General features: G+C 50.9%; 4 protein-coding genes, 1 long non-coding RNA gene and 1 pseudogene across 6 annotated transcripts; 2 read left to right on the forward strand and 4 right to left on the reverse strand.

The window, feature by feature from the left end:
- Positions 1–11061: 11061 nt before the first annotated feature.
- Positions 11062–15803, forward strand: LOC100274249 (uncharacterized). 2 transcript variants are annotated; one of them, XR_564933.3, is made up of 12 exons: positions 11062–11549; positions 12093–12361; positions 12437–12651; positions 13011–13034; positions 13126–13306; positions 13416–13635; positions 13716–13851; positions 13941–13960; positions 14066–14211; positions 14786–14829; positions 15121–15342; positions 15489–15803. XR_564933.3 is itself a non-coding variant. In NM_001148615.1 (12 exons), the coding sequence occupies exons 1-12, from the start codon at positions 11338–11340 to the stop codon at positions 15579–15581; spliced, it is 1623 nt and encodes a 540-aa protein (NP_001142087.1). In that variant the 5' UTR covers positions 11233–11337; the 3' UTR covers positions 15582–15791. The 2 variants fall into 2 exon arrangements, 1 of the variants encoding a protein (NP_001142087.1); NM_001148615.1 differs by having other exon boundaries at positions 11233–11549; positions 15280–15342; positions 15489–15791.
- Positions 15804–16171: 368 nt separating this feature from the next.
- Positions 16172–19750, reverse strand: LOC103655719 (glutamate receptor 2.8-like; annotated as a pseudogene).
- A 35268-nt stretch (positions 19751–55018) lies between these two features.
- Positions 55019–55920, reverse strand: LOC103655721 (uncharacterized). The gene has a single exon (XM_008682427.2). The coding sequence runs from the start codon at positions 55916–55918 to the stop codon at positions 55019–55021; it is 900 nt and encodes a 299-aa protein (XP_008680649.2). The 5' UTR covers positions 55919–55920.
- A 370-nt stretch (positions 55921–56290) lies between these two features.
- LOC103654186 (uncharacterized) lies at positions 56291–56532 on the reverse strand. Its single transcript, XR_565947.2, has 2 exons — positions 56483–56532; positions 56291–56393 (listed from the first exon to the last, which is right to left on the reverse strand). It is a non-coding gene; the product is annotated as an uncharacterized lncRNA (long non-coding RNA).
- Positions 56533–58023: 1491 nt separating this feature from the next.
- LOC109946070 (mitogen-activated protein kinase kinase 5) lies at positions 58024–60379 on the forward strand. The gene has a single exon (XM_020552734.3). The coding sequence runs from the start codon at positions 58287–58289 to the stop codon at positions 59379–59381; it is 1095 nt and encodes a 364-aa protein (XP_020408323.1). The 5' UTR covers positions 58024–58286; the 3' UTR covers positions 59382–60379.
- Positions 60380–62831: 2452 nt separating this feature from the next.
- LOC107546768 (Protein kinase protein with adenine nucleotide alpha hydrolase-like domain) lies at positions 62832–66104 on the reverse strand. Its single transcript, NM_001322847.1, has 6 exons — positions 65789–66104; positions 65581–65675; positions 65357–65478; positions 64997–65230; positions 63267–64869; positions 62832–63193 (listed from the first exon to the last, which is right to left on the reverse strand). The coding sequence occupies exons 1-6, from the start codon at positions 65967–65969 to the stop codon at positions 63107–63109; spliced, it is 2322 nt and encodes a 773-aa protein (NP_001309776.1). The 5' UTR covers positions 65970–66104; the 3' UTR covers positions 62832–63106.
- Positions 66105–70534: the final 4430 nt, after the last annotated feature.

The raw sequence follows: 70534 nt of genomic DNA on the forward strand, positions 1-70534 counted from the left end.
CAATGTCAAGCTTAATGCCCCTAAAAGATTGTCTAATTTTGTTAATGGTAAGGCTCCCATGGCTCAGGATAACGAGGGTTACATTTTATACCCTGCTGGTTATCCCGATCACAAAATTAGGAGAATTCATTCTATGAAGTCTCACTCTGGCTCTCATCATGCTTTTATGTATAAGAGTGAGACATCTAGTTCTAGGCAATCCACTCATGTTAAATTGCCTAAAAAGAAATATCCTATTGCATCAAATGATCATAACATTTCATTTAAGACTTTTGATGCATCATATGTTTTAACTAACAAATCAGGCAAAATAGTTGCCAAATATGTTGGGGGCAGACACAAGGGTTCAAAGACTTGTGTTTGGGTACCCAAGGTGCTTGTTTCTAATGTCAAAGGACCCAAGACTGTTTGGGTACCTAAGAACAAGGCCTAAATTTGTTTTGTAGGTTTATGCATCCGGGGGGCTCAAGTTGGATCATTGGTAGCGGGTGCACAAACCACATGACTGGGGAGAAAAGGATGTTCTCCTCCTATGAGAAAAATCGTGATCCCCAAAGAGCTATCACATTCGGGGATGGAAATCAAGGTTTGGTCAAAGGACTTGGTAAAATTGCTATATCACCTGACCATTCTATTTCCAATGTTTTTCTTGTAGATTCTTTAGATTACAACTTGCTTTCAGTTTCACAATTATGCAAAATGGGCTACAATTGTCTTTTTACGGATATAGGTGTTACTGTCTTTAGAAGAAGTGATGATTCAATAGCATTTAAGGGAGTACTCGAGGGTCAGCTATATTTAGTTGATTTCAATAGAGCTGAACTCGATACTTGTTTAATTGCTAAGACTAACATGGGTTGGCTCTGGCATCATCGACTAGCCCACGTTGGGACGAAGAATCTTCATAAGCTTCTAAAGGGAGAGCACAATTTGGGACTAACAAATGTTCATTTTGAGAAAGACAGGATTTGTAGCGCATGTCAAGCAGGGAAGCAAGTTGGTGTTCACCATCCATACAAGAACATCATGACGACCGATATGCCGCTTGAGCTACTCCACATGGATCTATTCGGCCCGATCGCTTACATAAGCATCGGCAGGAGTAAGTATTGTCTTGTTATTGTGGATGACTATTCTCGCTTCACTTGGGTGTTCTTTTTGCAGGAAAAATCTCAAACCCAAGAGACCTTAAAAGGATTCTTGATACGGGCTCAAAATGAGTTCGGCTTAAGGATCAAAAAGATTAGAAGCGACAATGGAACGGAGTTCAAGAATTCTCAAATTGAAGGCTTTCTTGAGGACGAGGGCATCAAGCATGAGTTCTCTTCTCCCTACACGCCACAACAAAATGGTGTAGTGGAGAGGAAGAATAGAACTCTACTTGACATGGCGAGGACCATGCTTGATGAGTACAAGACTTCGGACCGGTTTTGGGCGAAAGCAATCAACACCGCTTGCTACGCCATCAACCGTCTCTACCTTCACCGAATCCTCAAGAAGACATCATATGAACTCATCACCGGTAAAAAGCCCAATGTTTCATATTTTAGAGTCTTTGGTAGCAAATGTTTTATTCTTGTTAAAGAGGTAGAAAATCTAAATCTCCTAAGGCTGTAGAAGGCTTTTTACTTGGTTATGACTCAAACACAAGGGCATATAGAGTCTTTAACAAGTCCACTGGACTAGTTGAAGTTTCTTGTGACATTGTGTTTGATGAGACTAATGGCTCTCAAGTAGAGCAAGTTGATCTTGATGAGCTAGATGATGAAGAGGCTCCATGTGTCGCGCTAAGGAACATGTCCATTGGGGATGTGTGTCCCAAGGAATCCGAAGAGCCTCCACAAGCACAAGATCAACCATATTCCTCCATGCAAGCATCTCCACCAACTCAAGATGAGGATCAAGCTCAAGATGATGAAAATGAAGATCAAGAGGAGCCACCTCAAGAGGAGGACAATGATCAAGGGGGAGATGCTAATGATCAAGACAAGGAAGATGATGAGGCTCCAAGGCCGCCACACCCAAGAGTCCACCAAGCAATACAACGAGATCACCCCGTGAACACTATCCTTGGCGATATTCAAAAGGGGTAACCACTCGATCTTGTGTTGCTCATTTTTGTGAACATTACTCTTTCGTGTCTTCCATTGAGCCATATAGGGTGGAAGATGCATTAAGAGATTTGGATTGGGTGTTGGCAATGCAAGAGGAACTCAACAACTTCACAAGGAATGAGGTATGGCATTTAGTTCCACGTCCTAACCAAAATGTTGTAAGAACCAAGTGGGTCTTCCGCAACAAGCAAGATGAGCATGGTGTGGTGACAAGGAACAAAGCCCGAATTGTGGCCAAGGGATATTCACAAGTCGAAGGTTTGGATTTCGGTGAAACCTATGCACCCGTAGCTAGGCTTGAGTCAATTCGCATATTACTTGCCTATGCTACTTACCATGGCTTTAAACTTTACCAAATGGACGTGAAAAGTGCCTTCCTCAATGGACCAATCAAGGAGGAGGTCGATGTTGAGCAACCTCCCGGCTTTGAAGATAGTGAGTACCCTAACCATGTCTATAAACTCTCTAAGGCGCTTTATGGGCTCAAGCAAGCCCCAAGAGCATGGTATGAATGCCTAAGAGATTTTCTTATCGCTAATGGATTCAAAGTCGGAAAAGCCGATCCTACTCTCTTTACTAAAACAATTGGAAATGATTTGTTTGTATGCCAAATTTATGTTGATGATATCATATTTGGGTCTACTAACAAATCTACTTGTGAAGAGTTTAGTAGGATCATGATTCAAAAATTTGATATGTCTATGATGGGGGATTTGAAGTATTTTCTAGGATTTCAAGTGAAGCAACTCCAAGAGGGCACCTTCATCAGCCAAACGAAGTACATTCAAGACATTCTTACCAAGTTTGGGATGAAGGATGCCAAGCCCATCAAGACACCCATGGGAACCAATGGGCATCTCGACCTCGACACTGGAGGTAAATCCGTAGATCAAAAGGTATATCGGTCGATGATAGGATCTCTACTTTATTTATGTGCATCTCGATCGAATATTATGCTTTCCGTGTGCATGTGTGCAAGATTCCAAGCCGATCCTATCCTAAGGAAGTTCACCTTAGGGCCATAAAACGAATCTTGAGATATTTAGTTCATACACCTAAGTTTGGTCTTTGGTACCCCAAGGGATCCACCTTTGATTTAATAGGATATTCTGATGCTGATTGGGCAGGGTGTAAAATTGATAGAAAGAGCACATCATGGACTTGTCAGTTCTTGGGAAGATCCCTGGTGTCTTGGGCTTTAAAGAAACAAAACTCAGTAGCTCTTTCCACCGCCGAAGCCGAGTACATTGCCGCAGGCCATTGTTGCGCGCAATTACTTTGGATGAGGCAAACCCTTAGGGACTATGGTTACAAATTAACCAAAGTTCCTCTCCTATGTGATAATGAGAGTGCAATCCGCATGGCGGATAATCCCGTTGAGCACAGCCGCACTAAGCACATAGCCATTCGGTATCACTTTTTGAGGGATCACCAACAAAGGGGGATATCGAGATTGCATATGTTAGCACCAAAGAACAATTAGCTGATATCTTTACCAAACCACTAGATGAGAAAACCTTTATCAAACTTAGGCATGAGCTAAACATTCTTGATTCTAGAAATTTTGATTGATACTTTGCACACATATCTCATTTATATACCTTTGATCATATCTCTTTTATTTGCTATGACTAATGTGGTTTTCAAGTGTCCTTCATGCTAAGTCATAGATTGAAAGGGAAATGGAGTTCTTCGGCGAAGACAAGGCTTCCACTCCACCAAATTATTCATCCTTCGCCATCACTCCGCACCGCTCTCCAATTTGGTATAATCCTTCACTCATATTATTATTTGCCAAAGGGGGAGAGAGTTTGAAAAATGGCTTATATTTCACTCACAAAGTATCCATTTTTGGCGATTCATGCCAAAGGGGGAGAAAGTATTAGCCCAAAGCAAAAGGACTGCACCACCACCAATTTCAAAAAATGTGTTCTTTCAATTTGTATTAAAGAAGTTTTTCAATTGGTATCTTATTTTGATATAATTTCAAATTGGTATGACCCCTTTCAAAATTAATATCTAAAACCCTCTTGAACACTAAGAGGAGAATTTTATCGAGGGGGAGTTTTGTTTAGTCAAAGGAAAAGCATTTGAAACAGGGGGAGAAAATTTCAAATCTTGAAAATGCTTCTCGAAATCTTATTCATATACCTTTGACTATTTGCAAAAAGGCTCTGAAAAGAATTTCCAAAAGAGTTTGCAAAAACAAAACAAGTGGTGCAAGCGTGTCCAAAATGTTAAATGAAATAAAGCAATCCATGCATATCCTATGAATGTATAAATTGGTTTAATTCCAAGTGACCTTTGTCCTTTGCACTTAACTTTTGCAAACTAGTTCAATTACTGCACTTATATATTTGCTTTGGTTTGTGTTGGCATCAATCACCAAAAAGGGGGAGATTGAAAGGGAAATATGGTCAAACCTTTTCCTATATGATTTTGGTGGTTGAATTGCCCAACACAAATAATTAGACTAACTAGTTTGCTCTAGATTATAAGTTCTACAGGTGCCAAAGGTTCAACACAAACCAATAAAAAGTCCAAGAAATGGTTCAAATAAAAAGGAGCAAAGAAAACCGAAGGCTGCCCTAATCTGGCGCACCGGACTGTCCAGTGTGCCACCGGACAGTGTCCGGTGCACCAGGGAGATCAACTCCGAACTTGCCACCTTCGGGTTTCTGGAATTGCCCTCCGCTATAATTCACCGGACTGTCCGGTCTGCCAAGCGGAGTAACGGCTACAGCGCCAACGGTCGACTGTAAAAGTGTACAGTGAACAGTGAACAGTGCGGACTGCGCGCGCAGAGTCAGAGCGTGCGCCAGAAGGCGCACCGGACAGTGAACAGGACATGTCTGGTGCACCACCGGACTGTCCGGTGGCCCCACAAGTCAGAGCTCCAACGGTCGAACCCTAACGGTTGGGTGACGTGGCTGGCGCACCGGACTATCCGATGCGCCATTCGACAGCAGCCTTCCCCAACAGCCACTTTGGTGGTTGGGGCTATAAATACCACCAACCACCAACACTTCAAGGCATCCAAGTTTTCAGCCAACACATTCAATACAAGAGCTAGTGCATTCAATCCAAGACACAATTAGAGTGAATCAAAATCTCTCCAAGTCCCAATTCCACTCAAAGCAATAGTGACTAGAAGAGAGAGTTTTTGCCGTGTTCTTTTGAGCTCTTGCGCTTGGATCACTTTTCTTCTTCCTCATTTCTTGTTTCCAAGATCATTGTAATCAAAGCTAGAGACACCAATTGTGTGGTGGTCCTTGTGGGGACTAAGTGTCCCAATTGATTGAGGAGAAAAGCTCACTCGGTCTAAGTGACCGTTTGAGAGAGGGAAAGGGTTGAAAGAGACCCGGTCTTTGTGACCACCTCAACGGGGAGTAGGTTTGCAAGAACCGAACCTCGGTAAAACAAATCACCGTGTCACACTCTTCATTTGCTTGTGATTTTTTTGCCCTCTCTTTCGGACTCGATTATATTTCTAACGCTAACCCCGGCTTGTAGTTGTGCTTAAAGTTTATAAATTTCCGATTTGCCTATTCACCCCCCTCTAGGCGACTTTCAGTCACCCTCGTGGGGTCTATAAAGATTGAATCCAACAAATTGTCGCACTGTGACTCAACAAATTGTTGCACTGTGACTCCATGTAAAGATGCAAAATCTTCATTTACTAGCTTTAATCCTCATTTCTTCACACATATGTTGCTCGTCCATGTTAAAAGTTTGATTTGTGTGTATATTAGGTTTGTCGCGAGGATCGGGTCCTCAGCTTGGACAAGACAAGGAAGATATTCTCTCTGTTGGACGTTTTGGGGGTGGGTTAGGACGAGGAATATGTTTTGGGGATCGGGACAGCGACATGGAGCACTCCCTGGCTTGATTCGCCTCGTTGCCATGCCTACAAATGAACCATGCAAAGAGAATGTTTATGCAAACTTAGTGCAACAATCTTCTAGCTCAACATCATTTAGTAATTTTAAGGTTTGTGAGCTCAATAAATACTCACATGTACTTTTGAGTGTATGTTTCGAGCCTGCTTTTCAACAATGTAATTGCCATATCAAATGTAACCGAGATGTGATTAACTTCAAAAGCTTTTCCAGCTTATAGAATGTCTTCTTGGCAATCAAAGTGTTTCTTCCTTTTACCTTGCCGGTTTGATAGAAATGGTGATTCCACACCCGTTTTAGATGCAGTATTCTTTGATGTGTGGCAATACCAAAAGCAAAGCCCCCTCTTCCTCATTGAGGAAAGGCGACGTAAGAGGTGTATCATCAAAAGTCAAGACAGTCCCTAATCGTTCTCTTGCCCTGTGCGGGGCTTCCCTTGCACCTAGACTGCAGTCAAGTTGGTTCAACGAATCGACGAAGCCCATAGAAGAGAACATAAAGACCTCGAAGGAGTAACCACTCCTTCTTGGCCTCGGGACACCTGACGGGTGCGCTCGTGCGCACCCATCGAAAAAATTCTACCAACTCTCAAAAACCCGGCAAAACGCTTAGAAGGTTTAGCAAAACCTCCAAGCGAGTGTCTACACTCCCTTGAAGGCTCAAGGGCTACTGTTGGGTACCATAATTAGGGGTACCTAGATCACAACCTTAAAGTGCCTAGACGCTTAAGTAAGGCGTCATAAGCAAAACACGCTCCAACCTTACCAAGGTCCGAGGTGCTCAAGTCGCGACTAGCTCGAGGCCAACCCTGAGCGGGAGACGCGGTCGCGACTCGTCCGAGGCTGGCCTCGGACGGGAAACACATAAGTAAGGCTTGAGGCATGTATTCAAGTCAAAGAGGATAGAGTTGGCTTTACATAACATCGTGGCTCAACTTACCAAGACAGATAGAGAAGTTGGGGCCCCTAAGGGCCTTTTTGGGTATAATGTTTCTTAAAACCATGGTTTTACAATATTATACTTTACAATTCTGATGATACTACCGAAGTTTTGGTCAGCTCCAAAAATACCATGGTTTTGAGAAATATTGTTTGGATACAACATTGTAAATCATCATGGTATTAGGCAAAAGCCAACCATGCCATGAAAACTTTGGGTTAGAGTGGAGTTTCCAATACTCCAAAAATACCATGGTTTTGAAAACTCTTTTCAGGAATGCAACCAAACACCTTATATCATAAAATACTATGATATTACTAAAAACCATGGTATTCCCTAGAAACTATAAAAATACTTTACTTTCAAATACGCCATAATGTGTTGGAAACTGAATGGATTCAAATTCACAAGGTCCCAGATGCAACTAGAACTGAATCTACTATCAAGCTAGTGACCAAACATGCTGGCAGCCGAACAGGCTGGAGATGTTAGTGGTTGATGAACTTTCTTTGGTTAAGTAGGGCCATGTGGGGGTGAAGATTAGAGCATGTATAACCTAATTAAATGAGGTATCTCTTGAGAGGTCTCTAGAGAGTTAAGTGAAAAAAAAGAGACGGGCTCTTCGCGAAGAGCCTATCTCTGCACTACTCTTTATATATTGTGTATTGACCCTATTTATGATTTTGGGGCTTAGGCTTGTATCATGCAGTTTCTTTAGTTGTGCCTTACTTGGAAAACTGAGTCAGAGTCTCTAGGTTGTACATGCCCTTAAACCTAGATGTTTGGCTTAGATCAAAGGAATTGTGGAGATATTTATTGATGGGCAAGGCTATCTATTAAAGTTTGTACCAGAGTTACATCAGGGGAAACCCAATATTCAGAAGGAAGAAGCATAAAATAAACACTAGAATGACAAATCTGATGAAGAGGAAGAGAGTGGTTATAACAATATGCCTGAATGGGAGAGGATGAGAATTGTATATGAGGCTTCTGATCACCTTATATATTCCATTATAGCTAGAGTTTCCTTCCCTATAAGAGCTCTATCAGGACAAAAACTGACTGGTTCAGTGACCGTTGGGAGGGGGATGGTTGGAAAATCAACAGAAAATCTTTTGCGGAGAAAATCTGGAGAGAATGGAAAAGACTGATGGGGACGCTAGAAAAGTTTAGACTGAATAGGGAAGAGGATCAATTTACATGGGTATTGAACATATCATGAAATTACACGATAAGATCCATGTAAAGAAGATTTTTAGGGCTTGCCAATAAAAGAATGCAAAAATTATGGAAGAACAAGCTACCTAATAAAATCAAGGTCTTCTGGTAGCAGACCAAGGATTTAGGGTCTGTTTGAATTATAGATGGCCAAACGGGCCGCCCGGCATGCAAATGACACTAGCACTATTAGGCACAACACTGTTTAGCACTATTAGTAATCGTGACATGCTATGCCGGCACTAGTGCTTGCTGTGCTGGCACAATACGACACTAACACCTAATAGTGCTCGTGTCAATCCATGCATTATTTTACTTTGAGAGCTCAAAAAATATAGAAGATCTTTAAGATTATATATACTATTTTAGATCTTGAACTTGCATAACATTATAAAGTGAATTTATGCTTAAAACTATAACAAATCACAATTCACAATCACATGTATATATCACAATTACATCTACAGACTATCAATTGGTCTAAGCCGTGCCTAATCGTGCCGACCACCTAATCATGCCATGCTCGTGCCAGCCCATGGTGACGGGGTGGAGGTCCAAACACGACACTAGGCCCGTGTCGTGCCGACACTGACACTATCCGTGTGATTGGTTTGTGGGCTGGAGGGCGCCCAGCTCGCCTCGTCCTAGTCCAATAGAGAAGGTTGCACGCTCGCGTCTCCGTCCATGCAGGCTTACGGGTGGTTTCCTGCCTAGGTTGCGTCCGCGCGTGCAGGCTACACCGATGATGTAAGGTAACCAATCACGGTTTCAAGCGTGGTCAACGCACGTGCCGGGTCTGGTCGTGCCTATTCGGGCAACCAATCACACGGTATATGAATCGTGCTCGTGTCGTGCTTAGTGTCGGTCGATTTAGCACGACTCATCTATAGTTTGAATGCGCTAGAGCAGATTGTTGATAAAAAATCAATGTCTTCCGAAACCAGACTAAGGTTTAGGATAAGTTTGAATGCATTAGAGGAGTTAGTTGGTAAAAAAGTTGATGGTGGAACTATTTGGTTCTAATGAAAATAATGAGTAGTTAAGCTTTAAAAGCGTACCATAATTCTATACTATACTTAAAGCACCAGTTTCAACTGTCGTCACGCGCCATCTTTTTACAAATAACCCCTCACAGTTATTTCAAATTAATATGTTGCACGCCTATATATGGCCAAACGGCGGCCCAGCATGGGCCAGATGCTCGCGGGCCACAACTCTGGCCCATGCATGACATGCTGGCCTGCTGACTGTGACGGGCCAGCCTGTCGGTCCATTTGATTAAATCAGCGTAAAATGTTAAAAACGGTGCATGAGGTGGGGTTCGCCCATGCCCTGATGGAACAAGGGCGGGAAACACTGGGTGAAGCTGTCTAACCAGTAGAACATTAAGCTCAGATGTTTTTAATATTGAATATAAATTGTATATATGTATATACATTTTTTTAAATAAAAAAATATAATCGTATCGGGCCGAGGCTACAGCCCAAGCACGGCACGACGTTCTTGGCTTTTGCAAGCATTAGGTTGTTTCTGAGACCACATTGACACAATGGACTCCATGGTGTTTGAGGTTGCTGAATTGGATGGAGCAACAATGATTTGTCACACTAACAGTAAAATGAAAGGTTATTTATTGGTTTTAAACGTTAGTAATTGTTACGAAATATCATAATTTATATGGAGCGCATCCAGTTTTTATTGATGCCTGAATTTAGCTATCACTCCATATTTTGATCCATCTTTTTTATAAGTTTGAATTCATGTGACTTATTTTAGAAACTTGAGCTCACAAACTTTCTCTTATTTGGTCTCTGTATGGTGGAATTATGTCATTTTATAATCTATGTTCGTTCAGTCAGTCGTTGTGAACTCTCTTCTAATCGCTCACTTCATTGGCCGTGTTATACCATGATATATTGCATGGAGTAAACAATAACATCGGTTAATCAAATCAAAAAATATTACACGGAGAGCAGAGACAATCAATAAAAAAATTTAAAAAAATATTTGGTAAATAGTTTACGTGAGTATTGTTGTAAGTCGTTGCAACGTACGAGTAACCGACTAGTAGGGATGTATATATAGCTGTCCTCATCAAGCACCAGCCAACAGCAAGCCAGCGCATCCCCGGAACTTGCCAAAGCTTTACCACCATGTACAGCACAACACAACCACGTAGAGCCGCCGACCCAATCACAGATAGAGCAAAATGGCCGCGACCCGACCACTCCCCACGCTCTCTGCGTCTCTGCCGGTACGTTACGTTAGGCGGCGCCACGTGCTCCCGTGGCCCACACCCGGTGAGAGTGAGACGACAGTACGACACACGGGAGTATAGATAGAGATGGCAATGGGGCCCTGATCCCCGATTCCCCACGGGGAATTCCTCCATTAGGGGATGGGGATGGGGAAGGTTCTCCCCCCGCGGGGATGTAAACGGGGAAAAATCCTCCCTTGATGGGTAAACGGGGACGGGGATGGGGAAACATTCCCCATCCCCATTCCCCGCGGGGACCCGTTAAACTTATATATGGTGATGTTTTCATGTAATATATAATAATAAAAATAAATAATTACATTATTAAGAGATAACTCATTGTACAAATATGTTATTTTGATGTACACATAATGAGTTCTAACATCTGACAATGTATACAAGTGACAATGTTTTATATTAATAACGAAGAAAGTATGTCATAATTATAATTTAAGCGGGGACGGGGATCCCCGATGGGGATTTATCCCCGCGGGGAACGGGGATGGGGAAGAAATGCCCCCCGCAAGAGTTCGTGGGGATTCCCGCGGGGAAATTTTTTTGTCGCGGGGACGGGTACGGGGAGCCAAAACCCGATGGGGATTTCCCCGTTGCCATCCCTAAGTATAGACGATGGCCGGGTGGCGTCCCTCGTGGCCCACCCCACCTCCTTCCGAGCTCCGAGGAGCGATCGGCAGGGCGCGCCTCTGGCCGCTTTGTCGCGACGCGCGTTCGCTCCAATCCTGTCGCGGCCATTAAAAGCCTTCCCGGCTTTCCCGCTCAGCTCGTCTCTTCCAGAAACGTACCTCGTCATCTCTTCGCCTTCGCTACGCAATTCCGATCCACGCTGCGGGCCACTTGTGACGACTGGCGGAACCCGCGAGAAACAGAGGCGGGCGAGCGGCGATCGGAGATGGCGCCGGAGAAGCCCCGGAAGGAACAGGAGGAGGAGTTGATGCTGGAGGATGGAGGCATCGAGGAGAGCCCGCGCCGCAGCTTCGAGGACTGCGGCGACTCCGAGGAGGACCGCGGGGAGGGCGATGACGAGGAGGAGCGGGACAGCGACCGCGACGGCGTCGGTTCGACGCGCTCCTTCCTGCCCCAAAAGTGGCCGCAGAGCTACAGGTGCGTGCGTTGTTCCCATTCGTTGCTCGGACGTCGCTTACGTACGCGACCATTTTTTTACTGCTCTGTTTATTACGGAGGAATCAATTATTATCAGCGCTCTGTTCTGTTTACCACTAGTATTTATTTTATTATTAGTACGTATTTGTTACCGGTAGACTGTTTTTTTTAGGATATTACCGGTAGACTGTTGTCTGTAGTACTGTTTTACAAGTCCTGTGCGTAGAGGTCCGCTCTGTTATAATTCTAAATAGAAAGCGATCAAAACTCAATATAAGTAAGCCAATCAAAAAATGGCGTCGATCGTTGAGTCTTTAAATTGTTTTTTTTTTATAAAAAAAATATCTGTTCTAAATCCTCTGTTTTAGATTTTATTGACCGAGGCTGTGTTCATGCTGAGATCCCACGATTTCTGTATCTGCAAGTATCCAGTGGTGGTCATACTTAATTAATGAGCACCGGTCGTAATGCTACAAGTTGAATGTATTCGTGGATCGGCATGTATAGATAATGTGATCATGATATATATGCACTATTTTGCAGGGAAACAACTGACACCTACACAATCGCTGCATCACCGAGCTTTGGTTACTTAGGTTCTTCTACAAGCAAATACTCGCTCCTCGACCTTGGTCGCAGTATTCTGGGCTCTGACCTGAAGTCACCTCTAATATCGGCCAAGGCTGATTCTGTCAGAAACTTGCCGAAAACCCTTGGTTCAATGAGAGATGGGAGAGTCTCGTTTCAATTGCAACACACGGGAGAAATCTACATTAGTCAAGGGTGCAATGTGACGCAAACAGTCTTCAACGGTACCATCATTTGAAATACACTTACTTGCTCTATCGAACATGTTTGATACATATTTCTTTTTCGTTATTTGGCAGGGATTAATGTGCTTGCTGGTGTTGGCCTTCTTTCCACTCCGTTTACAATTCATGAAGCTGGATGGACTGGCCTTGCAGTTCTAGCATGCTTTGCGATTGTTTGCTGTTATACTGGAATTCTTCTAAAACATTGTTTTGAGAGCAAAGATGGTATCTCAAGTTATCCAGACATTGGAGAGGCTGCATTTGGAAGAATTGGCCGTGTGTTGATATCTGTAAGTTTTGGTACCTTTAGATGAAAGGAGTATCTTTTAGGACTATCTTTGAAGTGTATGTAGAGATGTCTGTGCACCTAACAAACACAATACCTAGAAGCAACTATTGATAATTTTTTCCCTCATACACGCTTTCAATCTGCACCTAACCTTGATCACTTCCGTATCTGAATGTTTACAATTTGGCAAAGATAGACACCTACTCAAACTCTTTACTCCCATTTTTTTTGGGAAATGCTTGGCACCTCAAGGCTAGAAAAGTTTGCATCCCTCTTTGTTTTTTATTCATGCATGAAATGTTTTCTAAACCTTTTGATTTATATGAAAGAAAAAACTCACTGATGATTTTTTTTGTGCAGATTATTTTGTATACCGAGCTATATGTAAGTACCTTCCATAATTTGCCGTTTAGTGTTTTATAGAAATAAAACATAGGACTAAGTTTCCTTTTATCATGTCATTTATTGCATGCAGTCATACTGTGTGGAATTCATCATTTTGGAGGGTGATAACCTCACATCAATTTTTCCTAAAGCTGGTTTTGATTGGCTTGGGATTCATGTTGATGGAAAACATTTTTTCGGAGTGTTAACTGCTATTTTAGTCTTGCCAACAGTATGGCTGCGAGATCTTCGAGTACTCTCGTACCTTTCAGGTCTGACTGCTGATAATTTGTTTATTTATTTTTTGTACAGTATTATTAGTATTACTAAAATAAGGATCAAGTGACTCTGCATAGTTTAAACTAATTATTATGCATGCAGCGGGTGGTGTGATTGCAACTCTTCTCGTATTCCTGTCCGTTGGTTTAGTCGGTGTTACCGATGGTATAGGCTTCCATTCAACTGGGAAGGCAGTAAACTGGAGTGGCATGCCTTTTGCCATTGGTATTTATGGATTTTGCTACTCCGGGCATTCGGTATTTCCAAATATCTACCAGTCAATGTCCGATAGATCTAAGTTCCCTAAGGCACTGTTCATATGGTATGTTTGGCCTGATTTCTGTTTCATTTTGCCTTGTTACCAAATAATGATTTTTCTCAAGGTGTGATGGTATTTTGCAGTTTCGCAATTTGCACAGCAATATATGGCTCTTTTGCTGTCATTGGCTTTCTCATGTTTGGAAAGAACACTTTATCACAAATCACTTTAAACCTTCCAAAGCATTCGTTTGCCTCAGAAGTTGCACTATGGACCACGGTAACAACTGCATCACCTAAGTTTACTTTCTCAAACTCCAGAAATAATTTCTTTATATTACTCAGTAAGGTTTTTATGTGTGTTTTCAGGTGATCAACCCTTTCACCAAGTATCCTTTTCATCAAAACCTCGGAATTTCAGTTTTCTAAGATATTGTTTTGATTTTATTTGTTCTAACTCTCTTTGGAATTCCTTCATCCTTAATTATAACCAGATTTGCCTTGTTGTTAAACCCATTAGCTCGGAGTTTAGAAGAGTTGCGTCCTGAAGGTTTTATGAACGAAACATCATGCGCTATTATACTGAGGACTGCCCTTCTTGCATCAACTGTATGCATTGCCTTTCTTCTGCCGTTCTTTGGTAAGCACGCACCTTTTTTGCTCTTTTCGGAAACCTGGCAGGAGCTCTGCCTCTCAGTTAAGGAAGCAAAGAGATTTAAGTACAGGGTCGCCCGTAATGATCTCACCCCTTGGGGATCTGGTTGTAAAAGGCTAAGCCGTGTTACTAAAGACCCTAGTGCACACATCAATGCCCTCTTTGGCTTTCAAGGCCACTTGGCGAGTGTCCATGGCCACGTTTCGAAAGATCCCTTTGTTTCTTTTCTTTCAAATGTTACACATTGCGAATATCACCACGCCCTTGAAGTGCCGTCGTCACTGTCATGGAACTGTGGCTGCCACTTCTTCGCACCAGGCTCTTATTTCAGCATTCACCCATTTTCTGAATTGGGAATCCCACATCATTATCTACTTCTGCTTTCGCGTTAATGTATAAAGATTTTTTACAAGTACAGTATAAATTAAAGTAGTTGTTGCTTTCTTCTGCATACTTTAGTCTTAATTCAACATAAGTATCTTCTATTCTTCAAGTGGCAACTCAGTTTACTTTCTTGACTGAACCTCAGCATTTCTGAACTATCTGCTTTGTGTTTCAGGTCTTGTGATGTCTCTCATTGGATCTCTTCTTAGTATACTTGTGGTAAGTCATCTCTTTTTTTTCGTTTAACTTGTCCTATTACTGTACTACTAAGCTGTGTTATGAGTACGTACGAAGTGGCAAGCTTGTTGAGATAAAGGTTGCTATGCTGGAATTACATGAACAGTATTGGCACTTTCTCTTCATCTCTAAATTTCCTAACTTGCATATACAGCGTACTTGTGAAAACATGAAACGTTTCATCACGATAAATAGTAGTTTTTTTTCTAGCGCAAGAGAAATAATAGCATTATTTCGTTTCCTGACGTACGATGCATTGTTTGATTATTACAGTTCACAGCCGCGTACAGAGCTATATGACAGGACTTTCTGATATGCAATGCGTTGTTATTTCGTTTGTGGCCTAAGAAAGAGGAAGCATGGATGATAGATTAATCGTATTTTATTATGCAATGCGATTAATTAACGAATGTATACTTCCCATAATCACAGGCAGTCATAATGCCACCCTTGTGTTTCCTGAAGATCGCGCAGAACAAAGCAACTTGTGCACAGGTAAATGATCGTCAAATTGCAGCTATCACAAAATGAAATTTCGTGTACATCCTCTGATGCTACTGCCTGGTGGAAACTTTGTCTATGGCGGCAATTTGCAACCTTTTGGTCGCTGATATGGTTTACTTCTCGATCTCCAATTTCAGGTAATCGCAAGCATTTGTATCGTAATGTTGGGCGTCATCAGTGCTGCCCTGGGGACATACTCCTCCGTGAAAAAGATTGTAGAAAACTACTAAGCTCTTCGACAATAATTGCCTGCCTGCACCAGACTCCACGTATGGAACTCGAAATGGTCAGGTTTTACTGTACGACCAAATTTTTACTAGAACTACCGGATTTCCTGTACATTATTGCTGCTGTTATTATTCGGACCACACTAGCCTACTAAAAAGGAACACTTCCAATAATGTAATCTTGCGCACCTTTACCTGAGTTCTTTATCATTTAGTTGTACTGTAGCAAGTTCCTGTGCTGCCGATTGTTCCTAGGATAAGCTTCTGCCTTTTACAGTTGAGGCATCTATATATACGGCGACGACTACTGTACAATCAGAGTACACCTTATGTACAGTCAGGATCAGCTAGCACTATATTCTTAGAACTTGGTCGAGTGCAGCGAGGATGCATGTTCGTTGGCCTTTTATGGTGCCACCATGGTCGAAGCCATAGCCTGAGCATGATAATGGCGCCATGCACTGTTGTCTTGTATCATATGCGCTGTTCTATCTCAAGTTCTTTTTGAAGGAAGCAGGCTTGATTTGTTTGTAGTGTGACGTTCTGTGTGTCAATGCAAAAGAATAATCTGGTGAAAAACACCGTGTCCTAGATGTTTCATCTCTTTTTTTTCTTTGCTCAATTTGCTAGTCAATTAACCATATCATCGAACTGAACATGTATTGGCTTCGGATTGGAACGCATACATACATTCTCCTAATGTTGCACGCAGGACAGAATGTTACACAGTTACAAGTAGTGCAAATGTCAGCACTTCGCTGAGCTGATTGTATGTACACTATCCTAATGATGCACGCAAGACAAACTGGCTTGGCTTTAGGCATGCCAGGGAGCAATTTCCCTGCAATGTACATTTAAGAGGGCGTCGATCTTGGCATCTCCACCGACACAGAGTGTGGCGCCTCCTGCATCCTCTGCTCGAACGAGGTCCCGAACTCTGACGCCGGGGACGAGCCGGCGTTCATCGTCTCCGACGGGGTGGAGGTGCCGAACCTGAGAGGGCTCATGCCCATTGCTACGGCTTCCTCCTCGATTGCCGCCTGCACCGACCCGTTTCCGCCACGGCCATACCTGACGGACTCCGCCCACCTCTGAGTCTGGTTCCCACCATCCCTGACGGAGTCGTGGTCCCCCGTTCTGAACGTGGCGCACTTGAGGTCCTTCTGGTCGAAGTGCCGCAGCCACGCGCGCAGCCGGCGCACCGACGACGAGCTCCCCGAGCCTTCCTCCTCCGGCTCTGGCCGGACCTCGCCGCGCTCCTGGTAAATGAAGGTGGCGAGGTAGACGAGCAGCATGAGGCTGGACACGACGCCGGTGATGAGGAACAGACCGCCGAAGCTCCGGAAGCTGAGGTTGGAGGAGCCGAGGGCGGCGGCGCCCTGGCTCGGGCACGCTCCCGGCTCGCCGAACCACTTCTTTTCGATCTGCGCCATCTTCTCGCCTTCCGCCAGCGTCAGAAGCACCCGTGACACGTCCGGCGTCAGCGGGCTGCCTATCGGGAAGACGAACCCGAAGCCGTCGGTCTTGTAGACCGGCCCAAACATGGTGTAGCCGTCGCAGTACTGCGACAAGAAGAGCTTCAGGTACGGGATCTCGTCGAACACGGCGGCGACCCCGCCGTTGGCCGGCCCCTTGGACAGCGCGTCGGCGTACTCCCCCGCCGTGCTGTAGCTCCTCATCTTGGCCTCGTGGAAGCCTAGTTTCTTGAGCGAATTCTTGATGAAGGAGCCCTCCTGGTACCCGATGTAGGCGCCGGTCCGTTGGAGCTCTCTCACGTCGGTCACCGCCGGCTGGAGCTTCTGCACTGTCAGCATCGACGTCAGGCTCGCCGTGTAGCTCGACGTCAGGATCAGGACGACGAACACCCAGATGATCACCACGAACCTCGACAGGTTGCTCTCCAGCTTCTCCTCTGCGGAACGCAAGCTCAATCTTTCAGCTCCAGCCATCGAGATCGTCCAAGAAAGAAACTAACTCAACTTATCGGTGCTGATGACAGAAGAAGATTCGCGCGCGCGTACTGTGCGAGAAGACGAGGGTGGAGAAGGCGAAGTAGAAGATGAGGCCGAACTGCTGCCACGGCGTGCCGCGGAACTCGGGTTGATCCTGTGCTCGATCGCCCATACCACGAATCCGGTGAAGCAGAAGAAGGCGAGGCTGGCGAGCCACAGGCTGGTGGTGAGCGGCCGCAGGAAGATCCACATGCTCGTGCTCGTTTCCGTGCGCACCGCCACCACCATCGACCACCCCGAGTCCGTGAACGGCATGCTGAAGTCCGCGCTGCCCATCCTGCTCGCCGTGATTGTCACGTCGCCGACGACGATGTCGGCTATCTGCAGTCATCATTGGTGGTCAGCACACATACACACCCTACCCTACCTACGTGCTCTCTCTGTCTCTCATGCTTGGTGTGTACTGACCTGTCTCGGCACCAGCGACACGAGGCTGTCGTAGGAACTGGAGCTGTAGGGGAACGGCACGTACTCGTAGCTCACCGGATATGGCATCTTGCTCATGACCGCGTCGAACACCTCGATGCAGTAGCCTGTGACGTTTGCATGTCCTCCCGTCGTCGACTCACCGGCGACGTCGACGAACTCCTTGAACCCATGCTTCACCGGCACGGCGACGCGAAGCTTACGTCCGTTGGGCGACACGACCCAACCTCTCGGGACGGACGTGGAATCGCCTGGCCAAAGGATTTTCTTCAGCCCTTTTTTGGCGGCTTCGGCCCCCAGAGTCTGCGTGATCCCAGCCTCTGGCGTCCAGAACCCAACCGCCCTCGAGCTTTTCCCGACGATGTTGACGAACTCGTACGCCGGCGGCTGCAGCTGCCCGTCGACGAGGGTGAAGTTACCGGCGAGACCGCGGAAGGTCGTCTCGCGCACCGCCTTGAGGAGCGCCGCTCCGGTCGCCGACACGCGGAGCCGGTCCAGGTCTGTGACCCCCGCGCTCTGCTGCGATGTCTGAAACGTCGGGCTGGAGACACCGGCCGCCGCCGCGATCGCCCACGCCGTGTCGTACGACCAGAGCATCACGACGGTCGGGTCGTGCGGGTAGATGTCGGCGCTCGGGTGCTCCCGCCGGAGCCTCGCCCTGAACCGTGCGGAGAAGTTGCTCACCCGCTCCGTCACCCGCACGAACGGGCGGAGGCTGACGACCCCGTCCATGGCGCCGATGTCGTCCGGGCCCAGCGCGTCCACGACGCCGCCGACGCCGTCGGTGGCGACCCACGCGTAGTCCTCCGTCATCATCCCCGCGCGCCTCGCCCGGCGGAAGAGCCGCGCGGCGGGAAGGGCGCTCATGTGCACGACGAAGACGCGCGTCGGCATCGCCTTGAGGCCGTAGAGCACCGCGTCGACGCGGTCGTCGTCCGCGCCGCTCGGCACGGCGGCGCGGCCTGCGATCCTGGCGCCGACGCCCTGAAGGGCGCCGGCCAGCGCGGGGAGGATTCCGGACCCGTAGGGCGAGTCCTCATAGACGACGGCCGCCGCGTGCCAGCCGAGCGCGGCGAGCGCCGCGGCGACGGGCGCGGCCTGGTAGGAGTCGTTGGCCGCGGTGCGCACGAAGAAGGGCGTCTGTGAAGGGGAGAGCACCGGCGAGGTGGCCGAGGAGGAGAGCACGGGCACGTGGGTCCGGTTGCCGAGGTACGCGACGAACTCGGCCTCCGCCGACGTCTGCGGGCCGATGATGGCCTGCACCTGCTCGTTCTTGATCAGGTCCACCGCTGCAAACAAACCAAAAAAAACGAAACAAAAGCTTTCTGTTCAGGAGTCGCTAATGGTTATGGAGCAGAAGCCCATAAACATCTCGGCCGAAAACATAATCTGGCCCCTAGATCATCATCAAGGCGTTGAGGGGAAAAAAGAAAAAGATTTGGTTCGGCATCTCTGCAATTGCAGAACGCAAACCTAACCCATCCAGTTGGTCCCTGACTCCCTTCCCTAGACAACGACGACAACAACAAAAAATAAAAAAATGCTTATATATGTTGATGATCAGATTAGTAGTTCATCGAAGTTTTCCGTTGTTATTTGGAATCACTGTCGCTATCAGAGTATAGGCGGATCTCTGGCACCTCACCTGCTCCCGTACTTGGATTGGACTGAAGTCGTCTGTGCAGTGCGTGAATGTTTGAAGGTTTGGACAGTGACTCACTCGCTGGAGTCAGTCTGGACCATGTCGCTCGCTTGCCTCGGTGACGGACTGACGGCGACGGAACAGCAGGACAGGAGCTAGCTAGACATGCGTGGAGGTGCATGCACTAGCTAGTCCTGCCAAGTCGGTCTGTCTGACTGTCTCTAACAGTATAATACAATAAAACAAAAGAAAAACTTATCGCGTCGACGGCCGGCTGACACGTATGGAGTATCTTGTGATCGAAATCTACTTGCGTTTATTTATTTTTTTGTTTGTTTGTCCTAACTGCTAAGGGAAGACGACCATGGCATGGATCGAGTAGTTGGGCCGGTCAGCTAGACGACCCTCGCGCTGTACGTACGTGTACGTACGTACAAGCACACACCCATCAAAGCTCGAAAGCAACTGGATAGCCGATTACAACTTCCGAGACGGCGGCGCTCGCTCGCACGCAGCGCCTATATATGTCTTACCGGCGGAAGCGGCGCCGACGACGTCCCCGGCGGAGTCCCGGAAGCTGAGCACGACCCTGGTCCTGGACGCGGCGGGCCGCGCGGCGTAGTAGTCCCCCACGGCCATCTCAATGCCCACCTTCCGCCGCTGCCCGACCGCCGACGTCAGGTTGAGGATGACGCCCACGCGCACCGGCGCCGGCTGCGCCTGCGCCTGCGCCGCGCCCACCGGCAGGCTCGCCTGGCACCAGCACCAGGCCAGCAGCGCGGCCGCCAGAACGAGCCCCCCGCGGCGGCGGAGGGAGGAGGAGGAGGATGAGGGCGAGTGGTGGCGCAGCAGCCTCCGTCCCATTTCAACTTACTACTTACTGCTCAGCAGCCGCGGCGGCTAGCGAGCGCCGCAGCGGGGGCTTTTATGCGCGACGTTTCTAACTCCATTTTTGGAAAACTATACCAGCGCAGCGCTGACTCTCCTCCTGCGCGCGCGAGGCTGCCTTGAGTTGACTCCCCGTACGTGCGGCGTGGGCCACGCGAGAAACTCATGGGACGTGTGGTCGTGACACGGGCGCGTCACGGTGGCAGCGATCGAGCGCCGCATGCATGCATGCATGGAACGAGCGGGACAGGGCCGCGCGGGGGAGACGAAGGCAGCCGATGGGAATCGGGAGTCGTCGTCACGTCGGTGTCGGATTCGCAAGAGCGGAGCGGCGGCGTCGAGTCGAGACCATGGAACGGGTCCAAGAAAACCCCACGGCCACGAGAAAAATGATTAAAATTCTCATTTATCGGTTAGTTTGGAAAACTTAAATCCTCCTTGAGATAGTCGAAAATTGAGGGGGGAAATAGCTTACTTTTTCTCTCAATCCCCGAGTTAATTTGGCATGTGTATCCCGTAATAAAGTTTACACATGTTGTTATACAAGATGGGGGTGATTAGCTCTCAAGTGTGCAGAGTATTCCGCCGCCTGTCACGGACGAACAACTACTAACTATAGTACAGTACACGTTTCTCCTCTGAAACTACTGCAAAGGGGGAGGGCCGGGAGGCGCGCCAACCACCAAACATGGACCGACAGGCAACGCTCGGATTGGACTGGAAATCTTGTCCTCAAGAGTCAAGAGGAATAGATGACTTTCGTCGTCCTCAATCCTCATTGCTCGGTGGGGAAAAAGTCACAAGAGCAGAGAGAATCTAGATCGTCTAAGTCCATATCAAAAACTATGTATCTAGAAAAACTAGATCGTCTTAATGGGTATTTGTTTGGGATTATAATTCAACAACTTTTGAATATAACTGTTAGGAAAACCTGGGGTAGTATTGGTTTGCCAGAGTTGGGTGACAGCGCGAATACATGTATTATTCTTATGTGATAAGCTGAGAGAGCAGACCAACCTAATGCACTTCGATCTCCTGCACAGGATTGGTGTTCTGGTCTGGTTGGTTGGCGGGCATCAGAAGTAGTAGTACCAGACGAGCTCGCGCTATCTCAGATTTGCACAGAGGGCAAAGCGCATTTATCTTGAGCCATTTATCAACACATTCCTTGTGGAAAACAGTGTGCAGATGGAAGTTCACGGAGCTCATCATTCTGCGCATACTTTGCAATACAAATGCAGCATACCTGCAACACCAAAAGAGTAATAAGAAAACAAATAAGTGGAGGTGATTAAAAGAACTCCTAAAAATTTAAGATAGGCGTGCAGCGTCTTCAGCAGAAAGTGATCGCTCCTTGTTAGTCCCTGCAGCCACTATCCCTCCTCCTTGGCCTTCAGCTTCACTTCCTGAAGACAAAGCATTGATAGATTCTGAGGTAGCACCCCTTGTGTTGTTCGTATCTTCAGCAGAAAGCATTGAATTTATATGTCGGCAACAGGATGAAGGAGGTGGCATCCCATCCATTGAAGAACAGTTCACATTTTACCTGTACAGGTTCGGTGCATCAGCAGCACAAGAACTGCCACCGAATATCCACACGTTCCCAACAACAAACCAGGCGGCAAAGGAATAGTCCAGAGCCATCTTGATGTGGTCAAACAGCGCATTAATCCTGCAGATTGTTAGGATTTATAGGCTAGAACCAATTGAGAAATTCAATTAAATCCCAGGAAAATCTCAAAAGCCCATATATGTGTATGGCTAGTGAATGGTGGAACCAATAATACCATATTGCTAGTCTAAGTGGAGTGAAACTAGTTTAAATATGGATGCCACACTCACTCACCAAGTCATGGATGAGAGGAGAGAGTGTGGAGAGCCACATGCGCGCGCTCGCTCGCCTCGCTGTTTGGGCGGGGCACGAGCGCACGACATACACGTCAATAGTCCGCCGAAATCCGGCCCCTCGCCTTACGGGGCGCGGCTTCCTTTTGCCGTTTTAATTTTTTGGTTGCTTGGCTGTTAAGTTCAGAATCCTAACCGATCGCTATAAAATCTAAATTGAACGCGAGATTTCGCGTGCAGATCGGATCGAAGATAGCTATCTGTTCGCGGACTCCGACCTATAAAAGGCGTCTGGCAGCCAGCATCCAGATCATCCCAGTTTTCGCTTTCGCCTCTGTTCACAGATGCGTCGCCTTCATTTCTCTGCATCCCGACCGCCGACGTGCATCTGCGATCGGGAGAGCAGGTCTCCGGAACCCTTCACCTTCGAGATCCTGCACCGGGAGAGGGCGAATAAGGTTTTTGGGAAGCGTCCTCACGCGACTGCTCGTGATCTTCGACGTCGTCGAGCCTGCCGATTCCGGCCCGCGCCATCTATCAGTATTTCTGATCAGTACGCATCATATGATTTGATTTTTTTTTATTTCCGTTTTTCTAATTTGATCATGATTTATATTCGGAATTTAACATGTAAATTGTCTAATTATTCAACACAGATAGCACAGCGCATTCATCTTTAATGCATAGTCATTTTGCACCACGAACCAAAAAAAGTGACAGTTAATCATATTCCCATGTAAATATCGATCCATTTTTTAAGAAAAAAAAGAAGGCAGGAGTACCTAGGGTTAGCAAGCACAGCATTTCGTGCAGCATTCCTACGGCGTTCTGATGCACTTGAAGCTTGAATGGCTTCATTTGAGTTGTTCTGATGCACTTGAAGCTCGAATGGCTTCATTTCTAAGCCGTGTGGCGACCAGGACGGCAGCTCGTCTTTGGGATGACCCATGGGGAATCAGGTCTTGGGAGCCTGGGAGGATGCCTTCGGGTCTCCGCAAAGCAAGAATCCGTCGGATAGATGGGCCAGGCCGGCGATGCGAGCTCAGTGTTTTTTCTTGGCCTGTATAGAGAGAGTGGGAGGGAGGAAGAGACACACCGAACTCAAAAAATACTCTTTCCAGACTAAGGCTTTATTTGAATATAAAGTTAATAGGGATTAAAACGGTCGGAAACGGTATTTATTCAGTAATCAGTTTTTTTCGTTTGGTCGAAAACGGTATTTATTCAGTAATCAGTTTTTGTTGTCGTTTTTCTTTGATTGCGAATAAATAGGATATATAATGCACTATACAAATTTGTATTCTTGTTTTGTCGGGGACCATAATTAGGGGTACCCTCAAGGCTCCTAATTCTCAGCTGGTAACCCCCATCAGCATAAAGCTGCAAAGGCCTGATGGGTGCGATTAAGTCAGGGATCAGTCCATACGAGGGACTCGATCACGCCTCGCCCGAGCCTAGCCTCGGACAAGGGCAGCCACCCCGGAGGATCTCCATCTCGCCCGAGGCCCCCCTCCAGCGGCGAACGTGTTCCCGGCTCGCCCGAGGCCCTGTCTTCGCCAAGAAGCAACCCTGACCAAATCACCGCACCGACCGACCAAGTCGCAGGAGCATTTAATGCAAAGGTGGCCTGACACCTTTATCCTGACGCGCGCGCCCCAGCCGACAGAGCCGAAGTGACCGCCGTCACTTCGCCGCTCCACTGACCGGCCTGACAAAAAGACAGCGCCGCCTGCGCCGCTCCGACTGTGGTGCCACTCGACAGAGTGAGGCTGACAGGTAGTCAGGCCCGGTCGAAGGCACCATAGGAAGCTCCGCTTCGCCCGACCCAGGGCTCGGACTCGGGCTAAGTCCCGGAAGACGGCGAACTTCGCTCCGCCCGACCCAGGGCTCGGACCCGGGCTAAGTCCCGGAAGACGGCGAACTCCGCTCCGCCCGACCCAGGGCTCGTACTCGGGCTAAGTCCCGGAAGACGGCGAACTCCGCCCGACCCAAGGCTCGGACTCGGGCTAAGTCCCGGAAGACGGCGAACTCCGCTCCGCCCGACCCAGGGCTCGGACTTGGGCTCAGCCCCAGAAGACGACGAACTCCGCACCGCCCGACCCAGGGCTCGGACTCGGGCTAAGTCCCGGAAGACGGCGAACTCCGCTCCGCCCGACCCAGGGCTCGGACTTGGGCTCAGCCCCAGAAGACGACGAACTCCGCACCGCCCGACCCAGGGCTCGGACTTGGGCTCAGCCCCAGAAGACGACGAACTCCGCTCCGCCCGACCCCAGGGCTCGGACTACGCCCCGACCTCAGCCGACAGTCTCCGCCTCGCCCGACCCAGGGGCTCAGACTCGACCTCGGCCACGGAAGACAGACTCGACCTCGGCTTCGGAGGAGCTTCCACATCTCCCAACCTAGGGCGCAGACCAGCCACGACAACAGGAGGCGCCATCATCACCCTACCCCGAGCTGACTCGGGCCGCAGGGAACAAGACCGGCGTCCCATCTGGCTCGCTCCGCCAGATAGGCAATGATGGCGCCCCGCATACTCTGTGACGACGGCGACTCTCAGCCCCCTTACGGAAGCAAGAGGACGTAGGCAAGGACTCAATCGCTCCGACAGTTGTCCCTCCGTCAGGCTCCAGCACTCCTCCGACGGCCACGACATCACACCAGCAGGGTGCCAAAATCTCTCCGGCTGCCACGACGGCATGTACTTAGGGCGCTAGCTCTCCTCCGCTAGACACGTAGCACTCTGCTATACCCCCCCGTTGTACACCTGGATCCTCTCCTTACGCCTATAAAAGGAAGGACCAGGGCCCTCTTAGAGAGGGTTGGCCGCGCGGGGACAAGGACGAGACAGGCGCTCGCTTGAAGCCACTCGCTCCCTCTCCCGCGTGGACGCTTCTAACCCCCTACTGCAAGCGCACCCGACCTGGGCGCGGGACGAACACGAAGGCCGCGGGATTCCCACCTCTCTCACGTCGGTCTCCGGCCGCCTCGCTTTCCCCCCTTCGCGCTCGGCCTCGCGCTCGACCCATCTGGGCTGGGGCACGCGGCGACATTCACTCGTCGGCTCAGGGACCCCCCCGGTCTCGAAACGCTGACAGTTGGCGCGCCAGGTAGGGGCCTGCTGCGTGTTGACGAACAGCTTCCCGTCAAGCTCCAGATGGGCAGTCTCCAGCAACCTCTCCAACCCGGGACAGTGCTCCGTTTCGAGAGTCTTGAGTTCATGTCCCTCGACGGCAGCTACGACATGATACTCCTTCCACCGCCGTGCGACAACGACAATGGCGGCCGATAGCCCGCCCGCCGGCGGCGGAATCGACGACGTCTTCCCCGCATGGTGGAAGAACAACCTTCGAGCTCATCCCGCCCTCTTCCCCGCCGACGGAGGGGAAGGCGGGGCAACCAAGGCCAAGCGGAAGGCAGCGCCTCATCGACTGTCGAGCGAGTCGACGGCCCCAGCGCCCCAACGGGGGGCGCGTCGGGTATCGACTTCGCGCCTAAGACGAAGACGAGCGTCGTCTCCCCGCGACACGCCAATCCCGAGCAAGCGGACGACGCCAGCACGCTCGCGAAAAGCTTGCTGGACGTCACCCTCGTACCTGAGACGACGGTGCGGTCTGAAAGGGAATTAGGCTTACACCTAGTTCCTATATAATTTTGGTGGTTGAATTGCCCAACACAAATCTTTGGACTAACTGGTTTGCCCAAGTGTATAGATTATACAGGTGTAAAAGGTTCACACTCAGCCAATAAAAAGACCAAGTTTTGGATTCAATAAAGGAGCAAAGGGGCAACCGAGGGCACCCCTGGTCTGGCGCACCGGACTGTCCGGTGTGCCACCGGACAGTGAACAGTACCTGTCCGGTGCACCAGGGGACTCAGACTCCAACTCTTCACTCTCGGGAATTCTCGGAAGCCGGCGCGCTATAATTCACCGGACTGTCCGGTGTGCACCGGACATGTCCGGTGCTCCAAGGAAGCTCGGCCTCCTGAACTCGCCAGCCTCGGGTTCGCGTGGCAGCCGCTCCGCTATAATTCACCGGACTGTCCGGTGTACACCGGACTGTCCGGTGTGCCAGCGGAGCAACGGCTCCCTGCGGCGCCAACGGCTCCCTGCGGTGCATTAAATGCGCGCGCAGCGCGCGCAGAAGTCAGAATCGCCCATGTCGGTGCACCGGACATCAAACAGTACATGTCCGGTGTGCACCGGACACCCAGGCGGGCCCACAAGTCAGAAGCTCCAACGGCTAGAATCCAACGGCAGTGATGACGTGGCAGGGGCACCGGACTGTCCGGTGTGCACCGGACTGTCCGGTGCGCCATCGAGCAGACGCCTCCAGCCAACGGTCACTTTTGGTGGTTGGGGCTATAAATACCCCAACCACCCCACATTCATTGCCATCCAAGTTTTCCACTTCTCAACCACTTACAAGAGCTAGGCATTCAATTCTAGACACATTCAAAGAGATCAAATCCTCTCCAATTCCACTCAAGCCTTTAGTGACTAGCGAGAGAGATTTGCCGTGTTTCTTTTGAGCTCTTGCGCTTGGATCGCATTCTTTCTTTCTCTTTTGCTCTTGTGATCAACACTCAATTGTAACCAAGGCAAGAGGCACCGATTGTGTGGTGGCCCTTGCGGGGAAGTTTTGTTCCCGGTTGATTGAGAAGAAGGAAAGCTCACTCGGTCCGAGGGACCGTTTGAGAGAGGGAAGGGTTGAAAGAGACCCGGCCTTTGTGGCCTCCTCAACGGGGAGTAGGTTTGCAAGAACCGAACCTCGGTAAAACAAATCCACGTGTCACTCTCCTTATTTGCTTGCGATTTGTTTTGTGCCCTCTCTTGCGGACTCATTTATTATTACTAACGCTAACCCCGGCTTGTAGTTGTGATTATTTTTGTAAATTTCAGTTTCGCCCTATTCACCCCCCCCCCCTCTAGGCGACTATCAATTGGTATCAGAACCCGGTGCTTCATTAGAGCCTAACCGCTCGAAGTGATGTCGGGAGATCACGCCAAGAAGGAGATGGAGACCGGCGAAAAGCCCACTACAAGCTACGGGAGCACTTCATCGGAAGAGTCCCGCACCAAAAGGAGGGAGAAGAAGAAGAGCTCCTCCAACAAAGGGAAGGAGAAGAAATCTTCCTCTCACCACAAAGAGAAGAAGGAAAAATCTTCTTCCCACAAGCCGCATCGGAAAGGCGACAAGCACAAAAGGATGAGGAAGGTGGTCTACTACGAGACCGACACTTCATCAACATCGACCTCCGACTCCGATGCGCCCTCCGTCACTTCTAAGCGCCAAGAGCGCAAGAAGTATAGTAAGATCCCCCTACGCTACCCTCGCATTCCAAAACATACACCTTTACTTTCCGTCCCATTAGGCAAACCACCAACTTTTAATGGTGAAGATTATGCTATGTGGAGTAATTTGATGCGATTTCATCTAACCTCTCTCCACAAAAGAATATGGGATGTTGTTGAGTATGGTGTACAGGTACCATCAATAGGGGATGAGGACTATGACACGGACGAAGTGGCCCAAATCGAGCACTTCAACTCCCAAGCCGCAACTATCCTCCTTGCCTCCCTAAGCAAGGAGGAATACAACAAAGTACAAGGATTGAAGAACGCCAAGGAGATTTGGGACCTACTCAAGACGGCGCACGAGGGTGATGAACTCACCAAGATCACCAAGCGGGAAACGATCGAGGGGGAGCTCGGTCGCTTCCGTCTTCGCCAAGGGGAGGAGCCACAAGACATGTACAACCGGCTCAAGACCTTGGTGAACCAAGTGCGCAACCTCGGGAGCACAAAATGGGATGACCACGAAGTGGTTAAGGTTATTCTAAGAGCTCTTATTTTCCTTAACCCCACTCAAGTACAATTAATTCGTGGGAATCCTAGATATCCACTAATGACCCCCGAGGAAGTTATCGGGAATTTTGTGAGTTTTGAATGCATGATTAAGGGCTCCAAGAAGATCAACGAGCTTGACGAGCCTTCCACCTCCGAGGCGCAACCGGTGGCCTTCAAGGCAACGGAGGAGAAGAAGGAGGAGTCTACACCAAGTAGACAACCAATTGACGCCTCCAAGCTCGACAACGAGGAGATGGCCCTAATCATCAAAAGCTTTCGGCAAATTCTCAAGCAACGGAAGGGGAAGGACTACAAACCCCGTTCCAAGAAGGTTTGCTACAAGTGTGGTAAGCCCGGTCACTTTATTGCAAAATGTCCTATGTCTAGTGACAGTGACAGGGGCGACGACAAGAAGGGAAGAAGAAAGGAGAAGAAGAAGTATTACAAGAAGAAGGGCGGCGATGCCCATGTTTGTCGGGAGTGGGACTCCGACGAAAGCTCAAGCGACTCCTCCGACGACGAGGACGCCGCCAACATCGCCGTCACCAAAGGCCTTCTCTTCCCCAACGTCGGCCACAAGTGTCTCATGGCCAAGGACGGCAAAAAGAAGGTAAAATCAAGGTCCTCCACTAAATATGAAACATCTAGTGATGAGGATGATGATAAAAATGAGGAGGATAACTTGCGCATTCTTTTTGCTAACCTTAACATGGAACAAAAGGAAAAATTAAATGAACTAATTAGTGCCATCCATGAAAAGGATGATCTCTTGGACTCCCAAGAGGACTTCCTAATCAAGGAGAATAAGAAACATGTTAAGGTTAAAAATGCTTACGCTCTACAAGTTGAAAAATGTGAAAAATTGTCTAGTGAGCTAAGCACCTGCCGTGAGATGATTGACAACCTTAGAAATGAAAATGCTAAATTAATTGCTAAGGTAGATTCTCATGTTTGCATTGATCCTAGAAATGATAATGTTGATTTACTTGCTAGGATTGATGAGTTAAATGTTTCCATTGCTAGCCTTAAAAATGAGAATGAGAAACTGATTGCTAAGGCTAAGGATTTTGATGTTTGCAATGCCACTATTTCCGACCTTAGAACTAAAAATGATATGTTGCATGCTAAGGTTGTAGAACTTAAATCTTGCAAACCCTCTACATCTAATGTTGAGCATGTTTCTATTTGCACTAGATGTAGAGATATTAATGTTGATGCTATCCATGATCACCTAGCCTTAATTAAAAAACAAAATGATCATATAGCTAAACTAGATGCTAAAATTGCCGAGCACAACTTAGAAAATGAGAAATTTAAATTTGCTCGTAGCATGCTTTATAATGGGAGACGCCCTGGCATCAAGGATGGCATTGGCTTCCAAAGGGGAGACAATGTCAAACTTAATGCCCCTCCTAAGAACTTGTCTAACTTTGTTAAGGGCAAAGCTCCCATGCCTCAGGATAACGAGGGTTACATTTTATACCCTGCAGGCTATCCTGAGAGCAAAATTAGGAAGATTCATTCTAGGAAGTCTCACTCTGGCCCTAACCATGCTTTCATGTATAATGGTGAGACATCTAGTTCTAGGCAACCAACCCGTGCCAAGTTGCCTAAGAAGAAAATTCCTAATACATCAAATGATCATGCCATTTCATTTAAAACTTTTGATGCATCTTATGTGCTTACTAGCAAATCCGGCAAGGTAGTTGCCAAATTTGTTGGGGGCAAACACAAGGGCTCCAAGACTTGTGTTTGGGTACCCAAAGTTCTTGTATCTAATGCCAAAGGACCCAAAACAGTTTGGGTACCTAAAGTCAAGAACTAAATTTGTTTTGTAGGTTTATGCATCCGGGGGCTCAAGTTGGATACTCGACAGCGGGTGCACAAACCACATGACCGGGGAGAAAAGGATGTTCTCCTCATATGAGAAAAACAAAGACCCCCAACGAGCTATCACATTTGGGGATGGAAATCAAGGGTTGGTCAAAGGTTTGGGTAAAATTGCTATTTCACCTGACCATTCCATTTCCAATGTTTTTCTTGTTGATTCATTAGATTACAACTTGCTTTCTGTTTCCCAATTATGTCAAATGGGCTACAACTGTCTTTTTACTGATATAGGTGTCACTGTCTTTAGAAGAAGTGATGATTCAATAGCATTTAAGGGTGTGTTAGAGGGTCAGCTATACTTAGTAGATTTTGATAGAGCTGAGCTCGACACATGTTTAATTGCTAAGACTAACATGGGTTGGCTCTGGCACCGCCGACTAGCCCATGTTGGGATGAAGAATCTTCATAAGCTTCTAAAGGGAGAGCACATTTTAGGACTAACAAATGTTCATTTTGAGAAAGACAGGATTTGTAGCGCATGCCAAGCAGGGAAGCAAGTTGGCACTCATCATCCACACAAGAACATAATGACGACTGACAGGCCACTGGAGCTCCTACACATGGATCTATTTGGCCCGATCGCTTACATAAGCATCGGCGGGAGTAAGTACTGTCTAGTTATTGTGGATGATTATTCTCGCTTCACTTGGGTATTCTTTTTACAGGAAAAATCTCAAACCCAAGAGACTTTAAAAGGATTCTTGAGACGGGCTCAAAATGAGTTCGGCTTAAGGATCAAGAAAATAAGAAGCGACAATGGGACGGAGTTCAAGAACTCTCAAATTGAAAGCCTCCTTGAGGAAGAGGGCATCAAGCATGAGTTCTCTTCTTCCTACACGCCACAACAAAATGGTGTAGTGGAGAGGAAGAATCGAACTCTATTGGACATGGCAAGAACCATGCTTGATGAGTACAAGACACCGGACCGGTTTTGGGCCGAAGCGGTCAACACCGCCTGCTACGCCATCAACCGGTTATATCTTCACCGAATCCTCAAGAAGACATCATATGAACTCCTAACCGGTAAAAAGCCCAACATTTCATATTTTAGAGTTTTTGGTAGCAAATGTTTCATTCTTATTAAAAGAGGTAGAAAATCTAAATTTGCTCCTAAAACTGTAGAAGGCTTTTTACTTGGTTATGACTCAAACACAAGGGCATATAGGGTCTTTAACAAGTCCACTGGACTAGTTGAAGTCTCCTGTGACGTTGTGTTTGATGAAACTAACGGCTCTCAAATAGAGCAAGTTGATCTTGATGAGATAGGTGAAGAACAGGCTCCATGCATCGAGCTAAGGAACATGTCCATCGGGGATGTGTGTCCTAAGGAATCCGAAGAGCCTCCAAGTACACAAGATCAACCATCCTCCTCCATGCAAGCATCTCCACCAACTCAAAATGAGGATGAGGCTCAAAATGATGAAGAGCAAAATCAAGAAGACGAGCCACCTCAAGATGATAGCAATGATCAAGGGGGAGATACAAATGATCAAGAAAAGGAGGATGAGGAAGAACCAAGACCGCCACACCCAAGAGTCCACCAAGCAATCCAACGAGATCACCCCGTCGACACCATCCTCGGCGACATTCATAAGGGGGTAACTACTCGATCTCGGGTTGCTCATTTTTGTGAACATTACTCTTTTGTTTCCTCTATTGAGCCACACAGGGTAGAGGAAGCTCTCCAGGATTCGGATTGGGTGATGGCGATGCAAGAGGAGCTCAACAATTTCACGAGGAATGAGGTCTGGCATTTAGTTCCACGTCCTAACCAAAATGTTGTAGGAACCAAATGGGTCTTCCGCAACAAGCAAGATGAGCATGGTGTGGTGACAAGGAACAAAGCTCGACTCGTGGCCAAAGGGTATTCACAAGTCGAAGGTTTGGATTTTGGTGAAACCTATGCACCCGTAGCTAGGCTTGAGTCAATTCGCATATTATTGGCCTATGCTACTTACCATGGCTTTAAGCTCTATCAAATGGACGTGAAAAGTGCCTTCCTCAATGGACCAATCAAGGAAGAGGTCTATGTTGAGCAACCTCCCGGCTTTGAAGACAGTGAGTATCCTAATCATGTCTATAGGCTCTCTAAGGCGCTTTATGGGCTCAAGCAAGCCCCAAGAGCATGGTATGAATGCCTTAGAGATTTCCTTATTGCTAATGGCTTCAAAGTCGGCAAGGCCGATCCTACACTCTTTACTAAAACTCTTGAAAATGACTTGTTTGTATGCCAAATTTATGTTGATGATATTATATTTGGGTCTACTAACAAGTCTACATGTGAAGAGTTTAGTAGGATCATGACACAGAAATTCGAGATGTCAATGATGGGGGAGTTGAAGTATTTTCTAGGATTCCAAGTCAAGCAACTCCAAGAGGGCACCTTCATTAGCCAAACGAAGTACACTCAAGACATTCTTGCTAAGTTTGGGATGAAGGATGCCAAACCCATCAAGACACCCATGGGAACTAATGGGCATCTCGACCTCGACACGGGAGGTAAGTCCGTGGATCAAAAGGTATACCGGTCGATGATTGGTTCATTGCTTTATTTATGTGCATCTCGACCGGACATTATGCTTTCCGTTTGCATGTGTGCAAGATTCCAATCCGACCCTAAGGAATCCCACCTTACGGCCGTAAAACGAATCTTGAGATATTTGGCTTATACACCTAAGTTTGGGCTTTGGTACCCTCGGGGATCCACGTTTGATTTGATTGGTTATTCGGATGCCGATTGGGCAGGGTGCAAAATCAATAGGAAGAGCACATCGGGGACTTGCCAGTTCTTGGGAAGATCCTTGGTGTCTTGGGCTTCAAAGAAGCAAAATTCCGTCGCTCTTTCCACCGCCGAAGCCGAGTACATTGCCGCAGGACATTGTTGCGCGCAATTGCTTTGGATGAGGCAAACCCTGCGGGACTACGGTTACAAATTAACCAAAGTCCCTTTGCTATGTGATAATGAGAGTGCAATTAAGATGGCCGACAATCCCGTCGAGCATAGCCGCACTAAGCACATAGCCATTCGGTATCATTTTCTTAGGGATCACCAACAAAAGGGGGATATCGAGATTTCTTACATTAATACTAAAGATCAATTAGCCGATATCTTCACCAAGCCACTTGATGAACAATCTTTTACCAGACTTAGGCATGAGCTCAATATTCTTGATTCTAGAAATTTCTTTTGCTAAGCTTGCACACATAGCTCATTTAAATACCTTTGATCATATCTCTTTTATATGCTATGACTAATGTGTTTTCAAGTTTATTTCAAACCAAGTCATAGGTATATTGAAAGGGAATTGGAGTCTTCGGCGAAGACAAAGGCTTCCACTCCGTAACTCATGCTTCGCCATCACTCCGAGCAACTCCCTCTTCTTCAGGGGAGAAATGAGCATCAAGGAAAAGGACTTCATCCTTGGGGGAGAGAGTAAAAGCTCAAACGCAAAAGGACTTCGTCTTTGGTATAATCTTAACTCACTTATTTATGACCAAAGGGGAAGATTGCACACCCAGGGCTCTAATGATTCCGTTTTTGGCGATTCATGCCAAAAAGGGGGAGAAATGAGCCCAAAGCAAAAGGACCGCACCACCACCACCAAATTCAAAAACTTAGTGCTTTCCAAAAGTCTTTATCATTTGGTATCCTATTGTGTTCAAAAGGGGGAGAAAGTAGTATTTCAAAAATGGTATATCAAAACCCTCTTGAACACTAAGAGGTGGATCTCTTTTAGGGGGAGTTTTGTTTTGTCAAAGGAAAAGCATTTGAAATAGGGGGAGACAATTTCAAATCTTGAACATGCTTTGCAAACTCTTATTCATGTACCTTTGACTATTTGCAAAAGATCTTTGAAATAGATTTACAAAAAGAATTTGCAAAAACAAAACATGTGGTGCAAACGTGGTCCAAAATGTTATATAAGAAAGAAACATTCCTTGCATATCTTATGAAGTAGTTACATTGGCTAAATTCCAAGCAACCTTTGCACTTATTTTATGCAAACTAGTTCAATTATGCACTTCTATATTTGCTTTGGTTTGTGTTGGCATCAATCACCAAAAAGGGGGAGATTGAAAGGGAATTAGGCTTACACCTAGTTCCTATATAATTTTGGTGGTTGAATTGCCCAACACAAATCTTTGGACTAACTGGTTTGCCCAAGTGTATAGATTATACAGGTGTAAAAGGTTCACACTCAGCCAATAAAAAGACCAAGTTTTGGATTCAATAAAGGAGCAAAGGGGCAACCGAGGGCACCCCTGGTCTGGCGCACCGGACTGTCCGGTGTGCCACCGGACAGTGAACAGTACCTGTCCGGTGCACCAGGGGACTCAGACTCCAACTCTTCACTCTCGGGAATTCTCGGAAGCCGGCGCGCTATAATTCACCGGACTGTCCGGTGTGCACCGGACATGTCCGGTGCTCCAAGGAAGCTCGGCCTCCTGAACTCGCCAGCCTCGGGTTCGCGTGGCAGCCGCTCCGCTATAATTCACCGGACTGTCCGGTGTACACCGGACTGTCCGGTGTGCCAGCGGAGCAACGGCTCCCTGCGGCGCCAACGGCTCCCTGCGGTGCATTAAATGCGCGCGCAGCGCGCGCAGAAGTCAGAATCGCCCATGTCGGTGCACCGGACATCAAACAGTACATGTCCGGTGTGCACCGGACACCCAGGCGGGCCCACAAGTCAGAAGCTCCAACGGCTAGAATCCAACGGCAGTGATGACGTGGCAGGGGCACCGGACTGTCCGGTGTGCACCGGACTGTCCGGTGCGCCATCGAGCAGACGCCTCCAGCCAACGGTCACTTTTGGTGGTTGGGGCTATAAATACCCCAACCACCCCACATTCATTGCCATCCAAGTTTTCCACTTCTCAACCACTTACAAGAGCTAGGCATTCAATTCTAGACACATTCAAAGAGATCAAATCCTCTCCAATTCCACTCAAGCCTTTAGTGACTAGCGAGAGAGATTTGCCGTGTTTCTTTTGAGCTCTTGCGCTTGGATCGCATTCTTTCTTTCTCTTTTGCTCTTGTGATCAACACTCAATTGTAACCAAGGCAAGAGGCACCGATTGTGTGGTGGCCCTTGCGGGGAAGTTTTGTTCCCGGTTGATTGAGAAGAAGGAAAGCTCACTCGGTCCGAGGGACCGTTTGAGAGAGGGAAGGGTTGAAAGAGACCCGGCCTTTGTGGCCTCCTCAACGGGGAGTAGGTTTGCAAGAACCGAACCTCGGTAAAACAAATCCACGTGTCACTCTCCTTATTTGCTTGCGATTTGTTTTGTGCCCTCTCTTGCAGACTCATTTATTATTACTAACGCTAACCCCGGCTTGTAGTTGTGATTATTTTTGTAAATTTCAGTTTCGCCCTATTCACCCCCCCCTCTAGGCGACTATCACGGTCAGTCCCCGACGTGACTTTATCGCCGCTCGTCGACCAAGAGGTACCGACCGATTCCCATCCCAAGTCATTCGGATTCAGCCTCGACCCGCCTAGCGGCCCCGCTTTGGCGGGCGCTCTCGTAGAGGCGAGTCCAAACCCACTGGGGTTTCGTATGCGGTCACCTTGGGGCCGGCTGACGGACGTCTCGACCTACGGGCCCTCCGGGTCCAAGGAAGACGACGAGCCCAGCTTCTGTTGGGATTTCTCTGGACTTGGCAACCCCAGTGCCATGCGGGACTTCATGACCGCATGCGACTACTGCCTCTCTGACTGTTCCGACGGCAGCCGTAGCCTCGGCGATAAGGACTGCGGCCCGAGTCGCGAATGCTTCCACGTCGATCTAGGGGGTCCCCCGAAGGCAACCATCTTGGTATGCCGGAGGACGGTGATCTCCCTAGGCCGGCGCCTCGCGTTGACATCCCACGGGAGCTAGCTGTGGTCCCCGTTCAGGCGGGGGGCCATGACCCACAGCTTGAGCAAATCCGCGGGGTACAGGCCAGGCTCGACGAGGGAGCAGGAGCGCTTGAGCCGATCCGTCGGGACGTCGGGCAGGCATGGGTGGGCCAACCTCCGGCCGGAGAAATACGTCATCTACCCCAGGGCTTCGAGCACCGCATCGCCGACGACATCAGGGTCAGGCCACCACCCGCATCTAGTGGGGTCGGCCAGAACCTGGCTGCAGCAGCGATGCTTCTCCGCGTGATGCCGGAGCCATCAACCACCGAGGGCTGGCGAATCCAGGGAGAGCTCGAGAATCTCTTGGAAGGCGCCGCGGTCCGACGGGCCGAGAGCTCTGCCTCCCGGAGGCAGGGGTACCCTTCGGAACCTCATGCCGCGACTTCCCGATTCATGCGGGAAGCCTCGGTCTACACCGGGTGCACGCGCAACACCACGCCTGCGGCCCCGGGTCGCCTCGGCAACGAGCACCATCACCGCGACCGTCGGGCCCACCTCGATGAGAGGGTGCGCCGAGGCTACCACCCCAGGCGTGGGGGACGCTACGATAGCGGGGAGCATCGGAGTCCCTCGCCCGAACCACCCGGTCCGCAGGCCTTCAGCCGAGCCATCCGACGGGCGCCGTTCCCGACCCGGTTTCGACCCCCGACTACTATCACAAAGTACTCGGGGGAGACGAGACCGGAACTGTGGCTCGCGGACTACCATCTGGCCTGCCAACTGGGTGGAACGGACGATGACAACCTCATCATCCGCAACCTCCCCCTGTTCCGCTCCGACACCGCTCGCGCATAGTTGGAGCACCTGCCCTCCGGGGTAGATCTCCAACTGGGACGACCTAGTCCAAGCTTTCGCCGGCAATTTCCCGGGCACGTACGTGCGCCCCGGGAATTCCTGGGACCTCCGAAGCTGCTGACAACAGCCGGGAGAGTCTCTCCAGGACTACATCCGGCGATTCTCGAAGCAGCGCACCGAGCTGCCCAACATCACTGACTCGGATGTCATCGGCGCGTTCCTCGCCAGCACCACCTGCCGCAACCTGGTGAGCAAGCTGGGTCGCAAGACCCCCACCAGGGCGAGCGAGCTGATGGACATCGCCACCAAGTTCGCCTCCGGCCAGGAGGCGGTCGAGGCCATCTTCAAAAAGGACAAGCAGCCCTAGGGCCGCCCATCGAAAGATGCTCCCGAGGCGTCAACTCAGCGCGGCGCCAAGAAGAAGGGCAAGAAGTCGCAAGCAAAACGCGACGCCGCCGACGCGGACCTTATCGCCGCCGTCGAGTACAAGAACCCTCGGAAACCCCCCGGAGGTGCCAACCTCTTTGACAAGATGCTCAAGGAGCCGTGCCCCTATCACCAGGGACCCGTCAAGCACACCCTTGAGGAGTGCGTCATGCTTCGACGCCACTTCCACAGGGCCAGGCCACCCGCGGAGGGTGGCGGGGCCCACGACGACGATAAGAAGGAAGATCACCAAGCAGGAGAGTTCCCCGAGGTCCGCGACTGCTTCATGATCTACGGTGGGCAAGCGGCGAATGCCTCGGCTCGGCACCGCAAGCAAGAGCGCCGGGAGGTCTGCTCGGTGAAGGTGGCGGCGCCAGTCTATCTAGACTGGTCCGACAAGCCCATCACCTTTGACCAAGCCGACCATCCCGATCATGTGCCGAGCCCAGGGAAATACCCACTCGTCGTTGACCCCGTCATCGGCGACGTCAGGCTCACCAAGGTCCTCATGGACGGAGGCAACAGCCTCAACATCATCTACGCCGAGACCCTCGGGCTCCTGCGTGTCGATCTGTCCTCCATCCGGGCAGGCGCTGCGCCCTTCCATGGGATCATTCCCAGGAAGTGCGTCCAGCCCCTCGGACAGCTCGACCTTCCCGTCTACTTCGGAACACCCTCCAACTTCCGAAGGGAGACCCTGACGTTCGAGGTGGTCGGGTTCCGAGGAACCTACCACACGGTACTGGGAAGACCATGCTACGCGAAGTTCATGGCCGTCCCCAACTACACCTACTTGAAGCTCAAGATGCCAGGCCCCAACGGGGTCAGCATCGTCGGTCCCACGTACAAACACGCGTTCGAATGCGACGTGGAGTGCGTGGAGTACGCCGAGGCCCTCGCCGAGTCCGAGGCCCTCATCGCCGACCTGGAGAGCCTCTCGAAGGAGGTGCCAGACGTGAAGCGTCATGCCGGCAACTTTGAGCCAGCAGAGACGGTTAAGTCCGTCCCCCTCGACCTCAGCGGCGACGCCTCCAAGCAGATCCGGATCGGCTCCGGGCTCGATCCCAAATAGGAAGCAGTGCTCGTCGATTTTCTCCACGCGAACGCCGACGTCTTCGCGTGGAGTCCCTCGGACATGCCCGGCATACCGAGGGATGTCGCCGAGCACTCGTTGGACATCCGAGCCAGAGCCCGACCCATCAAGCAGCCTCTACGCCAATTCGACGAGGAGAAGCGCAGAGCCATAGGCGAGGAGATCCACAAGCTAATGGCGGCAGGGTTCATCAAAGAGGTATTCCATCCCGAATGGCTTGCCAACCCTGTGCTTGTGAGAAAGAAAGGGGGGAAATGGCGGATGTGTGTAGACTACACTGGTCTCAACAAAGCATGTCTGAAGGTTCCCTACCCTCTGCCTCGCATCGACCAAATCGTGGATTCCACTGCTGGGTGTGAAACCATGTCTTCCCTCGATGCCTACTCAGGGTATCATCAAATCAGGATGAAAGAATCCGACCAGCTCGCGACTTCTTTCATCACACCCTTCGGCATGTACTGCTATGTCACCATGCCGTTCGGCTTGAGGAATGCGGGCGCGACGTACCAGCGGTGCATGAACCATGTGTTCGGCAAACACATTGGCCGCACGGTCGAGGCCTACGTCGATGACATCGTAGTCAAGACGAGGAAAGCCTCCGACCTCCTTTCTGACCTTGAAGCGATATTCCGATGTCTCAAGGCGAAAGGCGTCAAGCTCAATCCCGAGAAGTGTGTCTTCAGGGTGCCCCGAGGCATGCTCTTGGGCTTCATCGTCTCCGAGCGGGGCATCGAAGCCAACCCGGAGAAGATCGCAGCCATCACCAGCATGGGGCCCATCAAGGACTTGAAAGGCGTACAGAGGGTCATGGGATGTCTCGCGGCTCTAAGCCGCTTCATCTCACGCCTCGGCGAAAGAGGTCTACCTCTGTACCGCCTCTTGAGGAAGGCCGAGTGCTTCACTTGGACCCCCGAGGCCGAGGAAGCCCTCGGGAACCTGAAGGCGCTCCTCACAAAGACGCCTATCTTGGTGCCCCCAGCTGCCGGAGAAGCCCTCTTGGTCTACGTCGCCGCGACCACTCAGGTGGTTAGCGCCGCGATTGTGGTCGAGAGGCAAGAAGAGGGCATGCATTGCCCATTCAGAGGCCAGTTTACTTCGTCAGTGAGGAACTGTCCAAAACCAAGATCCGCTACCCACAAGTTCAGAAGCTGCTGTACGCGGTGATCCTAACGCGGCGGAAGCTGCGACACTACTTCGAGTCTCATCCGGTAACCGTGGTGTCATCCTTCCCCCTGGGGGAGATCATCCAGTGCCGGGAGGCCTCGGGTAGGATAGCAAAGTGGGCGGTGGAAATCATGGGCGAGACGATCTCGTTCGCTCCTCGGAAGGCCATCAAGTCCCAGGTCTTGGCGGACTTCGTGGACGAATGGTTCGACACCCAGCTACCGACGGCTCCGATCCAACCGGAGCTCTGGACCATGTTCTTCGACGGGTCGCTGATGAAGACAGGAGCCGGCGCAGGCCTAATATTCATCTCGCCCCTCGGGAAGCACATACGCTATGTGCTACGCCTCCATTTCCCGGCATCCAACAATGTGGCTGAGTACGAAGCTCTGGTCAACGGGTTGCAGATCGCCATCGAGCTAGGGGTCCGACGCCTCGACGCTCGCGGTGACTCGCAGCTCGTCATCGACCAAGTCATGAAGAACTCCCACTGTCGCGACCCGAAGATGGAGTCCTACTGCGATGAGGTTCGGTGCCTGGAAGACAAGTTCTACGGGCTCGAGCTCAACCACATCGCTCGGCGCTACAACGAGACTGCGAACGAGCTCGCTAAAATAGCCTCGGGGCGAATGACGGTTCCCCCGGACGTCTTCTCCCGGGATCTGCATCAACCCTCCGTCAAGATCGACGACACGCCCGAGCCCGGGGCACCCTCGGCCCAGCTCGAGGCACCCTCGGCCCAGCCCGAGGCACCCTCGGCTCGGCCCGAGGCACCCTCGGTCCCCGAGGGCGAGACGCTGCACGTCGAGGGGGAGCAAAGCGGGGTCACGCCTGATCAAAACTGGCAGACCCCGTACCAGCAATATCTCCACCGAGGAGAGCTACCCCTCGACCGAGCCGAGGCTCGGCGGGTGGCGCGGCGCGCCAAGTCGTTCGTCTTGCTGGGTGATGAGAAGGAGTTCTACCACCGCAGCCCCTCTGGCATCCTCCAGCGATGCATCTCCATCGCCGAAGGTCAGGAACTCCTGCGAGAGATACACTCGGGGGCTTGCGGCCATCACGCAGCGCCTCGAGCCCTTGTCGGGAATGCTTTCCGACAAGGCTTCTACTGGCCGACGGCGGTGGCCGACGCCACTAGAATTGTCCGCACCTGCGAAGGGTGTCAGTTCTACGCAAGGCAGACCCACCTGTCCGCTCAGGCTCTGCAGACGATACCCATCACCTGGCCTTTCGCTGTGTGGGGTCTGGATCTCGTCGGCCCCTTGCAGAAGGCACCCGGGGGCTACACGCACCTGCTGGTCGCCATCGACAAATTCTCCAAGTGGATCGAGGTCCGACCCTTGAACAGCATCAGGTCCGAGCAGGCGGTGGCGTTCTTCACCAACATCATCCATCGCTTCGGGGTCCCGAACTCCATCATCACCGACAACGGCACCCAGTTCACCGGTAGAAAGTTCCTGGACTTCTGCGAGGATCACCACATCCGGGTGGACTGGGCCACCGTGGCTCACCCCATGTCAAATGGGCAAGTAGAGCGTGCCAACGGCATGATTCTACAAGGGCTTAAGCCTCGGATCTACAACGACCTCAACAAGTTCGGCAAGCGATGGATGAAGGAACTCCCCTCGGTGGTCTGGAGTCTGAGGACAACGCCGAGCCGAGCCACGGGCTTCACGCCGTTCTTCCTAGTCTACGGGGCCGAGACCGTCTTGCCCACAGACCTGGAATACGGCTCCCCGAGGACGAGGGCCTACACCGACCAAAGCAACCAAGCTAGCCGAGAAGACTCGCTGGACCAGCTGGAGGAGGCTCGGGACAAGGCCTTACAACACTCGGCGCGGTACCAGCAGTCCCTGCGACGCTACCACGCCCGAGGGGTCCGGTCTCGAGACCTCCAGGTGGGCGACCTGGTGCTTCGGCTGCGACAAGACGCCCGAGGGCGGCACAAGCTCACGCCCCCCTGGGAGGGGCCGTTCGTCATCGCCAAAATTCTGAAGCCTGGAACGTACAAGCTGGCCAACAGTCAAGGCGAGGTCTACAACAACGCTTGGAACATCCAACAGCTACGTCGCTTCTACCCTTAAGATGTTTTCAAGTTGTTCATATACCTCGCACCCACGCAAAGTTTAGTCGTCAAGGAAGGGTCGGCCTCGCCTCAGCAAAGCCCGACCCTCCCTCGGGGGCTAAAAGGGGGGAACCCCCTCTGCGTCGAAATTTTCCTCGAAAAAAGATCTTTTCTGCCAGAATGTCTTTCGTGCTTTTTGACTACTTCGAAAGTGGATCCTGAAAACGACGGAGTACACGTAAGCAGCCAAGGCTGACCGAGCTGACTAGCCGAGGGACTCCTACGCCTCCGGGATACGGATACCTCACTCATCACCTTCTGCGATAAGTAACTCACGTTCGGATAAGTGATTCCGCGGACCGAACAAGTCTACACGTTCGGAAGCTCTTCTGCCGAAGCGATCCTTCGAGCCTTCTCGACTGCGACGGTGACAGAGCCCCATGGACGGGTAAGAGTGCGCGTAATCGGCAAGGTCGACCGAGCCGAGGGACTCCTACGCCTCCGGGATACGGATACCTCACTCATCACCTTCCGCGAGAAGCAACTCTCGCTCGCACAAACATTTCTGTTACCAACAAAAAAGTCCAGATACTCGAAGCAAGAGGAAAAGAGACGCAGCTTTACAACACGGCGAGGGTGTGTTTTGGCCTCGGCGGCCGCAGGAAACACACGCTACAAGACAATCCGATCCTGCAGGCTCGGGTCTTAACGCTGGAAGGGAGCAGCAGCACCCTCGGCATCGACAACACCTTCGGCGAGGTCCGACCTAGCCTCGGATGGCGACGCGGTCCGAAGATCTCCACTCTGAAGGACGACGTCATCGCCACGCCCGGGCCATCGCTGCCAGGGTCTTCTCCGGGAATTCGGCCCGAGCAGGCGGCTCGGCCGGTCACCCCGGGGCCTCGGCCAGCTGTCCTCCAAGGACGTCAGCCCGACCCGAGGCCTCGGCTGGTCAATTCCGGCGTCGGTCCCGCTAACGGACGACCCGACCAGGCTCCGGCCAACCAGGTTTTCTTTTCGAGCCAACTTCGCCTCTGTTCATGCTGACACCGCTACCCCTGGCCTCGGCTCATCGGAGAGCAGCCGAGGGGTTCCTTTAACTAAGCTAGAGAAGCCTCGGACAATAAGGCCGACCGAGCCGAGGGACTGCTACGCCTCCGGGATACGAATACCTCATTCGTCACCTTTACACGGGGCGACTCACGCTTGGTGAAGCGGTTGAGACAACCAACAGGCGAGTCTTAGCGCTCGAAAATGAGGAAAAAACACGGCTCTGTGCCAAAATTACATACATGTTCAGGCCTCGACAGCCACAATGAACAAAAACACTGGCATTCAAAGTGCCATTACAAACGGAACTCCGGTTCCACCTCCGCAGGTACGAACAACCCAACTCGATGGGGGGGCCTGCGGAGCAACAAAAGACTGACGGGCGGCTCGCCGCCGCCCGCTCTGACAGCAACAACAACGATCCCCGCTCCGGGTGGCCGAACTGCAGCAGCGTAGGCCTCAGGGCGGGTGCTGCTGCAATCTTGCCCTCGCCCCCGCCGACGCTCGAGGGGCGAGGACAAGTACAAAGAGCCGGAGGCCCGGAGCGCGGATGGTGGCGGTGATCCCGTCGGCAACGAGGACTTCTCGAGCCAGCTCCACCTCGGCACCGACGACAGGGGCTGTCAGCCCTCCGGCAGATCCCCACTCAGATCCTCCCGGACGAGTGGGGCACCGACCCCCGCGCGGAGGCGCCATACCGGTGCAAAGGCAGGACCGCCCCAGAACACGAACGCCGCCCTAGCAGCACGCGACATCTTGGGCGGTCCTCCCGTGCACATGGCGCGGCAGCCGCCTTCCGGCAGGAGGGGGGCGCCAGGAGCCAAGCCGACGAGCTCGACACGCTAAGGCTGACGACGCCCGCCGTCGACCAGCCCCGCGTTGTCGAAGTCCGACCCGCCCGCAGGGCCAGCGAGCGCCCTCTCCCTTGAACGCCGCAGGAGAGGGTCACCCACGAACCCGCGCGGGAGGTAGAGCTCCGGCTCAGCCCGGCCTCCACCCCAGCGAGGATGATGAACATCCTTGAAGCTGAGGGTGGGACCAAGATCGCAGCCCGGCTTGCTTCTCCCCACCCAGGGGCTGGTGGTCACCGTCTTGGGTGACCGCCGGCGGGGGGGTACAGCCGGGCTGGCTGATGAAAATCCTTGAAGCCGAACGATGGATGAAAGGTACCAACTCCCACGGAGTTGCGTTCTTCCAACAACAAGGCGGAAAGACGGCAGATATCCCCCATCCGGGGGCTTGGAAGGTGGAAAGACACGATGCATAAGGGAGCGCGAAGACATGGTCGCCTTCCAAGGGGGTCACCCTCCTTTTAAAAGGCGACTCTCCCTGCTTGCGTCCCCAGCCGTCGCGGGCTGAGTCTTCTCCAACACACTCCAAGGTCCTCCCCCTACGGCGCGGGGCTGGGTCCCACACGTCATGCAAGCCGGCTCAGAGCAGAAGAAGCCAAACCGCCGTGTGCGGTGCGTACAACCACCCAACGGTTACAAGCGACCCTCCACTTTTGCCCAGACCAGCGGGCGAAAGGGTGGGCAGCCATGCAGGCGGCATGCAACCGCGCCAAGTGGGCGCACTTCTCCGACTCCCAACACGCCCGGCATGGAGGCCCAGGCCCACGCGTCATGCCACCGGCGCGCCGAATGCTTCGTGCATGCAACTGCACCGCCACTTGCGCCACCACCGCGCCTCCTCGACTGCGGAACCAATGCCGCGACTCGAGGCGACCCAGTGCACGACCCAGCAGCGCTAGCCTGGCGCGACGGTCAATGCGGCCAAAAATGGGCCGGTAGTAATGGCGGTGGCAGGCGGGCAGGAGCAGCGGTCACGTCGTCAGTCAAGCTCACGTCCCCTCAGGGGGCAGCGAGAGAACCCTCTCTCACGGCGTGAAGACAACGCGCCCGTGTTCCGTTCCTCGAACGGCTCGCGCACGCGCAACGGCCGCCCCGCCAACCACTCGCCCCGTCGCATTAACTCCGCGGCGGGACAGGCGGCGCCTCTGGCAGGAGAAGCGGGCGACGCTTCGCCTTCGCCATAATGACCACGTCAGTAAAGGTACGCCGCGTCGTTCGATTTCATATCCTTTTCCTTTTTTCCTCTTTCTCTCTCTTGCAACAAGGACCGGGAAAGGGGGATACCCCGAAAAGGATCCTTCCCTGTGAAGGAACCAGGCTCCGAGCCTCCCTACTGATCAGAGGTTCGAAGGCTGGCCCCCCGGAAGGGTTCGACAGCCGCCTCAGATCGCGTGGGCTCTACACCCACTACTGGTCAGAGGTTCGAAGGCCGGCCCCTCGGAAGGGTTCCACGGCCGCCTCAGGCTACTCGGGCTCCGCGCCCATTACTGATCAGGGGTTCGAAGGCTGGCCCCCGAAGGGTTCACAGCCGCCTCAGACGCCGAGCGAGGGATGACCATGGGTACGTTCGATACATAACCAAGGCTCGGGCTGCGCTCCCGAGGTACCCTAGGACATTTCCGAGACCAGCAGGAACGATCTTGTAACGGAATCCCATCGGAGGGAGGCATCGAGCCCTCGGACCCCGTCGCCAGGGGACCGGGTCCGACAGATCACCCGCAGGTACTTTTGGGCGTGCCTCTGGGCCCCTAGCCGACCCCCAACGAACGGGGCACGGACGTCCACTCGGATTACCCGCTTGCAGCTCAACGGAGACACCATGTTCGGCGCCCATCAAGGGCAACATGGCGCTTTCCCCCCCTCCTCCTTGCAGAAAGGCGACGTAGGGGCGTATGTAAAAAAGTCGAGTCTGTCCCTGATCGCCCTCTCGCCCTGTGCAGAGGCTCGGGGGCTGCTCTCGCAAACCCGGCTCCGGCCGAACCGTTGACAGCGTCAACATACCAGCCCGAGAACTTGGGACCCGACCGTGCACCCGGGCTACGACCAGCTCGCATGAGGGACGACCAGACCAGCCGAAGCATTACGCGAGGCATTAAGACCTCGGAGGAGTGAAACCACTCCTCCGAGGCCTCGGGGGCTACACCCGGTGGGTGCGCTTGCGCGCACCCACCGGAACAAAACGCAACCGAGAAAGGCTGGTCCCCTTGCAAAAAAGTGCGACGAAAGCCTCCAAGCGAGTGCTCACACTCCCTTCGAGGCTCGGGGGCTACTGTCGGGGACCATAATTAGGGGTACCCTCAAGGCTCCTAATTCTCAGCTGGTAACTGATAGTCGCCTAGAGGGGGGGTGAATAGGGCGAAACTGAAATTTACAAATATAAACACAACTACAAGCCGGGTTAGCGTTAGAAATATAAACGAGTCTGCGAGAGAGGGCGCAAAACAAATCACAAGCGAATAATGAAGTGAGACACACGGATTTGTTTTACCGAGGTTCGGTTCTTGCAAACCTACTCCCCGTTGAGGAGGCCACAAAGGCCGGGTCTCTTTCAACCCTTCCCTCTCTCAAACGGTCCCTCGGACCGAGTGAGCTTCTCTTCTCAAATCAAAGCCGGGAACAAAACTTCCCCGCAAGGGCCACCACACAATTGGTGCCTCTTGCCTTGATTACAATGGAGTTTTGATCTCAAGAACAAGTGAGAAAGAAAAGAAGCAATCCAAGCGCAAGAGCTCAAATGAACACGACAAATCACTCTCACTAGTCACTAGGGCTTTGTGTGGAATTGGAGAGGATTTGATCTCTTTGGTGTGTCTAGAATTGAATGCTAGAGCTCTTGTAGTAGTTGAGAAGTGGAAAACTTGGATGCAATGAATGGTGGGGTGGTTGGGGTATTTATAGTCCCAACCACCAAAAGTGGCCGTTGGGAGGCTGTCTGTTCGATGGCGCACCGGACAGTCCGGTGCACACCGGACAGTCCGGTGCCCCCTGCCACGTCATCACTGCCGTTGGATTCTGACCGTTGGAGCTTCTGACTTGTGGGCCCGCCTGGGTGTCCGGTGCACACCGGACATGTACTGTTTGCTGTCCGGTGTGCCAGCATGGGCGATTCTGACTCCTGCGCGCGCTGTGCGCGCATTTATTGCTCTGCAGAGAGCCGTTGGCGCGGAGATAGCCGTTGCTTCGGAGTCGCACCGGACAGTCCGGTGAATTATAGTGGACTAGCCGTTGGAGTTTCCCGAAGCGGACGAGTTCCTGAGGCCGACCTCCTTTGGCGCACCGGACACTGTCCGGTGTACACCGGACAGTCCGGTGTACACCGGACAGTCCGGTGAATTATAGCCGAGTCCCCCTGGGAATTCCCGAAGGTGGAGAGTTTGAGTCTGAGTCCCCGTGGCGCACCGGACAGTCCGGTGCGCCAGACCAGGGGTGCCTTCGGTTGCCCCTTTTGCTCCTTTGTTGAATCCAAAACTTGGTCTTTTTATTGGCTGGGTGTGAACCTTTTACACCTGAATAATCTATACACTTGGACAAACTAGTTAGTTCGATTATTTGTGTTGGGCAATTCAACCACCAAAATTATTTAGGAACTAGGTGTAAGCCTAATTCCCTTTCAGTAACCCCCATCAGCATAAAGCTGCAAAGGCCTGATGGGTGCGATTAAGTCAGGGATCAGTCCATACGAGGGACTCGATCACGCCTCGCCCGAGCCTAGCCTCGGACAAGGGCAGCCAACCCCGGAGGATCTCCGTCTCGCCCGAGGCCCCCCTCCAGCGACGAACGTGTTCCCGGCTCGCCCGAGGCCCTGTCTTCGCCAAGAAGCAACCCTGACCAAATCGCCGCACCGACCGACCAAGCCGCAGGAGCATTTAATGCAAAGGTGGCCTGACACCTTTATCCTGACGCGCGCCCCCCAGCCGATAGAGCCGAAGTGACCGCCGTCACTTCGCCGCTCCACTGACCGACCTGACAGAAAGACAGCGCCGCCTGCGCCGCTCCGACTGCGGTGCCACTCGACAGAGTGAGGCTGATAGGTAGTCAGGCCCGGTCGAAAGCACCATAGGAAGCTCCGCTTCGCCCGACCCAGGGCTCGGACTCGGGCTAAGTCCCGGAAGACGGCGAACTCCGCTCCGCCCGACCTAGGGCTCGGACTCGGGCTAAGTCCCGGAAGACGGCGAACTCCGCTCCGCCCGACCCAGGGCTTGGACTCGGGCTAAGTCCCGGAAGACGGCGAACTCCGCCCGACCCAGGGCTCGGACTCGGGCTAAGTCCCGGAAGACGGCGAACTCCGCTCCGCCCGACCCAGGGCTCGGACTTGGGCTCAGCCCTAGAAGACGACGAACTCCGCACCGCCCGACCCAGGGCTCAGACTCGGGCTAAGTCCCGGAAGACGGCGAACTCCGCTCCGCTCGACCCAGGGCTCGGACTTGGGCTCAGCCCCAGAAGACGACGAACTCCGCACCGCCCGACCCAGGGCTCGGACTTGGGCTCAGCCCCAGAAGACGACGAACTCCGTTCGGCCCGACCCCAGGGCTCGGACTACGCCCCGACCTCAGCCGACGGTCTCCGCCTCGCCCGACCCAGGGGCTCGAACTCGACCTCGGCCACGGAAGACAGACTCGACCTCGCCTTCGGAGGAGCTTCCACATCGCCCAACCTAGGGCGCAGACCAGCCACGTCAATAGGAGGCACCATCATCACCCTACCCCGAGCTGACTCGGGCCGCAGGGAACAAGACCGGCGTCCCATCTGGCTCGCTCCGCCAGATAGGCAATGATGGCGCCCCGCATACTCTGTGACGACGGCGACTCTCAGCCCCCTTACGGAAGCAAGAGGACGTCAGCAAGGACTCAACCGCTCCGACAGCTGTCCCTCCGTCAAGCTCCAGCACTCCTCCGACGGCCACGACATCACACCAGCAGGGTGCCAAAATCTCTCCGGCTGCCACGACGGCATGTACTTAGGGCGCTAGCTCTCCTCCGCTAGACACGTAGCACTCTGCTATACCCCCCGTTGTACACCTGGATCCTCTCCTTACGCCTATAAAAGGAAGGACCAGGGCCCTCTTAGAGAGGGTTGGCCGCGCGGGGACGAGGACGAGACAGGCGCTCGCTTGAAGCCACTCGCTCCCTCTCCCGCGTGGACGCTTCTAACCCCCTACTGCAAGCGCACCCGACCTGGGCGCGGGACGAACACGAAGGCCGCGGGATTCCCACTTCTCTCACGCCGGTCTCCGGCCGCCTCGCTTTCCCCCCTTCGCGCTCGGCCTCGCGCTCGACCCATCTGGGCTGGGGCACGCGGCGACATTCACTCGTCGGCTCAGGGACCCCCCCGGTCTCGAAACGCCGACATGTTTATACCATTGAGCTTGTAAAGATTCATAAAAGTTAATCCTCAAATTCATCATATATTTTCTTAAATGATAGATATAAAATTCGGTATGGATTCGAAGACAAATTCAGTAATTTTTTCAACTTTTTTTGTTGTAGGGAGCAAATAATATATAAAACAATTTATGTAATATTTTATTCTTATTTGTAATAATGTACTTGAGAACATAACACAAGATCACCATCAAATTATATATATATATATATATATATATATATATTTTAAAATATTAAATTTGTCCTACAGTTCAGATTACCACTTTCATCCCTAAAAGCTAATAGTAAGCTACTAAAATTTAGCAAATTAGCTAATAGTTAGCTAGTTAATTTTGCTAGCAATTTTTACCCAACTAATTATGAGCTCTATTGCATTCAAACAACTCATAAGACAACCCCTAGAGATAATAGTTAGCTAGCTAATAAATTATTAGTTGGGTTGAGCCAGCTAATGAACTTATTGTTAGTTCTGAGGTGCCTAACAATTAGTTGCGGTATTAGCTGATGGTGTTTGGAACCGAACAACTAATTTTTAGTATATAACAATTAGCTTTAGAGGTTGAAACAAGGCCTAAAATAGGAGAGATCCGTAAGTTCAAAAATTATATCAAAGTACAATGTATTTTTGGACCATCTGTTGGAGTTCATGGGATAAGATACATTTATATCTTATAATAAAATTCTAAATAAATCTTGAAGGTCCATTCTTAATTACATACTGCGATGAAAGGAAATTTAGTCCCATGTAAATAGTAGGGGAGAATAATTATCTTCAGTTCACCCGGATATAAATTGCAGTGGCATACATATCTTAAAAAGAATTGTCATGAGAAAAAAAATTAAAAAACATATTATTGATTATGAGATGATTGAGCTGGCTTTTACTGATCCAGTTTAGATTTTAAGACCGAATCATATAACCCAGCTGAGTTTTGCTTTTATATACTGTATGTGAGATCAACAACTGGACGATCTCATACATATCTGCGGTAGCACCTGTGAGCTGTGAGGTGTGTGACTGTGTGAGCAACTGAGCATGTGGTCGAGGCCATGACGTACAAATGATGACAGGACAGCCGCCGGGCCTTCATCACCCCCCGCGGTCCACGTCGGCGCGTACGTTTACTTTTCCATGCCGGCTGGAAATCGACGTTGCTTTCCTCTCGTCTTCTCCAGTGTCAAACGTGAAGCTGCAACTTAATCGCTGCGCGTGCGACGTCGCATGCATGGCATGGCATGGCACGACTGACGACACGACACGACACGACCGTCACAGGGCTCGCTCGCCCGGCGTTGAAGCGTTCGCCCTGTCACGCCCAGCGAGCTGCGCACGTCCGACCGACCGACCGACCGCGTGCCCGTGCCGCACCCGGTCGCGGGCGCCGTGAGGCTTCCTGACTCCTTCCGCGTAGCACGACCAACCAAAACCCCCGCGAAGCCGGTACGCGCCCGCCGGTGTGGAACAGGTCGTCCGCCACGGCCGGAACGACGTGGCGGCAGGTCGGAATCGACTCCTGCGCTAGCTGCGGCGAAGGCTGGCGTGGCGGGTCCGGGCGCGAATCGCTGTCCAGGCGGCCGGCCGGCCGCGTTCGTCATTTCCGTTCCTCCCGGTTACTACTAGTTGCTCAGGGAAGCGTTGACACTTCTGGTGCGAGGCGTTGACATGGACGACCTGTCCTATCCTTTGTGCTATCGCGAGGCCTACGCTTGGGGCAGGGTCGATCCGAAAAAAAGGGCCGGGACGCGACCAGATCCATGGGCCGGAACCGGAAGGGGTCAGCAGTTTGATCTCTTCTCTGTCTCTCCCGTGGTGCTCTCGGTCCTATCTGATTCTGCCTTCCGGTCACCGAGCAAGAAACACGTCTATGGAAAAGCCAACGAACATTACACGGTACGGCACCTGTCTGGCGAAAAGCCGAAAACGCTATAGCTCCACTCCTAGCAATAGCTAGCTAGATGGATGCTATAGTACCCGAGGCGATGAACAATCGGCAGGAACGGGGCGACGCATGTCAGGGACGGGCCCACAGGAAGAAGTAGAAGCAGGGTTGTAGATTTGTAGTGTACGGAATAGGAGTAGTAGGTGATAGTGTGGTCCGCATGAACAAGTATATAGCATTTGGTTGTACCGTCGCCTAGCTGGCTAGCTCGCCCATTCTTTTTTTTTTCCATGGCCACGTCCCGTCACCGGCTGTCTGTCCAGTGTCCTCTTTCCTTGTCCCTGTCCTTGTCGATGGGGCCCTCGACTCCGAGAATCCCAGATTCCAAGTAGGTACGTACTCCTGCAAAAGCGCGCACTTTCTTGCTCATCGCCTCGAGTACTGTGTACTCGCTCCGCGCCGCACACGGCATCGCGCTCTCCACTGCTCATTCGCCTTAAAAAAAACTTTTAATCTATTTTTGTATTATTTGTGAACGAGTGGTATAAAAAAAACTGACCATGTAAGTGGTTTTCTTTGAATGCAATTGAGCTAATAATTAGTGACTAAAATCAGTTAAGACATCCAAACATCATACTTTTGTTAAATTAGTTAATAATTAAGTAATTATTTGTTAGATAGATAATTCCACTAACAAGTTATGCACGCACAAGTTGCAAAAAATATGGTTTTTGTGCTTAACCATCATTTGGTCTTCGAGGAGACCCTTTAAGATCTACATGCTATGGAGGTATATTGTGAAGAAAAATATTTTGACCTTTTTCTTTTGTGCTCTCTTTCTAGTACTTTTGCAAACAATAGAAATATATTATTTTATAATTACGACACTCTAACATTGGATGAGGTTTCTAAGGCTTTGCATGCCAAGGAAAGGTTTTATTTCCCAAGGAGAAGCATTGTTTTTTCGTGCAAGGACATGAAATAAATCAAACAATGACAGTAGATAGTAGAAAAGTTTTAATGGTTACAAAATCCCGATGCAAGGGAGATAAAAACTATAAGTATTGTTAGAAAGATAATCTTTTTATAACCGAGTTATAGATGAATGAATAAAGAGAAGATAGATAACATATATAGAGAAAAAAAAATAAATCCAATTATGGAGGTAATGCCTATTTGTATTTTGGGGATTCTAGAGGTGGACTTTTATGTTGATTATGATTCTGCTAGTGATTTGGATAAGCGAAGGCCTCTCACGAGTTATGTTTTCACTATGTTGTCAGCTGAAAAGTAAGTTTGCAGGCTACCATTGTTCTAACTACTATGGAAGCTGAATATATGTCTGGTTTTTGAAACTTGCAAAAAAACTATTTATTAAGAGATTTATATTCTAAACTTTGCGTGTTTATTTCTTGCATTATTAAACATTGTGGTACTCAGAGTTGTATTTATTTGACTAATTATCATATGCGGGCTTCGTTGGTATTACTGCTAAGGGTGTGTTGGTTCATCTTTTTGAACCTGTTTCTGCTTTCAAAGGAGAAGCTACACGAAAGGGGTTCAACTATTCTACGTCTTCTTTGAAAAGACATATTTTCTATACTACAAATTTGAAAGCAGTCTAGACCCTACTTTTGCTGCTACTCCATGTTCGTTATATTAATAAACATGTATAACAAATAGAAACTTAAATAGATTTATAATAATCAAGTGATATAACAATAAAATAATTTTTTATAAAAATGTTGTTAAAAATAATTTCGTAAAATTGATTTATTTCTAAAGGTATTAGAACACAAATGTGGAATCGATTTTTAATTAGATATATTGATTAAGTGATATAGTTAAACAAAATGTATATAAATATTATACAGTTTGTTTATAGTGGACAAGTCACGACAGTTTAAACCAAGTGGCTTTCAGTTTTTTCTCACAGCCTGGGTTTTTAATCTCATTTTAGCGTAGATTCTCACTACATGTCGAAAACGAAAAATACACCAAAAACCGCCAAAGCATGGCAAAAACCGAACGGTTTGAATCCCTAAATTTGAATCTGACATTTTTTGGACTCTAAGAGCATCTCCAAGAGAGCCCAAAAACCATCATCCTAATCCTTATTTTAGGATAAAAAGAAAAAACACGATCCCAACAGTACCCTTTCAAGCAGCCCTAAACCAACGCAGGCGAATAAATCTGTGCACACCGCGCAAAAATTCGCCGCCGCCCAAGCTCCCCATCCAGCCCCGTACCTCGTTCCCGCGTCCGTTTCAGCATTTGGCGCCATCCCGCGTTGAAGCTACGCAGACGTGATTTCGCGGGCTCACCAAGCCATCGACTGTGTTTGTTTCTGTTGGCGACCGCCACTTCGAAATCCACCGATGGATCCAGAAATTGTCGATTCTTTGATGCCACCGTCAGCTGCGCCGTCGTCGTCCAATCTAACTCCAACGTCCCACGATTTTGAGGTATCCAAATCTGTGTAGCAGTAGAGAATTTTTTTCTTGCGGCACCTAGGGCTGATATAGGCGTTATGGAGATTCACCTACTCCTTGATTTGTTAGACACTGAATGGTGAAAACTGAATTTGTGGTCAATGCTGAAGTTCATTATTTCTGTTAATTTGAGAGCTACGTTCTGGTGAAAGCTGAAGTCCACGTTACAGTAAATATCCCTTTAGTTCATTGATGTTCAGTCAGTGATGTTTTCAGTTATGTTCAATTGTATGTTCAGAGTAATTTATGTAACGTGCAGTGCTGTTTAGAGCAATTTGTGTGCATCATGTACTGTATGTTCAGTGATGTATTTTACAATCCAGTGATGAAATATTTTTTTACATAGGATGTACTTCAAATGGAAGGAGGCTATTATAGTAACCTGATGAACGAGGATAACAACAATAGTTCGTTCGATGAATTCAATGTTGTTTGTGAGCAGCATATTTCTCCTAATGTTCCTTCTTCTAGACCAAACCAGAAAAGGTCTGGTAATTTCACTCAAGAGGAAGACACTTTGGTTGTATCCGCGTGGCTAAACATTAGTTTGGATGCTGTGAATGGCACAAATCAGACTCGTGGTACATTTTGGAAGAGAGTTTATAATTACTTCCACACCAATAAGACATTTGATTCTGCTCGATCACAGAGTTCAATATCTCATCGATGGGGTTCTATTTTGGAGGCAGTAAACAAGTTCTGTGCTTGTATATCAGATATCGAAGGTAGAAGGCAAAGTGGTGTAACCTTGCAAGACAAGGTAACTGTTGTATTATTTTTCTTTGTTTTCATATGTTTCACACAACATTGAATGATTTATTTGCATGACACCTGCAGATTGTTCAAGCAATGACTCTGTTTAAGTCTAGAGACAAGGATAACAAGTCATTCCAATTTATGCATTGCTGGAACATATTGCGTAATCAACCAAAGTGGCATGAGAAGCGAAAACAGATGGAGGAAATCAAAAAAGTTTCACATAAAAAGCGAAAGACAAATGTGGATTCTATTCCTGGCATTTGCACTCAAATATCCGAGGATTCAAGCAACTGTAATATTGTTAATGAGAATACAAGGGCAGAGGATGAACCTCCTAAAAGGCCAAGTGGAATAAAAAAACTAAAGAAGCACAACGTCGAAGTGGATCCGATTCTTACTTGGAGGCTTCTAAGCATTTCTGGGATAAAAAGAAAGAGTTGGATGCTGAAAAAGAAAAGAAAAAAGAGGATAGATTCCAACTAGCATATGAAATAGAGAAAGAGAGGCTTCAGCTTGATCAAGTAAGAGCACACACCGAACAGCTAAAGGCTGCTACAGAACAAGTACGGGCTGCGAATGAGGCAAAAACTCTAGAGGTAAAGGAAAGTGAGGTACAGATGAAGAAAATGTTAGAGGAAGAAAGGATTATGACAGTGGACTTATCCTCCATGCCTGATCACCTTCAACAGTTCTACAAAAATTTACAAAGTCAAATTACCGAACGCCATGTTTCTAAATGAGGTGGTTCTTTATCTTCACAGAATACAAGTTCTGTATTGACATGAGAGCTAGTTCTGAATAAAGGTGCTTGTGTCTAGTGACAGTTCACCTAGTTCTGAATAAAGATGCTTGTGTCTAGTGATAGTTCACATATTTATGAATACAGGTGCTTCCGTTTAGTGCTACAATATTGTTTCGTATTTGTTTTTCCATAACTTTTCAATATAAATTTGGAACATCCTTTTTATTACAATACCTCCGATTGTTTATTACAACAACTAAAAAATACAAAAATTGGTTGCAACTGTTTTCAATACTGATCAGAATGATGTTGCCAAAGGTGCTCGACAAGGTCCTGTTGCAGCTGATGATGAGTTTCTTTGTCCCTGATTTTTCGATGTGTCTCTATAAATTCGTCCAAATCGGGATGTTGATCATGGGAAGGCTGCGCATTATCGCCACCATCTTGAAAACGTCCATCAGGGTCGACTTCACCCTCGTCTTCAACAATCATGTTATGCATAATAACACATGCTTTCATTATGTCGCCTAATGTTTCCTGATCCCAAAAACGAGCCGGTCCACGAACAATAGCAAAACGGGATTGTAAAACTCCAAATGCACGTTTAACATCCTTCCGTACAACTTCTTGGGCTTTAGCAAAATATTTTCGCTTATTCCCTTGTGGTTCTGGTATAGTTTTCACAAAGGTTGCCCACGATGGATATATACCGTCAGCTAAATAGTAACCCATGGTATAGTCATGTCCATTGATGTTGTAGTAAACTTGTGGAGCTTGGCCTTCAGCAAGTTTTGAAAACAGTGGTGACCGGTGAAGAACATTGATATCATTGTGCGACCCAGGCAAACCAAAAAATGCATGCCAAATCCATAGATTTTGTGAAGCAACAGCTTCTAATATAATTGTAGGCTCATGTAAATGGCCTGAATACATGCCGTGCCATGATGAAGGACAATTCTTCCACCTCCAATGCATACAATCTATAGAACCAAGCATTCCTGGAAATCCTCTTTCTTGTCCAATTGCAAGTAACCGAGATGTATCCATTTCATTAGGTGCTCTCAAATATTCATCCCCAAACACTTTAATAATTGCCTTCACGAACTTTTTCAGACTCTCTATAACCGTACTTTCTCCGATACGAACATACTCATCTGTAGCATCCGCAGCTACTCCATATGTTATCATACGAAATACCGCAGTGACTTTTTGGAAACAACTTAATCCAGGTGTACTGGCTGCATTGAACTTGAACTTGAAGTAGTCATCATGATCTTCTACAGCAGCCATTATACGTTTAAATAGATCGCGACTCATTCTATACCTGTTCAACGAAAATATGAATAGTTAAATAATTTACGCATGATCCAAAATAGATAAACAAACGATAATTATACCAACCTTCGTCTGAAATCAGTTAAGCTAAATGTAGAATTGCCCGCTAAGTAATCTTGATACATTCTTGCATGTCCTGCTTGTCTGTCTCGAAATTTAACTAAATGTCCGGGGATAGACCCACCATGCTTTCTTTTACTGTGTGAAGGCTGATGAAAGATATGATACTCGGCGAAACTAATTTCGTCATCATCGTCTGATGACGACTCATTCAATTGCAACAGTGATTGTCGAATATTCATGGCTCTGTGGCTGAGCCAGATGAAACCTAATCACATGTACTCTGATTAAATGGACTGGTCGGCTCCGCATGATTTAATCGACAACAAAAACAATAATCAATACAAGTGGTCTCACATGAGCTTTCCGGCGTCGACCTGGAATAATCAGCAGCGCCTGGGGAAAAAAAATCAACGCCACCACTGTACGCCAGGACGTCTGCACGTTTGGTGGCGGCGCAGGAAGAGATGGCAGCGCAGGAAGGTTGAGATGGCAGGTACAGGTACGTACGACATTTGTGGGACTTTATGGATTTAAATTTTGAGAAAATCTTGGGATCTGTTGGAGATGGTACCCATAGAATGGAATTAAGAGATTTAGGGAGATCCTTATTCTCTTGTATTGGGAGATTATTTTTTGGGCTCTCTTGGAGATGCTCTAAGGAACTTCTAGATTTTTATATAAGTTTTCATGATTTTATGATTTTTTTTAGATTTTAAATTTTTTAACCGAAATCTTCGAATAATCTCGGCGGTTTTTATTCTGGCGCGTAGCGAGAACGGGAAAAGTAGCGATAAACTGCCAAGAACTCGTCGGGATTTGAAACCATGCTCACAACGCACTCTAAAGTCCTAGTGACTTTTGGCGCTAGTGATCATTGATCATTAAAGTGAGTTGATTGAAGATACTTTATTTGCTATAAAATAGACTTCTTTGGAACATGATGTGAATTCTACGCGGTTAGGGGTCATATCAATTAGCTTATTTGTTTTCGTGTTAGGTTGTAGTCTATTCGTCTTACGATATACGTCTTATAGGCTGTATACGGAGAGCGATGGTTTCATGTATTCTTTACAACCAGTGAACTTTGCTTATGTAGCAAAGATTGACGGTTGTTGGCAATGTTTTTTTTTTTTTTGCGCCAACAATTCACACGGTGTTGCTGCAGCGGCGTCAAGGCCGAATGGGAATGGGATTCGGATTTGATCCCTTCGCTAGAGGAAGGGCGCGTGGAACGAACGCCTCTGCACTGCAATCTCCGACACCACCAGTGTAGCTGTAGCATGGTAGGAAATAATCAAGCGCATGGGAATCCCGAGGCGGCGTTTATCTATCGCGGAGGCCGAGATCCACGTGCCGCGTGAGACCGCAGTTAATATGTTTCTGTGAATCTCGATGCTGCATGGAGGCCGTGGCGTAACTAGTAGCCGGATTTCTACCGTGCCGTGCCGTGCGGGTGAAATCACGAGCCAGCGTCCAAAATGCCAAATCACTGGCTCGGCTACCGAGCCGCTGTACATTCGCTGAAACCTCATGCTACTATTTTCTTTTGTCTGCCGTCACGGACTCACTGCGACGTGGGACCCAAAGACCAGGCGGAGATGACAAACGTGAGCGGCAGCCGGCAGGCAGATGTTGCAGCACTACAGCGGCGCGCGCCGGGTTTTTATTATTATAATACCGTATCTAAAATTACCGCTTTGTAATATACTAATAGATGAATTGAAGTTTAAAACAAAAGGTGGAATATGAGTTGCCAATGTGGGATAAGGGAGCCGCTTGAGATAGCGTTACTAACGCATAGCCGGAATGTACTGCATGTTCACCGTACTTATGGCTCGCATCGTCACTGTTTTGTGTTTCTTTTCGCTCTGATCCAGCTCATCGTCTATAAAAAACACTCGTCCCTCTCGTTGCCCCGACCCGACCTCCGCCTCTGCCTGCTCCTCCCGCTTTCCTCCCAGCTCCCATCCCCGCAAGCCCAAACGCGACGCGACGCAACGCCACGCGAACGTGACGGGAGCGAGCCACCCGAATCCACCAGACCACGCGCAGCCGTCACGCCCGGGCGCTTCTCCCCCCCCGACCCCGTCCTCCCGTTTGGCGTCTCTCTCTCTCCGTCGCGCGCGCCACGCGAACGGCACCTAGGCAAGGGGGCGCGATGAGGCCGGGCGGGCCGCCGAACTCGCGGGCGCTGCAGCAGCCGGGCACGCCGGGGCGGTCGCGCCGGCGCCCGGATCTCACGCTGCCGCTGCCGCAGCGCGACCTGGTCTCCCTCGCCGTGCCCCTGCCCCTGCCGCTGCCGCTGCCGCCGTCGTCCGCGTCGTCGTCGGGCTCGCTGTCGGCGCCGGCGTCGCTCGGAGGGCCGAGCCCAGGCCCGCCGCCGCAGAACCCAGCGTCGCTGGGCGCGCCCACCCCGCCGGCGAACCCGCCGCCGCTGTGCGAGCTGGAGCGCGTGCGGCGCATCGGGAGCGGCGCCGGCGGGACGGTGTGGATGGTGCGGCACCGCCCCACGGGCCGGCCCTACGCGCTGAAGGTGCTGTACGGCAACCACGACGACGCGGTGCGGCGGCAGATCACGCGCGAGATCGCCATCCTCCGCACCGCCGAGCACCCGGCCGTGGTGCGGTGCCACGGCATGTACGAGCAGGCCGGGGAGCTCCAGATCCTGCTGGAGTACATGGACGGCGGGTCCCTCGAGAACCGCCGCATCGCCGACGAGCGCTTCCTGGCGCACGTGGCGCGGCAGGTGCTGTCGGGGATCGCCTACCTCCACCGGCGCCACATCGTGCACCGCGACATCAAGCCCTCCAACCTGCTCATCGACTCCGGGCGCCGCGTCAAGATCGCCGACTTCGGCGTGGGCCGCATCCTCAACCAGACCATGGACCCCTGCAACTCCTCCGTCGGCACCATCGCGTACATGAGCCCCGAGCGCATCAACACCGACCTCAACGACGGCGCCTACGACGGCTACGCCGGCGACATCTGGAGCTTCGGCCTCAGCATCCTCGAGTTCTACATGGGCCGATTCCCGCTGGGCGAGAACCTGGGCAGGCAGGGCGACTGGGCCGCGCTCATGTGCGCCATCTGCTACTCCGACTCGCCGCAGGCGCCGCGCACCGCCTCGTCGGACTTCAAGGACTTCATCAGCCTCTGCCTCCAGAAGAACCCAGCGAACCGCCCGCCCGCGATGCGGTTGCTGCAGCACCCGTTCGTGGCCCAGCCGCCGCTGACCGCCGGCCCGCCGTCATGATCGATCGATCGATTGACTGATTGATTCCTCCCCATCGCGATCCAACTGGGGCGGCGGCGGCTGGATTCATCTCTCTCCTCACCTTTGGATGCTTGGTTGCCTGATTGGTTGGATGGCCGTGAGATGTGGGACCTAGGGACGTTCTTCCTTCCTAGCCATTTTGGGAAATTCAGGCCTCCGCCACAGCAATCATCACCGCATCATCCATTGTTGTCGCCAGGAATTATAAGTTATCGTCTTAGCACTTGTTCTCCTTTCAATGTTCATGTTCTCTTCCAGATGATAATCATATAATATGGGGTTGTTAAGAAGAAAAAGAAGAAGAAGAAAACCATCGCGTTTCATGATTTTGTAATACATACTACTGCCATCTCTCACAGCTAGTCACTCGGTGGGCTGGAAATGGAGGGAGTAGCTGGGTGGCTGGTGGTGACCCAGCTCCCCTCAATCAAGCTCTCCTGGTGGTGGAGGCGATGATTGACAAGCATCGGCACGGCACGGCAGCCTTGATGCTGGCTTCTTGGATTCTGCAATCCTGGACGGAATGACGGACGGATGAAATCTCCCTCGTCCCATTTTTTTTAAACCCAGAAAAAGGGTGGAGTGAGGAAAAGACGGACCGAATCTTGGAAACGAGAACCAAATCATCTCCGCGTTGGTGCGGTGGTCTGCGGAACCAATCATCTCCCTCGCTCTGTTCGTCTGAATCGTCTTGCTGTGTGCCAGAAGCCGAGAACGGATGGTCGCCAGGTAAAGCACACTCCCTCGCGACGAGAGCTGATCACCGATGGCTGGGCTGATGATGTTTACTCTTTTTTTATGGCTCTGCCGTTTGCTTCTTTTGGGCCTGCGATTGCGAGACAGCGAGAGGCGCCGCCGCTTTGGAGGGACGGTCATTTTTAGGCATCCCTTGCCTTGGCGTCCTATTTTTTTTTTTTCTTCTTTAGTACAGCGAGAGGTCATTCTTCGGCATAATTTATCTTATGATTGTTGAAACATGAGGAACATTGCCACGAAGTAACCTCCTTGGTCATTCGGTTTTAGTCATCACGATTCACGGGAGAGGAGGGGGCATGTGGACGTATGGGAATGGCGTGACGCGTGACGTGAGCCACACATTCCAGCACTGCCAGGTGGGTCCAGGAGGCATTGTCTGACTGGTGCGGCGGCTGCGCCTGCCTATGGAGGCCCTGGCCCGCCGGGGATAGTGTATGAATAGCATGAACAGCGCGTGCTTCTTTTGCTCGCAGTGAATGCAGACACACAGAGAGAGAGAGAAGACACACACACACCCCCTCCTCGTGCCGTGTCCTCGCGTGACGTGTGCGCCGGCCGACATGCGGCGCGATGATGTGTGCTGCGCCAGGGCTCGACAGTTTCCATTGCAGGAGTGCAGGACGGAGAGATGCCTCTGCGGCTTCGCTTCAGCCCGTTCGCTGAACTTTTTATTCACACTTGTTTCTACTACTTGTAAAATGTAGCAGTCCGTCCGCTGGCTGGTAAATGCGTGGCGCGGTTCTCCGATACGAATCTCGAATCCAAGCAATGGTGCCACAAACACAAACGGTTGGATCTACTGCCAGTAGATAGCTGCTGTGGTGTGGTCTGATCCGCGCCGTGCGCTGCCGTCGCGTCACTGGATGGATTTTTTGTACTGCCAGAGGTGGCGCGAGAAAAGTCCACAACAAGTCCGTGAAAGGTGGCGCTGGCGCGTACATACGCTACGCCTAGTGTATCCAGATCCATATCTGCAGGCCGGATCCAGCATGGTCTTTTTTTGCCGTTCCGTTCCATGGTTACGCCGCCGCCGCGCACGCCGGCCACACGGGCTGCCTCGCCGCTGAATGGAGGGACCGAGGGAGGGAGAGAGAAGGGGGACCGGAGGAAGAAAGGAAACGGGGCAACTCGAAGCAGCGGCGGCGCAGCGCAGCAAAAGGTGCCTCCTCTCACATGGCCCGGTGGCAGCGCATCCATCATGTCCAAGGAGCAGAAGGCCTAGCCTGCCTGTCGCGCTGCCCTGCCACTGTTTGGAAGTTTCGCCCCGGCGACGCATCGTCCGTGTCAGCGTATCTACAGTGAGCCCCCATTGGTGCGTGTTGGCTGCGTCATGGGAATCGCGAATTGGCGCGGGGCCCAGACACAGCCGCAGGAGGGGCGCAGGCATGATTCCTTCTGTGCTGCAGTATGGCCAGGACCGAATAGGGATGGGGCGAGCCGGCACTTTTGCAGGGCTAGTAGTATATAGCATCTTCAAAAGCTCTTTACTAAAAAAAACAGTACTAATCGTTAAACAAAGGATCACGCTAAACGAGGGAAAACAATGCAAACTCTCTCTCTTTTTTACATTTTATATCAACTATATCATATAGTCCAAATATTTATGTTTTTTATCATCATTTTTTTAAAATGCGGAGTTAGCTTTGATCTGAGCCATGTGTCTCCGGTGCTGAGGCTGAGTACTGCCGTGCCAATGGGCGTTTGGGACCTGGAGCCTCGGCCGCCGCGCGCGCCTCGGATCCCTACGCGCCGCCCCAAAGCCCAGAGGTCGGCTAGGCAACGTCCACATCGCATCGGCACCGGGGCGTGGCCCCTGCTAGTCTGCTACGAGGAGTAGACGTGGGACATCCTCGTGTGTTCCCCGGCGACGCATTCATGGCTGCTGCTGCTGGCCGGGCTCGTAAAAGCCGCGAGCCTCCGCACCTTGTTCCGGCAGCCGGTGCACGGGCGGCGCATGGCGCTGCGGCAGCCCGGCAGGCCACAGGCCGGGGGACCAGCCGACCAGGCTAGGATCTGGAGCTCGGTCACATGACAGCCATGCCCGTGCCACACGGTGGCCCTGAGCAGCAAGGGCTGTACTGTTCGTAGCCTGGGCACCGTGCCAGGCACGGCCGCACAGCGTGTTCGCTTGGCACGTTCCACGTGGTCACCGTGTCTCCTCTCCGCTCCCCCCGGCGCGCAGAGAGCAAAGCCGTGAAAGGTTGTGGCCTGCAATCGGCGTGGCCAGCCGGTAGGGTCGCGTTCGCGTCTCGGCTTTTGCCGGCCTGAGGTACGCCGAATTGAACCCTCCTGCCCTCCGTCCGCTGCGTGTGGCGAAGGAGGAGACAGTTCCACTGGTCCTGTTTGAGCCGCAAGCAAAGGCTGCGCCGCTTGGCAGCGCGCGCCTGGCCGCGGCTTGTTCAGAGTCCAGAGTTCAGACAGGCCGGCCGGTGACTCTGACTCTGACGGGGGGCGAGGCAGCGCGCGTGTCGCGTCAAACCATGTGCAAGCTGGATGACAGACAGTCTCAGCAAAAGTCACGTCTAATGAAACCGTGTTTCGCTGCGTCGGACAGACGAACGACATGGTCGCCGCCTCGCCAGACAGTCCAGCATCATGATCAGTACACATCTTGCGACGCGAATTTCAGAACGACTTTCGGGAGGAACCGTCAGTACCGATCTTTGGTCTTTGACATTCTTCAGTCTGCGTTTACACAAATTCACATGTTCTTTTTTTTTCTTTCTTTCTTGTTTTGGTTTGAAGAAACTACACACTGCACGGTCACAACTTTACTGCCACAACAAACTATGCACTGCACCATTGGCATTGCCATGGCACGCTCTGCTTCTGCCAGCTCTGCATTGGTTAACAGCACTCGCAGTCCATTCAGCAGACCAAGAGACCGTTGCTGCATGCACTGCTCCATGGCGGCGACGGGCTGGTGTCTCAGATGCGCTCGCGATCTCTCAGTTGTAGTTGGACCTCCATGGAGCCATGGCTGACTGGCTCGCGTTCGAGACGTGGTGCGGCCGCGTCGGGTCGCTCGCCGCGTCCTGGAATGGATTCGATTAGCCGTCAGAGGAAACGACGATTCTGCAAGGAAGAACTAGGAGTGGCTTTAATTACGTGTCGTGGCTGCGAATAGGGGTTGCCGTGGAAGGCGGAGGAGGAGCTGTGCATGCCGCCGCGGCCGCTCATGGTCGTGCAGGAGTCCATGCTGTCCTCGCCGAGCGCGCGCAGGCGGTTGAGCTCGGGGAGCACGACGGTGGCGAGGTCGGGGCGGTCCTTGCGCCGGAGCTCGCAGCAGCGGAGGGAGACCTCGGCGAAGCGGTGCGCCTCGTCCATTGGCCAGTCGTGGACGGCCGGGTCGAGGAGGTCGGCGAAGGTGCCGCGCTCCAGGGCGCGCCCGACGTGGTGCGTCAGCCCCATGGGGGAACGCGCCGTGACCAGCTGCAGCAGCATCACGCCCAGCGAGTACACGTCCGACTTCACCCCCAGCATGCCCGTCTGCTGGTACTCCGGGTCGATGTAGCAGAAGGTGCCCGCCGCCGACGTCATGTGGCACTGCGTCACGTTGTCCGCCACCGACGCCGGCACCAGGCGCGCCAGCCCGACGTCGCTGATCTTGCTCACGTAGTTGCGGTCCAGGAGGATGTTGCCCGGCTTGAGGTCGCGGTGCACCAGCGGCTCCGGCTTGGCCTGGTGCAGGAACAGGAGGCCCGTCGCGATCTCCGCCGCGATGCGGAACCGGTGCTGCCACGGGAGCACCGGCCCGCCGCCGCCGCGGTGGAACAGGCAGTCGTCCAGGCTGCCGTTGGCCATGTACTCGTACACGAGGCAGCCGTACTCGGGGCAGGCGCCCAGGAGGAGCACCATGTTGGGGTGGCGGATGCAGCTCAGCACCTCCACCTCCTGCTGGAACTGCGACCGCCCCTGCGCCGCGTCGGGGCGGAGCACCTTGATGGCCACCGGCGTGTGGTCCAGGTGGCCCTTGTACACGGGGCCGTACCCGCCCTCGCCCACCTTGCGGGCCTCGTTGAAGCGGTCGGTGCCGATCTCGATCTCCTCGATGGTGTACCTGCGGTACCGGACCGCCGACTCGCGCGCCCCGGCGGCCATGGACCGGAGCCGCTCCTCGGCCTCCTTGAGCGCCTTCATCTCCGCGCTGATCCGCTTCTGCGCCTCCAGGTCCGCCAGCCGCTGCGACGCCTCGGCCGCCTCGATGGCCGCCCTCGCCTTGGCCTTCTCCTGCTCGATGAGCGCCATGGCCGACTCCTCCGTCAGCCGCGTCTCCTGCGACCGCTGCTCCTCGTCCATCTTCCAGCGCTGCAGCTCCAGCGCCTTCTGCTTCGCGCTCAGCGCCTCCTTGCACGCCGTGCTGTACATGTCCATGGTCTGCTTCAGCTCCAGCCGCAGCCGCTTCATCTCCGCCTCCATCTCGTCCGGAGGCTGCGAGCACCAGGAGGAGGTGCTGGTCTGGGAGTGCGACGTGCTGTCGTTGCCGAACGAGTCGCCCCACCGGCTGGGCGTGCGCGACGCCTCGAAGCTGTGCTGCTGCTGCTGGTCCACGCCGTCCGACCCGCTGGACAGCCGCGGCGGGTACCGCTCCGTGCTCCTGCGGGGGGCGGACCCGATGAACGATATGTCCGACGACTCCGGCAGCGAGAAGTCCGGGAACGCCTTCCGCGCCGACCCGGCGCTGTGCCCCGTCGTCCTCGCGAACGGCGACCTGTGCATCCGCCGGCCGTGCACGCCACAGCGACAGGGGTGTCACTCTCACTCCAATCCATCACAATGTTCGATCGGGTTGCATTGCATCCGTACGCGTGGCCACAAGATAGTAAGCAGTAGCTTACATGATGTGGTTGTCTTGAACCGCTGGAGGCGGAGGCGGAGGCGTCCATTTCTGCGCGTGCACCGGCTCTGGTTCCGGCTTGGGCCCATGGATCATGGTCCGGAGCGGCGACACTGCCGGCGCCTGCCGGACGGCCTGCCGCACCGACGTCACCTTGCCGCCCTTGGAGACGACGTACACGGTGCAGAAGTCGGGCGCGGACTTGGAGATGGTGTTGCAGATTTCCGCCTTGAACCTTCATTCACAAACCAAACCAGGCCTGGATAGCGTCGCGATGCTTGACGAGGAACGGTGCGACGATGGATCGATCGGACACGTATGCATCGGCACAGGACGGCCATTGAGTCAGTCGCCCACTCACCTGACGAAGCCGCCCCTAGCGCTAGCGCCGACGACGAGCTTCTCTACGGCGCCGTGCGCGGCGAACTCGACGACGGACTTGGCCACGTCGTGGTCGTCCAGCACCACGTCCTTGCAGTGGATCTGCATATATGCGGCACACACAGGTACAGGCATCGTGAAATCGCACCGTGGTGCAACAGCAACACTGCTGCTACGTTTGATGTGGTGCAGTGCGTTGCGTACGTCTTTGCGCGTGCAGAAGCAGCGGAATGGGAGGAAGAGGTCCTTCATCTGCGGGTCCGTCGGCTGCTTGTACCCGGCGGCGTCCGCCACCCCACCTGCACGCACAGGCACAGGCACATGCACACGCACGCCGTCGTCAGAAACACACGGGAACGAAGCTGACATGGACGATGCTCGCCGCGGCATGGAGATGAAGGATGGTGCTCGCCCGAGGTGCCTTTGGTGTTGACGTGCACGAGGACGATGGTCTGGCCCCTGTGGGCGAGCGTCTCGGTGGCGTACTTGAGGGCGTTCTGGCTGTTCTTGTCCTTGTCGATGCACACCGCCACCAGCGGGTAGCTGCCGCCGCCGGTCTCGCCGCTGTCCTTCCCGTCGCTGTACCTGCCCATTGTGCTTCTGCCGCTTCTAATGCACGCAGAGCACTATATGGATTGGTGGATTTTGACCTCCTATGTGTAGTATATGTTCTAGGCTATATTTCTACGATCCTGACGCTAGCGATTCATCCCCTCGAAGGTCTCGGGGAGGGAAGGCGATCAGAGGAGGATTTCGGGGGGCATCTCTTTTAGACTTCTACTCTTGTTCCCTGACCTCTGTTGACTATAATTAGAGCGGTTTCAGAATTGACGGGCAGCCACCAGTTATACCCTTTTTCCCATTTTCTGCCAAGGAGGTAATTAGATGTTGGCGCACACGTGACACGTGATGGCAACACATGAGACTGGCATAAAAGTACATCTTATTTCAGCAGAGCAACGGACAAACTTTTAGATTGTTCGATAGCGTTGTTTGAGCATCTCCAAAAACTAGCTAAATAGCTTCTCAAACTAAATTTTAGCTAATTAATAGCATAATAGCTCTCCAACAGAGTAGTCATTTAACTTGCTAAGCTATCTGACTCTCTAAATTAACTCTTTCACTAGTCAAATTCAGTTAGCAACTCTCGCTAGAAGCTAAATTGCATTTTAAAGAGTTTGTTGGAATAAGATGTTATATATAGAGTTTAATATTTATGGACAGATAAATAAAAAGCCAAATAGAGAGTAAAAAATAAAGAGTCTGTTGGAGATGCTATAGATGCACATTTTGCTAAAAATTGCATTATCAAGCTAATTTTACAGTACTAACACATACACATTTACGTTGCCACCAGCAACATGTACAGGTCGAGTACGAACATGCTGATCCGCTGATGCCAATTATCTAACTAGTGTGCATAACAACCCATATAAAATATTAATGAACTCCTCAAGACGGATTCGCCGAAGACAGCCATTATCTTCTACTCCCTCTGTTTTAATTTATAATTCATTTAATTTTTTTCGAATAAGATAAGCCAACCAAACTTATGGTAAAAAAGTCAAACAAATTATAAATTAAAACGAAGGTGATATGTGAAAGGGAATTAGGCTTACACCTTTTTCCTAATTCATTTTGGTGGTTGAATTGTCCAACACAAATAATTGGACTAACCAGTTTGCTCTAGTCTATGAGTTTTACAGGTGCCAAAGGTTCACAATAAGCCAATAAAAAGACCAAGAAAGGGTTCAAACAAAGAGAGCAAAAGACAACCCAAAGGCACCCTGTTCTGGCGCACCGGACAGTGTCCGGTGCACCAGGGAACTCGAAGCTGAACTTGCCACCTTCGGGAAAATGGGAGGCCGCTCCGCTATTATTTACCGGACTGTTCGGTGACGCACCAGACAGTATCCGGTGTCACACCGAACTGTCCGGTCTGCCAGCGGAGCAACGACTACTTCGTGTCAACGGTCGTCTGCAAACGCATTCAATGCGCTACAGTACACGCCAGAGTCAGAGCACACGCAGTTGGCGCACCAGACAGTCTACAGGACCTGTCCGGTGCACCACCGGACAACCCAGAGGCCCCCACCAGTCAGAGCTGCAACGGTCAGAACCCAACGGCCGGGTGACGTGGCTGGCGCACCAGACTGTCCGGTGCGCCATGCGACAGCAGCCTTCCAACAGCCACTTTTTGGTGGTTGCGGCTATAAATACCCCAACCACCCCACATTCAATTGCATCCAAGTTTTTCACCTTCAACACATTACAAGAGCTATAGCATTCAATTCTAGACACAACCAAAGAGATCAAATCCTCTCCCAAGTCCGGAATCACTCCAAATCAAATAGTGACTAGAGAGAGCGACATTTGTGTTTATTTGAGCTCTTGCGCTTGGATTGCTTCTTTTCTTTCTCATTTTTTCTTGTGATCAAACTCAATTGTAACCGAGGCAAGAGACACCAATCGTGTGATGGTCCTTGCGGGAACTTTGTGTTCCGTTTGATTGAGAAGAGAAGCTCACTCGGTCTAAGTGACCGTTTGAGAGAGGGAAAGGGTTGAAAGAGACCCGGTCTTTGTGACCACCTCAACGGGGAGTAGGTTTGCGAGAACCGAACCTCGGTAAAACAAATCCTTGTGTCTCACTCTTTATTTGCTTGCGATTTGTTTTTCACCCTCTCTCTCGGACTCGTTTATATTTCTAACGCTAACCCGGCTTGTAGTTGTGCTTAAGTGCATAAATTTCAGATTCGCCCTATTCACCCCCCTCTAGGCGACTTTCAATTGGTATCGGAGCCCGGTGCTTCATTAGAGCCTAACCGCTCAAAGTGATGTCGAGAGCATCCGCCAAGAGGGAGATCGGGACCGGCGAGAAGCGCGCCACAAGCCATGGGAAGGCTCCATCCGGGGAGTCCTCCAACAAGGTGAAGGGATCCCCTTCACACAACAAGTCAGGTCGGAGCGGTGACAAGAAGAAGAAGATGAGGAAGGTGGTCTACTACGAGACCGACTCTTCGTCGCCATCCACCTCCGGCTCCGACACGCCGTCTGTAATTTCTAAGCGCCATGAGGGCAAGAAGTTTAGTAAGATTCCCCTACGCTACCCTCGCATTTCCAAACGTACTCCTTTACTTTCCGTCCCATTAGGCAAACCACCTATGTTTGATGGTGAAGATTATAATATGTGGAGTGATAAAATGAGGCATCACCTAACCTCACTCCACACTAGCATTTGGGATGTTGTTGAAATTGGAGTACAGGTACCATCACCGGGGTATGAAGACTATGATTTAGATAAGGTCGCCCAAATCCGACACTTCAACTCTCAAGCCACTACTATACTCCTCGCCTCTCTAAGTCGAGAGGAGTATAACAAGGTGCAAGGATTAAAGAGCGCCAAGGAAATTTGGGACGTGCTTAAAACCGCGCACGAAGGAGATGAGGTGACTAAAATCACCAAGCAGGAGACAATCGAGGGGGAGCTCGGTCGGTTCCGACTCAACCAAGGCGAGGACCCTCAAGCAATGTACAACCGGCTCAAGACCTTGGTGAACCAAGTGCGCAACCTCGGGAGCACAAAATGGGATGACCATGAAATGGTCAAGGTTATTCTTAGATCACTTGTTTTTCTTAACCCTACGCAAGTTCAATTAATTCGTGGTAATCCTAGATACACACTAATGTCTCCCGAGGAAGTGATTGGAAATTTTGTGAACTTTGAGTTGATGATCAAAGGCTCAAAGAAAATCATCGAGCTAGATGGCCCCTCCACGCCCGAAGCACAACCGGTCGCATTCAAGGCAACGGAGGAGAAAAAGGAGCAGTCTACATCAAGTAGACAACCCATCGATGCCTCTAAGCTCGACAATAAGGAGATGACACTCATCATCAAGAGCTTCTGCCAAATCCTCAAGCAAAGGAGGGGGGAAGGATCACAAGCCCCGCTCCAAGAAAGTTTGCTACAAGTGTGGTAAGCCCGGTCATTTTATTGCAAAATGTCTATTATCTAGTGACCGTGACAGGGCGACGACAAGAAGGGTAAGAGGAGAGAAAATAGGTACCACAAGAAGAGGGGCGGCGATGCCCATGTATGCCGTGAGTGGGACTCCGCCGAGAGCTCCACCGACTCCTCCTCCGATGAGGACGCTGCTGTCACACCCGGATTTCAGGGCACCAAGACCCGGGCGCGAACATAATCACCAGGTGTGTTGGGACCAAGTCTCACACATATGATGAATCATGGCACATGATCGAATGTCACATCTTTACTACATAACAGGAGTTCTATACAAAAATATATAAATAATTACATTATAAGGAGACAACGGTCCAGCAACCCAAAGTTGACTGGGAGACGACGGCCTAGATCTCTCTCACGAACTCATCGCAACATCCTCCTTGCGCCTCATCCTGCGGTACCTGTTCTTGACCTAAGGGGGGGGATGTGAGACAGCAAGAGTGAGCTCACATACGTTCATCGCTCAACAAGTTGTGGGGAATAATGTGCATGAACTCGCCAAAGGTGGAAGCTCACGTGAAGTGTAAGGCTTACCAAAGAGGATGGTTAGAGCTGAGCATTGCTTTTAAAGTTGATCAAAATTTTATTAGCAATTACTAAGTATAAGTAAATACCAACCCAATTAAGTAGTAGAACAAAAGTAACAACATCACCTGCGATGCAATGCATATGACAAATTGAATTTAGGTTCCATAAATTAATCATGTGAGGGTCCGAGCTGCTCATGACCGTGAGCACGGCTAGTATACCAGTTTTACACTCTGCAGAGGTTGCGCATCTTTACCCACAAGTCATGTTACCCATCTGCCAAGGGATCACGACTTCCCATACACCTCTACCGAGGAGGCGAGGCAGGGTAACACTACGAGGCCTTTACAAAGTTCCACTAGCTTTAGAAAACCCGCTACAGTTTATAGGAAGCTCCAATGCAGGGTTCTTGCCTGACCGCTATCGCAGCAAAATCAACCAAGGACCTCCCTACACTGACCACTCCCCTACTGCCCTTGCCCCTTTCGGGTAATGTAGTCCTCCACTAGCTTTCCTAATTAATCAGCCAAGGGCGTCTATAAACCCTTGTGGTAGCACTGTTTTCCCGGGTGGTCGCTCCATGTTCCAATTAAAATAATGATCTTATCA

This window comes from Zea mays, chromosome 4, assembly GCF_902167145.1.
Source record: "Zea mays cultivar B73 chromosome 4, Zm-B73-REFERENCE-NAM-5.0, whole genome shotgun sequence".
In the NCBI taxonomy this organism is placed as follows: Eukaryota; Viridiplantae; Streptophyta; class Magnoliopsida; order Poales; family Poaceae; genus Zea; species Zea mays.

Excerpts from the sequence above, each read along its gene's own strand:
- LOC100274249 (NM_001148615.1), top strand. The coding sequence starts at position 11,338 with ATGGCGCCGGAGAAGCCCCGGAAGGAACAGGAGGAGGAGTTGATGCTG. Across the intron at positions 11,550-12,092 it reads AAGTGGCCGCAGAGCTACAG|GGAAACAACTGACACCTACA; the intron begins GTGCGTGCGTTG and ends ACTATTTTGCAG. Across the intron at positions 12,652-13,010 it reads TTGGCCGTGTGTTGATATCT|ATTATTTTGTATACCGAGCT; the intron begins GTAAGTTTTGGT and ends TTTTTTGTGCAG.
- LOC103655721 (XM_008682427.2), bottom strand. The coding sequence starts at position 55,918 with ATGATAACATATGGAGTAGCTGCGGATGCTACAGATGAGTATGTTCGT.
- LOC109946070 (XM_020552734.3), top strand. The coding sequence starts at position 58,287 with ATGAGGCCGGGCGGGCCGCCGAACTCGCGGGCGCTGCAGCAGCCGGGC.
- LOC107546768 (NM_001322847.1), bottom strand. The coding sequence starts at position 65,969 with ATGGGCAGGTACAGCGACGGGAAGGACAGCGGCGAGACCGGCGGCGGC. Across the intron at positions 65,231-65,356 it reads GCTAGGGGCGGCTTCGTCAG|GTTCAAGGCGGAAATCTGCA; the intron begins GTGAGTGGGCGA and ends TTGTGAATGAAG. Across the intron at positions 64,870-64,996 it reads GTTCAAGACAACCACATCAT|GTCGCCGTTCGCGAGGACGA; the intron begins GTAAGCTACTGC and ends GCGGATGCACAG.